The following is a 71,098-nucleotide window of genomic DNA, read 5'->3' on the forward strand; positions in this document are numbered from 1 at the left end:
TTTCAGGGGAATCAAAAGCTACACATGGATTTTGAATTGTGCTGGGGGTTGCTCAAGGGTCAGCTGTGCTTATGTGAAAGGTGAATTGAAACTGGGGAGAGGCTCGGGGCGAAGAAGCTGGCCTCCTGGGAGCTGGGACCCAGGAGGATGTGTTTACGTTCTTGGGCATCCCATCATGTGTTAGTATTTTCCTCTGTCTTTAAGAATCTAGGGGGATTTGTGGGAATCACTGATAGGCTGACCTATATTGGACTTTGTAAATATGGGTACAATGTAAAGTAAGCACTGGATTTAGATGAACTGAGAAATTAGAAGTAAAACATTTATTTTTTATTTTTTTTTAAAAAGATATTTTATTTATTTATTTGGCAGAGAGATCACAAGCAGGCAGAGAGGCAGGCAGAGAGAGAGAGAGGGGAAAGCAGCCTCCCCGCTGAGCGGAGAGCCCGATGTGGGGCTTGATCCCAGGACCCTGGGATCATGACCCGAGCCGAAGGCAGAGGCTTTAACCTACTGAGCCACCCAGGCGCCCCAGAAGTAAACCATTTATGTCTATGATAAATGTTTTCATTAAGTGAAATTTTATTTTTTTAAACTATTTTTTAAAAGATTTTATTTATTTATTTATTTGACAGAGAGAGAGAGAGAGAGAGAGAGAGAGAGAGATCACAATTAGGCAAAGAGGTAGGCAGAGAGAGAGGAAGGGAAGCAGGCTCCTTGCTGAGCAGAGAGCCCAATGCATGGCTCAATCCCAGGACCCTGAGATCATGACCTGAGCCAAAGGCAGAGGCTTAACCCTCTGAGCCACCCAGATGCCCCATTCAGTGAAATTTTAGACAAGGAGCGTGCATTTTGTGAATCTTACCAAGTTCATTAGGCTGAGCTTCTAGGTCTGTTTCCACAGTAGGCTGTTTTGGGGAAATGAGTAGATTTTTAGTGGGTGTGTGTATGCACACATACAATTTAATTACTGTTCACTACACTTAAAGGAGTATTTATAGTCTGAATTAAGATATAAGGAATAATAATAAAAGCAACCTCAGTTTGGGGCACCTGGGTGGCTCAGTTAGTCAAGCATCCGACTCTCAGTTTTGACTCAGGTCATGAATCCAGGATCTGGGATCGAGCCCTGCATTGGGCTCCATGGTGAACAGGGTGTCTGCTTCAGGATTCTCTCTCTCTCTCCCCTTGCCCCTCTCCTCCAATAAATAAATAAATCTTAAAAAATAAAATAAAGCAACCTCTGCTTAGGAAGCAGAACATTATTAATACTTTTGAAATCTAGCCTATCCTTATTCTCTATCCTGCCTCCCTGAATTTGTGTTTATCATTCCCTTACTTCGCTTTATGATCTTAGTATATATGGCTGAAACCCTAAACAGTATATTAGAGGGACTGTCATATTTTTTAGTCTTACAGAGCCTTGCATATCATTCAGTATAGAGTACTCTGCAGTTTACCCCTTAGCTAGAGATACGTCCTTGTTGGTAGCTGCAGCTCTTTCTCTCCTGCCGTTCAGCGCTGTGTCCTGTCCACGGATGGTGAGCTGCTCCCAGTGTCCCTGTCTCAAACAAGATTGCAGCCGGTGATGTTCTTGCTTATCGCCTGGTGAACATACATTCTGTAGGCCACGTGCCTAGAAGTGGGATCGCTGGCTTATGCCTAATGTCAAGGTCTTCTCCATAGTGCCAGAATGGTCTTGCCAGTTTAGAAGATTCTACCAGCTCCGTAGAGAGCTCTCATTGCTCCCATGTTCTTGCACACAGCTGACATCATCGGACTTCAAAGGTCTTGTCGGTTTCACAGTTTAAAATGAATTCTCATGGTCATTACAATTTGCAGTTGCAGATGATGAATCAGGTTGAGCATTCTTTCATGTCTGTTGGCTGTTCATGCTTCTTCTGAGAGACACCTGCTCACAGATTTTGCCCATTCATCTATGAGATTGTTGTTACTTTCTTTCTGCAGGAGTTCCCTGTATCATCCAGGGATTTTTTATTTTTTTGTCACTTTCTTCACAATGTCTTTTGAAGAACAGAGGTTTTACATTTTAGCATGAACAAAGTTAATCTTTTTTCCTGGTCTTTGTACTTTTTCTTGCACCTTATTTTGGAAATTCTTCCCTACCCGAAGGTCATAAACATATTTTTTCCATATTTTCCTCTCAAAGTTTTAAAGTTTAAAGCCTCTCATTCTTAAGGATCTTAGTCCATCTGGAGTAATTATGATCCATGGTAGAAGGTAGGAATTCAGTTTCTTTTTTTTTCTTCTATGCAGGTATCCAGCTATCCTGCACTGATGATTGTTGTTTTTATTAACATATAATATATTATTTGCTTCAGGGGTACAGGTCTGTGATTCATCAGTCTTACACAATTCACAGCACTCACCATAGCACATACCCTCCCCAGTGTCCATCACCCAGCCACCCTATCCATCCCCACCCCCACCTCCCCCAGCAACCTTCAGTTTGTTTCCCGAGATTAAGAATCTCTTATGGTTTGTCTCCCTCCCTCATCCCATCTTATTTCATTTTTCCCCTCCCTTTTCCCCACCCCCTGCTCTGCCTCTCAAATTCCTCATATCAGAGAGATCATATGATAATTGTCTTTCTCTGATTGACTTATTTCACTCAGCATAATACCTTCTAGTTCCATCCACGTCGTTGCAAATGGCAAGATTTGGGGGGTGGTTTTGATGGCTTTATAGTAATCCATTGTATATATGTACCACATCTTTATCCATTAATCTGTTGATGGACATCTAGGTTCTTTCCATAGTTTGGCTCTTGTGGACATTGCTGCTATAAACATTCAGGTGCATGTGCCCCTTTGGATCACTACATTTGTATCTTTGGGGTAAATACCCAGTAGTGCGATTGCTGGGTTGTAGGGTAGCTCTATTTTCAAATTTTTGAGGAACCTCCATGCTGTTTTCCAGAGTGGCTGCACCAGCTTGCATTCCCACCAACAGTGTAAGAGGGTTCCCCTTTCTCTACATCCTCGCCAACATCTGTCATTTCCTGACTTGTTAATTTTAGCCATTCTGACTGGTGTGAGGTGGTATCTCACTGTGGTTTTGAAATTTATTTTCCTGATGTTGAGCACTTTTTCATGTGTCTGTTGGCCATGTGGATGTCTTCTTTGTAGAAATGTCTGTTCATGTCTTCTGCCCATTTCTTGATTGGATTATTTGTTCTTTGGGTATTGAGTGTGATAAGTTCTTTCTAGATTTTGGATACTAGCCCTTTACCTGGTATGTCATTTGCAAATATCTTCTCCCATTCTGTCGGTTGTCTTTTAGTTTTGTCGACTATTTCCTTTGCTGTCCTGTACTGATTATTGAACATGAAAGATTGTGCATACAGCCCATGATGTACAGTGCCACTCTTGTCACAGTGGGAGGTTCCAGGTGCACACGTGGAACCTGGAAGCCTGGAGCCTGGACATGTTTTCTTGGGTTCACTTCGTACCAGTACTCCGTTATCTTAATAACCGTAGTTTTATGTGACACTTTATCTTTTGAGTCAAGTCTCCTTAACTTATCTTTTCCAGAAGTGTCTTGCTTTCTTTGAAAGGCTCTTCTCTGCCATATGACTTTTTATAATCTGCAAGTTGAGTTACACACACATTTACCAATGAGGATTTTTACTGAAATTGCATATATAGACCCTAAGTGCATAGCCCAGTGAATTTTGACAAATCTATGCACCTGTGTAAGCAATACTGAAAACAAAATCTAGAATATTTCTGTCATCCCAGAAAGTTTCCTTGTGTCCCTTTCCATTTGGTCCCCCTTTGTCTCCAAGGTAAACACTGTTTTGATTTCTGTTGCTAGAGAGGAGAGTTGCCTACTTTTGAACTTCATATAAATGGACATATACCGAATGTGTCTCGTTTCTTTCATTTGGTGTTTTTTATTTCATTCATATTGTTGCTTAGCAGTAGTTTACTCCTTTTTACTTCCAAGTCATGTGAACACCCCACTCTGAAATGGATACAAATGAGTAAAACCAAGCTGTTTCCTGTTTGGGGCTATTATGAATAAGGCTGTCGTGTGTGTTCTGGTAAAAGTCTTTTTGCAGATATTGATTATATACTCAAGAGAACTGGAAACATTCAGAGTGGAATTATGGAATAACAGCATAAATGCATATTTAACTTTATTTAAAAAAAGTCAGATTTCCACAGTGATGACACCATTTTGTTTAATTGAAATGTAGTTGACATACAGTATTATTAGTTTTAGGTATATAACGTGATGATTTCACAATTCTATACATTACTCATTGCTCACCATGACAGGTGTAGTCACCATTTTCGCCATACAGTGTTACTACAATATTATTTTTTTAAAAGATTGTATTTATTTATTTGAGTGGGAGAGAGAGAGGAGGAGGAGCAGAAGGGGAAGGAGAGGGACAAGTGACCTCCATGCTGAGCAAGGAGCCCAGCATGGAGCTCGATCCCAGGACCCTGAGCTCATGACGTGAGCTAAAGGCGGACGCTTAACCAACTGAGCCACCTAGGTGCCCCTACAATATTATTGACTATATTCCCTATGTTGTACCTTTCATCCCTGTGACTAGTTTATTTCTTAACTGTAGATTTGTACTTCTTAATCCTTTTACCTATTTTGCCCGTCATTCCAATCCCCTCCCCTCAGGGAACCTCCAGTTTATTTTGTGGTTCTGTCTCTATTTTTTTTGTTTTTGGGGGTTGTTTTTTGTTCTTAGGTTTTGTTTTTTTGATTCCATGTGTAAGCGAAATCATATGGTATTTGTCTTTCTCTGTCTCGCTTACTTCAATTAGCATAATACTCTCTGGCTCCATCTGTGTTGCCATAAGTTACTTTTTATGGCTGAGTAATATTGTACTATGTATATTTTATATAGATATATACACACATATATGTAACATATATACATATCATGTCTTCTTTATCCATTTATCTATCAGTGGGTGCTTAATTGCTTCCATATCTTGGTTATTGTACATACTGCTGCAGTAAATATAAGGGTGCATATATCTTTTTGAATTAGTGTTTTCATTTTCTTTGGGTAAATACCCAGTAATGGAATTACTAGATTGCATGGCATTTTTATTTTTAATTTTTTGAGGAAGCTTCATACTGTTTCTCATAGTAGTTGCATCAATGGACATTCCTACCAACGATCCATGAGAGTTCCCTTTTCTGCACATCCTCACGAACATTTGTTATTTCTTGTTTTGATACTAGCCGTTCTGACAAGTGTAAGATGACACCTCATGGCACCATGATTAGCAATGTTGAGCATCTTGTCATGTGTCTGTTGGCCATCTGTACTACTTTGGAAAAATGTCTGTTCAGGTCTTCTCATTTTTCAACCATATTATTTGTTATTTTGGTGTTAAATTGTATAAGTTCTAAATGTATTTTGGATATTAACCCTTTACTGGATATATCATTACAAATATCTTCTCCCATTCAGTAGATTGCCTTTTCATCTTGTTGTTGGTTTCCTTCACTGTAAGAGCTTTTTATTTGGCATAGTCCCAATAGCTTATTTTTGCTTTCATTTCTCCTGCCTGAGGAGACCTATCTAGAAAAATGTTGCTAGGCTTGATGTCCAAGAGATTCCTATCTATTTTTTTCTTGTAGGAGTTTTATGGTTTCAGGTCTCACATTTAGGTCCTTAATCCATTTTGAATTAATTTTTTAATTAAGGAAGTGGTCCAGTTTCGTTCTTTTGCATGTAGCTGTACAGTTTTCCCAACACTATTTATTGAAGAGACTATCTTTCCCCCATTGTATATTTTGCCTCTTTTGGCCATGTAAGTGTGGTTTTATTTCTGGGGTCTCTGTCCTGTTCTATTGATCTATGTGTCTCTTCTTGTGCCAGTGTCATACTGTTTTGATTACTACAGCTTTGTGGTATATTTTGAAGTCTGGCATTGTGATATGTCCAGCTTTTTTCTTCTTCCTCAGGATTGCTTTGGCTATTCAAGGTCTTTTGTGGTTCCATACAAATTTTAGGATTATTTTAGTTCTATGGAAAATACTGTCAGTATTTTGATAGGGATTGCAATGAATCTGTAAAGAGCTTAAAAGTATGGACATTTTAACAATATTAATTATTCCAATCCATGAGCATGGTATGTCTTTCATTTGTGTTATCTTCAGTGTGTTCCATCAGTGTTTTATAGTTTTCAGAGTGTAGGTCTTCTACTTCCTTGGTTAAATTTATTTTTCGGTATTTTATTTACAATGCAATTGTAAATGATATATTTTTAAAAATTTCTTTTTCTGCTACTTCATTATTAATGTATAGAAATACAACAGATTTCTGTGTGTTAATTTTGTACCCTGTAACTTTACAGAATTTATTTATCCTAATGTTTTGTTTTGGTGGAGTCTTCAGGGTTTTCTGTTTATAGTATCATGTCATCTGCAAACACTGACAGTTTTACTTCTTCCTTATCAATCTGGATGATTTTTATTTCTTTTTCTTGTCTGATTACTGCAGCTAGGTCTTCCAATACTGTGTCGAATAGAAGTAGCAAGAGTGGACATCCTTGTTTTAGTCTTAGAGGAAAAGCTTTCAGTTTTTCACCATTGACTATGATGTCAGCTGTGGGGATGGTACCATTTTATACAGCTTCCAACAATGTATGAGATTTTTAGTTGTTCTGCATTCTCATTATCATGTAGTGTAACCAGTCTTTAACCAGTTTTTAATTGTTCTGCATTCTCATTATCATGTAGTGTAACCAGTTTTTAATTGTAACCAGTCTAATAGGTGTGAAATGTTATTTTATTATGGCTTAAGATAAATTTTTCTGATGACTAATGGTGGTGAACATCTTTTCATGCTCTTATTGGTCACTCATATACCCTCTTTTTTTCTTTTAAGTTTGTTTATTTTAGGTAATCCCTACACTCAACATGGGGTTTGAACTCATAACCCCAAGATCAAGAGTCATAAACTCCTCCAACTGAGCCAGGCTAGAGCCCCTCATATACCTTCTTTTTTGAATTAAAAAAAAAAAAAAAAGTTTGTCTCTTTATTGATGGTTTGTAGAAGTTTTTATATATTCTAGGTATGAGCCCTTTGCTGGATATATGTATTACAAATTTTCTCCCAGTCTGGGGCTTGCCTGTTCATTTCTTTAATGGCATCTTTTAGTGGACACAAGTTTTTAGCTTTTATGAAATCCAGTTTATCAACTTTTTTTTTAATGGTCAGTGCTTTTTGCATCCTAAGAAATCTTTATGTACCCCAAGGTCTCAAAGATATTCTTCTGTGTTTTCTTCAAGAAGCCTATAGTTTCAGCTTGTAAAAATAACTTGATGCAGCTCAAATGAATTTCTGTATATGGTGTGAGGTAGGAATATTTAAGGTAAATTTTTTCCCTCATAAGTTTATCCAATTGTTCCAGCACCATTTATCAAAATGACTTTTGGTATTTGGTACTGGTGCCTTTGTCAAAAGCTAATTGAATGTGTATGTGTAGGTCTAATTTTGGACTTGATCTTCTGTTCCATTGATCTGTTTGTCTTTCCTAATATCTTAATTACTGCAATTTTATAGCAGTTTCTGAAATCAGTTAATGTAGGTCTTTCAAGTTTCTTCTTCATTTTCAAGATTGTTTTGATGATGTAGGTACTTTAATAGCCATTTCAATTTTAAAACCAGCTTGTCAATTTTTGCAGAAAAGTCTGCTGGGGTTATTATTTAGTCTTTCTTAATGTCAGACAATAAGATTTTGTTTTTCTCCATAAAGATCTTATACATCTATGTTAGATAATTCCCTCATACTTAATTTTTTAATATTATTGTAGTATCTTTTTTGGAAGATTAAGTTGCCTAATTGTAGATGGAAATGCAGATTAGTTCGGTATGTTGATTTTTTAAAATTAAACAAAATTTCTAACATTTTAGTTATTCTGAAAGATTATTTGTGAGTTTCCATATAAACAGTAATAGCATCTGTAAATAATTACAGTTTTATGTCTTTGTTTACAGGTTTTTATAACTGTTCCTTAACTGGCAGAAACTCCCAGTACAATGTTGAATAGAGATGGTACATTAGTTTGCTAGGGCTGCCATAAAAAAAATACTATAAACTGAGTGACTTAAACAACATAAATTTAAAAAAATAAATAAATAAACAACATTTAAGTTTATTGCCTCACAGTTCTGGAGGGTAGAAGTCTCAGTTCAGGGTGTTAGCTCCTTCTGGGGGACTCTGAGGGACTCTCTTTTGTAGGTTCCTCAGCCAGCCTTTCTGTAGCCTCAGGAGTGCCTTGGTTTGTCAGTGGTCATCTGCCTGTGTTTTGACGTCTTTCCGCTATGTCTGTCTTGCCTTGTATCCAAATTTTCCCTGTTATGTAGTGACAGCTGTTATATTGGATTACACCTCTCACCAATGACCTCATCTTAACTTGATCATCTTCAGTGACCTGGTTTCCCATAAGGTCCTATTCACAAGTAGTGGGATTCAGGACTTTAATGTATTGGGGGGCTATAATCTACGCATAACAGATGGTAATAGTCTTGTTCCTTGTTTTATGCTTTTTCTCTTTTATTTTGTAAATGTGAATTAAACCAACAGATTTTATTACCTTAAGCCAATATCACTTGTCAGCTTATTCATACTGTGTCTGTGTGTGTTCAGTGCACTAATAGTTAATACTTTTGCATGTTGATTTATAAGTAAGAATGATTAGGATTTTCTTTTTTCTATATCCTTATCAGGTTTGGATAGTGAAGTTATACTTTATACTGGCTTTATAAAATGAAGTGGGACATGTGCCTCTCCTTTATTTTTTTTTTATTTTTTTTTTATTCTCCAGAACATTTATTATTTCAAGTTGGTATTATCTGATTCCTAATTGTTTGGTAGAACTTCCTAGGAGGGCCGTATGGACACGATACTTGCTTTCTGGGACAGCATCCACAAAAACAGGATATATAGCTGGTGTTGTGTTGCTTATAAAACTCATCTGAATCAGCTCTCCTGGGCTTCTGGGAGCCTCTGGAACTGTTGTAACTGATCTTAAGTCAAGAACATGGAAAGACATTTTTGAAGCTCACGGATAACCTCAGAATTGCTGCTGCCCCACTCGGTGTGTAGCAGAAAGAATGGAACTGCCATTTTTTGAGCTGAGATTTAAGAAATGTAGAGAATAGGAAGGAAGATGCCAGAGCAGCAAGAGACTTTCACAGGGGCTGCAGGCGTAAGTGGAAAGCTAATGTTTCTGTGTATGCCTGCAAAAGAAAATTCGGATTTTCTCATTAGCATTTTCAAAGATATTCACTTAGATTCTAATGTCACCAGCGGGGGTGTGTAGGCTCTCTAGGTGGTAGAAAGTCATTACTAATATTTTAACTTCGTCCTTAGTACATACTGTTTTACACTGTTACTTGCTTATTTTTCTAGTCCTTCTTCCTTAATGAGATTGGGATACTCCTGGGAAATGGAACAGTGCCCTTTATTTTGCACACATAGAAGTGCTTGTTGCATATGTAATGTCATCCTTATTTAAATTGCTCTCTGTGTACTAATATTTTCAGTCTCTTTCCCTCACCAGGTCTGTATTTTGCAGTTTTGAGAAAAATATTAAAATGTTGCACTTTCAAATGACCATACTTTTAAGGGGATGTTCTATCAAAAAGTCTAAATTTCAGATCAGTTTGAGATCACATAATAGAGTATGAATTGTACATCTTGGAGAAATTTTCAGTTTTATTACCATGTTAAAACATCTCTGACTTCAGACCCCACTAAGTTGGACTTAATGATAATACAAAGAGGCATGACCTACAGTCTATCTTTTTATGATTCATATTGTCTCTAAGTGAGTTTATCCTGTGAATTAGATCATGGCGAAAATTTCTCTGCTGCTTAAAGGAATAAACCACTTTGAAGTACCAGAATATTATTTTGTCAGCTTTCAGTTACCCCCGTGAAATTCTGTTTTAGCAACTGTGAAGTTTGTAATACATTGCTGATGATTGGGAGGCTGTGCGTTAGCACCCCAGGACTTATTTATCCCCTAGTTCCAAGTTAGTACCCTACACCACATCTTCCCAGTTGCCCTCCACCCTGCAGCCTCTGCTAAGCACCACTGAACTGTATTTTTATGAGTTTGACTTTTTAAGATACCACATGTAAGTGAGATCATGCTGTGTTTGTCTTCCCGTCTGACTTATCTCACTAGCAGAATACCTTCTAAACCCACCCACGTTGTCGCAAATGGCAGCATTTCTTTCCTTCTCAGGGCTGAATAATATTCCATTGTATATACACACCACACCTTCTTTATCTATTCCTCAGGGGAAAGATTCTCCTGGCCTGTGAGGGAAAAATGCAGACTCTCTGGATAGTCTAATGGGATTCCTTTGAAATTTACAATGTTCCCTCCCTCCCCCACACACCCCATCTGCTTTTAGAATTCATTCTTTATCCTTGATTTCTAACAGGTTTTTTTTGCATTGAGATAATAGGGTGATCTGTTAGCTTTGTGAACTTGGATGTTCAATTTTCTCCCCAGTTTTGGGAAACTCTCAGCTATTATTTCTTTAAATAATTTTCTGCTCCCTTCTCTTTCTCCTTCAGAAACTCCAGGCACTCCAGCATTTGTTCTTTTGATGGAATCCTGTTGCTCGCTTTGGCTTCCTTCACTCTTCATTCTCTTCTCTTTGTCCTCCCCAAACTGGGTTGTTTCAGAATGCCCATCCTCTCACCACTTATTCTGTCCTCCAGACACTTTACTCTCCCGCAGATGCTCTATTGCCTTTTTCATTTTACTCATTGAGTTCTTCAGCCTCAGAATTTCAGCTGCGTTCTTTTTTTATGATTTATCTTTGTTAAAAATCTCGTTTTGCTCATGTATTATTTTTTTCAAGGTTTCATTGAATTGGCCGAGTTTTCTCGTGGCTCACTGAATTTCTTCAGAGCAGCTACTCTGAAATTTTTATCAGCTAGATCACACATTTCATGCCTTTGAACTCAGTTTTGGGGGAGTTCTTACTGTCCTTGCGATGGCACGTTTCCTTAGTTTGTCACGTTCCTTGTAGCTTTGAGTTGCCACGTTCACATCTGTGATAGTGGCCGCTCCTTAAAACTGTACGAATTGCCTGGAGATGGGTGTTCTGGGCCACCGCGGTAGTAGGCGGGTTCTTGGTCTCTTGGCATGCAAGCGTCCACTCTGCTCCCTTGCTCCCTCTTGTGGTAGGATTCTGAAGCTTTTGTGTCTTCTCCGGTTCTTATCTTTAGTAAGATAACTTACCAACGGGGTGGGGGGGGGGGGGGGGGGGGGGGGGGTGGCTCCTGGGTGTCTCAGTTGGTTAAGCAACTGCCTTCTGCTCAGGTCATGATCCTGGAGTCTGGGATCGAGTCCCACATGAGGCTCTCTGATCGCCAGAGAGTCTGTTTCTCCCACTGTCCTCTCTCCTCTCATGCGCTCTCTCTCTCTCTCACTCAAATAAATAAATAAACTCTTAAAAAAAAAAAAAAAAAAGATAACTTACCAACCGACTCCTGGAAACCTCTCCTTTGTTTTCCTGAAGGTGGCGCTGTGGCTCGTTTGTGGTTTCTCCCTGGCCCTCTATCTAGGCCTGCTGTTTGAGGGGCTCTGGGTCTACTGGGCTCTCTCCCATCTTGCACATGCGCAGGAGCTGCTGCACGGTGGGTGGAGGTGTGGGTCTAGTGCTCAGTGATTGGGGGTGCCTGGAGACGCACTGGTGAACTCCCTGGGTGTGGTGCTCCCACCGGCTCGTGGTGGACATTCTGCTGCACACCGTCTCCTTACTGCCCTTGGAAATTCCCATTGGCCTCTCTCCCAGTGTCCTTCCTTCCCGCAGCCACGGACATCCAGCCTCTGTACTGTGGGTCCTGCTGCAGAGCAATGGGAGTCTGCCGCCGTATCCCACACTGCTGGGGTGGCCCGCGCTGCTGCACCCCTGCCCTACCGCCTGCAGCAGAGACTGCCCCAGTCTGACAGATCAGTCCCCTGCAGTGGTTCCTTGCCAAGCACAGCCCTGGGAAGGTTTATCTTAACGCCTCCTCTGCTGTGACTGATTGGCCAGTCTGCTCAGATTGTTGTGTGGCCTTGTGTGGTGTTTGGTGCAGTGGCATGCTGGAAGCTCCCCTGGGGAAGGCTGGACTTGTGCACAGTCTGCCCCTTGTGTGCGTAGCCACGCCCATCGGCATTCTGCAGGTTTTTCCCCAGCTGCAGGGACGGGGTCTGGCAGGGTTGGTGGCCGTTTGGTGGCTCCACTGGTTCCACAGCCCACGCTGAGTTCTGCCTGCCTGTTGCCGGGTGTGCGAGTGGGTGAGGCTCTCCTGGGTCCCATGGTGTGCGGTGCTAGATCCTAGCACCCGGCCTGGGGCTTTGGTCTGTGGATGGATGTCTAATTCCTTGTGAAAAGGCAGGATAAAAAGGAGGAACATCTTAGCCACCATGATGCCAACATCAGTCTCCTTTGGCTTCTTATAAACCACATTTTTTTTTCAAGGCCTATAGCAGGGAACTTTAGCAAGACTTGAGTAGTTGTAGTTATCAGAGAGTAAAACATTTCTTCTTAAGCACTCATACTACAAAACTTTTAAGTAAACCAGATGCTTGTCTTACAGCTCTAGCTCTCCTCTGCCTCGTCCTCTGTCCACCCAGTCCTTAGACTAAATATGCCATGTTTGCACAAATTCACCACAAACGTGTCTGGTTCATCTCTCGTGTGAAGCGAAGACACCACACCTTGGAAGAGTTAAGTAGGAATTTGCTTATGAGTGCCCACAGCCTGTCTCTCTGTTCTTTCTGCAAAGGGAAGGGTACAACTGACACTTCGAACCTTAGAGTCACTCTGTCATGCAATTCTAAAAGACAGCCATTATTGATTGAACAGGGAAGGCAGCGGTATTTCATAACCCCTCACTTTCACGGACTTAGGATGTCTCGATGTCTACATCTCGATACCTGTGTTTTATACTTTGGCACTGAAATGGGGAAAAAAACCATCATCTAGGTTAGATTTTGTGGTTCTGTTTGGTCATGACAAATAGATGGTAGTCTTTAAAAACAGTTGGCGTCACACTCTGAAGCTTACTTTTCCTCCAACCCTGGCTTTCCCCAGGACCCTGCAAGTTCCTGTGGCCCCAGATAGATGCACAGGATTCCTTCCTCTATGATGCCTTCCGAGCCTCGCGCCCCACTTTCTTGCCTCTTTTCCATAGTCTCTGTGAGGGCAGCTCATGTAAATGAGTATGACAGTGTGTGGGTTGGGGGAGGCTGTGGGTGAATGTGTGTCTGGCTTACATTTCAGTCTGTCCTTCAGTGTCAACAAGGTGGACACTGGTTCCCTAGCTAAGGGCAGAAGACGGCATTGTTTCATCTCTCGGTACCCAGCTTGGCAAATAAAGACCGAAAGTGGGCTGGGGCTTTGAGTCAGATGTATCGAAGATTATTAGATCATAAACTTTTATTGGGTCCTTGTTATGTCCTCAGATATTAAGTATTTTATATGAGCTCACTTACTTAAGCCTCAAAATATCGTTATGAGGTAGTGCCCTTATTACACTCATTTTACAAATGAGGAAACTTGAGGCATGGAGAAGCCAGGTGACTTTCCAAGTCACATAGCCAGTAAGTGACAGGAAGGAACTCCAATGGTGTCCAGCAGAAATGCCTCATCCCCAGATCTGAGATACCCTCCTTCCTGGGGATTTTATTGACAGGAGACTGGAGTTCTCCTTGTGTAGCTGTTGCTTCCCCAATAGACAGGGGAATATAAGAAATGATAGCAGGGGCACCTGGGTGGCTCAGTCGGTTAAAGCCTCTGCCTTCAGCTCAGGTCATGATCTCAGGGTCCTGAGATCGAGCCCCGCATTGGGCTCTCTGCTCAGCAGGGAGCCTGCTCCCCCCCCCCCCCGCTCTCTCTGCCTGCTGTTCTACCTACTTGATATCTCTCTCTCTCTCTGTGTCAACTAAATAAATAAAATCTTTTTTTTTTTTAAGATTTTATTTATTTATTTGACAGAGAGAAATCACAAGTAGGCAGAGAGGCAGGCAGAGAGAGAGGAGGAAGCAGGCTCCCTGCTGAGCAGAAAGCCCGATGTGGGGCTTGAACCCAGGACCTGGGATCATGACCTGAGCCGAAGGCAGCGGCTTAACCCACTGAGCCACCCAGGCGCCCTAAATAAATAAAATCTTAAAAAAAAAAAAAAAAGAAATGATAGCATTCTACATTCTTTCTTGAATATTTCCAAGAGGTCTTCTAGCCTTGGCTAGAATGCCTGAAAGGATTAAGGAATTTAGTCTCTCTGGAAGCGACCCTGCTTCTGGACAGCCCAAAGTGACAGAAGAGTCCAGCAGGCCTCCCCTAACTTCCACGAACCTTCTACAGACCTCTGTGGAACTCTTTCTCCCTCCTGCTTTCGTGGAGCGGGGAGCCTGTGTGATTGCCTTCCTGTGGGCTGAGAAGTCAGGGAAAGGCCATCTTGCTCATTTCTGCTTCCTCTGACTTGGTGGTGTTTGAAACCAGAGTTCTCTTCAGAGGTTGGGGCAGTCGGTCTTCTAGCGGGAAGCATCCCTTAACTGACATGTCAGTGACATTCTCACAGGTCTCTAGATCTCTCCTCCCCTGGCACACATAGGGATTTGAGGCACATCTTTACCACTCTGCATGAACACCTCTCCTCGGAGAGCCAAATACGGTGCTGAGAAGAACACCACATGCCAGGTGCGGCTCCTGCCTCAGTGTTTCTGACAAGATCTGTGGGGCAAGGTTTAACCAGCTGAGGCAGCTGCGTCCCACTGTTCACTAAAACACTCAGCCAAGTGGCCAGAGAGGCTCAGGGGAAGATCAGTGAGGACCCTTTTTGCCTTTTTCCAAATAGTTTCTGTTATGTTGTCTCGGGGCGGATCTGTGTGCTGGTCTTCTGCAGCACACAGAAGCTCTTGGTCCTCTCCCAAGAGCAACCTGAGGAAACTTCATGGACTTCTGAGCTCCACTGAGAATGGGCAGGATGGCCTTTGTCAGGAGCCCACACATGTGCTCTCCTGCTGCAGTCTCCCGTTGCCTGGTGGAAGGAGACCCAGAGGGAGAGCTTTTCACCCCAGTACTGTTTCTTAACAGTGTCGAATAGTTTCTTCCCACTGAAATCATAACTGAGGAAGGAGTTATATCTGTTGTGACCTGACATGGTTCTGCTTGGAGTTAGTTCCCCTGAATTAACGTCCTGGTCCCTCTCCCCGCAGGTCACCAGCAGACATGATGAGCACCAAGGCCTTCACCCTGGTCTCTGCCGTGGAGTGGGAGCTGCTGGCGGGAGACAAGGAGCGGGTGCACATAGAATGCGTGGAGTGCTGCGGGAAGAACCTTTACGTGGGCACCAGTGACTGCGTCGTCTACCACTTCCTATTGGAGGAGCAGGCGCTGCCCACTGGGACAGCCACCTTCTCTGCCACCAAGCAGCTGCACCGACACCTGGGCTTCCGGAAGCCAGTGAATGAGCTGCGAGCGGCCTCGGCCCTCAACAGGCTGCTGGTGCTCTGTGACAATTCTATCACCCTGGTCAACATGATGAGCCTGGAGCCCGTGCCCTCGGGGGCGCGCATCAAAGGGGCCACGGCGCTGGCCTTGAACGAGAACCCCGTGAACGGGGACCCGTTCTGCGTGGAAGTCTGCATCATCTCGGTCAAGCGCAGGACCATTCAGCTGTTCCTGGTGTACGAGGACCGGGTTCAGATCGTCAGGGAGGTGTCCACGCCGGAGCAGCCCCTGGCTGTGGCCGTAGACGGCCACTTCCTGTGCCTGGCTCTGACCACGCAGTACATCATACTGAACTACAACACGGGCTTCTCCCAGGACCTGTTTCCTTACTGCAGCGAGGAGAAACGCCCCATCGTCAAGAGGATCGGGAGACAGGAATTCCTCCTGGCAGGTCCCGGAGGACTGGGTGAGCCTCCACCAACCTCCATCTCCCGTCTGTCCATTCCTTTTGCCTTACCTCCGTGAGCCGTGCACAGACCCTAGCTGTGAGAGAACCTAGCTGTGAAAATAGGTACTCATGAGGAGTATTCACCAGCACTAGGGATGCGTGGCGAGATATAAACAGAATTCCGAACCAGTGTGCACTCTAACGTTCCCTTAGATTGTCCAGGGAATGTAGGGTCCATGGAACAAAACTAGGCCAGTCACAAGGTAGAGCCAGCTTTCTTCTGTGCTAGCGGAGCCTCGAGATGACTCGGGGAGAAAATTCCATTAAGTAAATAACTACAAAATAAAAATCCGTAAGCCTTCCGTATAAGATTTTTTCCACGTGGGTGGGTTTGTCAGGTTGTTTGTATTCTTCGTTATGGAAAGGAGTGGAGCTCAGACATAATTTCAGGTGTGACACCCATTACTGAACTGACTACAGTTTCATCCCACCCACTGTCTTGTCACCAGGCCCTGAAAGGGCTTTGGCTCTGTCATCTGGCCTCGTGAATTCCCTGTGCTGCCTTCTCGAAATTCAGGCTCAGAGCTGTTCATGGTATGGGTGACTTGTATTTTCTTTCAGTCACGGATGGCTCATTTTAGGGTTCGTGTGTGTCTGTGACACACAGTGGGTGCTGGGGAGGGTGAGCACCCCCCTCACTCCCAGTGCTCATTAACTGTAGTCTGTGTGTAGGCATCTCATTCCAGGTGAGGGGTACAAACATATTTTCTGGTCACAACAAAAGTTGAATCACAAACTCTGGTCAGTGAACACGTACAGATTTTTACTTTTTTAAATCAGTTTTATTTTTTTGATCCATTTTGGGTTCACAGCAGGATTGAGCGGAAAGTGTAGATTTCCCATATACCCACTACCCCCAGACTCACACATCCTGCTGCACCATCCACGTCTCCCCACCAGAGGGCCGCATTTATGATAATGGACGTATCTACAGGGAGAGATTATAACCTCCAAAGTCTGTAGTTTATGTCAGGGTTCACTCTTGGAGTTGTACGTTCTTTGGGTTTGGACAGATGTGTAATGACATGTATCCATCATCATGGTACCATAGAGAGTATGTTCACTGATTCTCGGTGTTCAAAATTCTTGTCTTCTACCTGTTCATCCCCTATACCCCCAACCTCTGGCAACTGCTGATCTTTCCAGAATGCCGTGTAGTTGAACTCATACAGTACGTTACCTTTTCACATTGACATCTTTCACTTAGTAATATGCATTTAAGGTTCCTCTGTGTCTCTTCGTGGCTCAATAGCTAAGATTTAAATATATATATATATATTTATATATTTATATATTTATTTATTTATTTGAGAGAGAGAGAGAGCGCACACAAGCAGTCAGAGTGACAGGCAGAGGAAGGAGGCGAAGGAGGCAGAGGGAGAAGCAGGCTTCCCACCGAGCAGGAAGCCTGACATGGGGCTCTATCCCAGGCCCCCAGGATCATGACTTGAGTCAAAGGCAGATGCCTCACCGGCCGAGGCACCCAGGCGCCCCACAATAGTTCAGATTTTTACTTTTTAGAGAAAATATTCTTTACCCCAGCCACCTTTTTTTCTTAACAAAAATTCCCAATTTTAATAAAAATTTGTGTTATGGAAAACATAAGTAAATAGAATATTATAATGAGCTCCAATGTACCCATCACTCAGCTCCAGCTGTTATGAATTCCTTGCCAGTTGTTTGATTAATACACCTCCCCGTTTCCCCTGCTCGATTATCATAGCATCATGGGCCTGATAGCACTTCTCCTAGACACCATTCAGTGCGAAGTTCTAGGTTCCTTAAAAAAAAGAAAGAGAAAAGGAAAGAAAACCACAATACCATTGCATACCTAAAAAAAAATTTAACAGCAATTCCTTAATATTACCAAACATCAAGGTGCATGCCATGTTTCTCCTACTATCACACGTATACAAAGAAACATATGTAAATACTTACCTACATAAATTTGTGTGTAAGGATATGTATGTTTTCCAGTTTGAGTCAGATCCCTCATGAGGCCTCATGATCCCTCCCTACATTGCCATTGATTGATCAGTTAAGTGTCTCTCTGTCTCTTAAGTTCTCTTACGGTTCCTTCTCCTTCTCTTTTTATTTTTCCCTAACTTTTTGTTGAAGAGGTTGGATCACTTCACCTGTTACCTCCCACAGCCTGAATTTGGATGATTTTTATCCCCTTATGTTGTTTACTGTGTCAGGTTGACCTTTGCGTTTCCTGCCAGCTGATCATTAGGATGCCAGGTGTTGTCAGATTCAAGTGTGGGATGTTTGGGGATTTTTTGTTGTTGTGTTTTGTTGTTGTTTTGCTTGTCTCGGGGAGAGGCCAGACTTCGTCACCGGAGTGGAGGCCTTGCATCGGGTCGTGTAATTTCTTTCTCTCTCTGCGCTGTCAGTAGCTGTTGATGAGTGATGCGTACAGCCTTTCAGTCTTGGGGCTGCCAAGTGGCAGCGTCCTCTTTCTGTCCCTTCCTCCTCCATGTGTTAACTGGACTGCTTCAGTGGAGAGGAACTTACTGTATTTGGTTGCCCCCGGGTGCATTGTTAAGAAAGGCAAAACGAGGAGGTTCTCAATGAGGTGATCCCCTCTGTCTTCCAGAAGTGGCTTTTTAAAAGATACCATGACGCATCATGGATTCAGACACATATGGTGCGTTTCCATCTCTTTGTGCTTGCGTGGGGCTTGTCCACGTGGACTGCCAGGCACCTTCCACATGACCCTGGAACTCGGCTGGCTTCCTTGCCTTCTGGTGTGGAAGGTGTTCCAGGTTCATTGTGCGCCTTTCCTGTCCCAGATCTGGTTTCAGCCATTTCTCCAAGGACCCCTGATGTTTAGAGACCATGGGCTGGTGCTAGATCTGCTCGTTGCCCGTTGTGTTTAGGCTTCGTCATTGAACAGAGTTGGGAAAGAGGCATTTCTGTAAAGGTAAAATCCATGGTGAGGCCGTACTGATGGAAACAGTTCACGGCTCCCCAGTGTTGACCTCATCTGTGTCTGTGTTCTGTCTGCTTTCAGCCACATCGAGGGTCTTAGTAAACCACTGCCGACATCACTGTTCCTTTGACTAGTCCCACAGTACGCAGAACAACAGTACTAAAACCACTGTTCCCGCAACGTAATGACCGAAAACAGTTTGATTGTTTATGGTTCTTTTTGTCTTGAGGGTCGGGTGTATATAAAACCCACCAGGAACTGACCGGTCACATTACTGTGTTCTGAAGTCACTTGGAAGAGTCCCCCTCTGTTTGGGTATCCCACCACCTGGTTACATAGTTAATTCGTCTTATTTTACTTTTGATTTTTAGGAATTGCTTTATTTTATTTTATTTTATATTTTCACTGTGTAAGTACGTGCGATGTTCCAAGTCATGTGGGCTACAGCAAGGTATACCCAAAGAGCTGATTCCTGTCTTCTTCCCCCTTAGGCAATCTTTATTTTTATGGTATTTTATGGTTTATCCTCTCATTTTTTTAAAAAAATACAAATAAATATGTAAATATTAGCATCTCTTTCTTAGCACTTTTTTTTTTTTTTAAGCCTAACAATGTATTATGGAGACCCCTTTGTAATATAATCCAGAGATTTCACAGCAGCATGCTACTACATTGTGTGGAGGTGCTGTGGTGTTTTATTTTTTTTTTTAATTTTATTTACTTATTTGACAGAGAGAGAGAGAGATCACAAGTAGGCAGAGAGGCAGGCAGAGAGAGAGGGGGAAGCAGGCTCCCTGCTGAGCAGAGAGCCTGATGTGGGACTCGATCCCAGGACCCTGGGATCATGACCAGAGCCTAAGGCAGAGGCTTAACCCACTGAGCCACCCAGGTGCTCCTGGTGTGGTGTTTTTAATCAGGCACCTTTTAGTAGGCGTGTGGGTTTTTCCAGTTTTACAATTTTACTAGTGCCTTATTTTTTTTATACTTTCCTGGTGGATCTATGGAAGAGCCTTTTGTAGGTGGGATTGTTGAGTCCAAATACAAATGCATGTGAGTTTTGCTAGGTATTGCTGTATTCCGTTGATGAAGGTGTGCATTTTCTGTTCTCCCCAGCAACATATGACAATGCCCGTTTCCCCTCAGCTTTGCCAAAAGAGTAGGGTATGTTGCTGAGCTTCCTTCCGTGTTGTCCCCAGTCCTGTACATGAGAAGTGGAATCTCAGCGTAGTTAATTGCATTTCTCCTGTGATGAGCAAGTGTGAACACTTTTTAAAAAGATTTATTTATTTATTTCAGGGTGTGGGGGGAGTGGCTTAGAGGGAGAGGGAGAGAGAATCTTAAGCAGACTCCTCTTGGAGCCCGAAGTGGGGCTCGATCTTAAAACCCTGAGATCACGACCCGAGCCAAAACCGAGAGTCGGCTGCTTAACTGACTACGCCACGCAGGTGCCCCAAGAGGAGACATTTTTTCATACATTTAGGAGCCATTGCATTTCTTTTGATGGGGATTGTCCTTTTCTCTTGCCATTTCTTTTAGTGTCCTGTCTGTGTTTGAGATACCAGCTTATTGCCCGGTATAGGTTTCAAATATTTGTTCCCGGTTTTTACCATGAAAAGCTTTTCTTCAACGTTCCTATATAATCAAATGTATTAACCCTTTTACTTTACTAAGTCTTGATTTTGAATCACAGTTAGGCGAGAAGTCTCCCACCGAACCACCAGTGCACGTGACTTCAAGTCATCCTTAGGGTCGCTTCCCTCTCTTCTGGTTACAGACAAAAATCACCCATGTTTTCTGCTGGTACTTTTGTGGTTTCATTTTTCACAATGCAGAGTATAAGGAACAGATTTAGTTTTTCCTTTTCTCTATGGCTGTCCATTATCCCAGCCATCCTCCTACAGAGCCCACCCTCTGTCACTGATACAGACAGCCACCTTTAACACACACCGAGTTCTCTTATGCCTTTGGGTCTATCTCTGGATTTTCTGTTCTGTTCCGTCAGTGTGTTCGTCTGCTTATGAGCCCGTACCTTACTGTTTCAGTTATAAAGGCTTTATAGGGAACACATTTGATGCCAATCACTTGTAAGCTCTCTTATACGCTACCTATATACAGGTTCTGTATGCAGCATAGAAATCAGCAGCTTTATTACATGGCTTCAGAATTAAGTTCAGATACAGACGCCTGGGTGGCTCAGTTGGTTAGGCTCGTGACCCTGGGATCCTGGGATGGAGTCCCACCCCCAACTCCCATGTCGCTCAGCAGGGAGTCTGCTTCTCCTTCTGTTCCTCTCCCTCCCCCAACTTGTGCTCTTTCTCTCTCCCTGTCTCTCTCAAATACATAAATAAAATCTTTATTTAAAAAGAGTTAAGTTCAAATAAATACTCTAATGAATGCAAATGCACCTTTAAACATATGAAAGCTATGTATTTTCATTTTGCTTCTCTTTCTCCCTGAAGGTTTCTCCTGTGTCATGAGAAACCACTCTTAGCCTTTTGCCTTAGCTTAGATTTTCCTGTTCTCGGCAATATTTTGTTGAAATTTTCTTAATGCAATTGAGTCTTGTGATTTTAAACTCTGTCCTTTGATACCACTTCTTGAAAAATGCAGACAATTAAGCCTCTCCCGACTCTTCATGGCCCCCTGGCTGCCTGGCACCCTCTCCTTCTCCCAGCTCAGATAAGGGGACCTCTGATATTTAAAGCGTTCACCGTTGAAAATAATGCTTTTTAAAAATGTACCATGTACACATTTGTTACATTTGCACGTTGACAGCACTTGACTCCAACAATATAGAAACAATAGTATTTGTCACCTGCTCTGCAGGCATGTAATTAATTGGGGGGTGTTAATAACAGTACCTCCGTGCCTAAGTGGTTCTGGGCACCTTCTAGTGCCCGACCTGGGCCCATCAGCTGCCAGTGACCGCTCTGCTCTCTTATTCCAGTGTCATCTTCTGCTTTTTGGGTAAACAGAAGCCTTTGTTCTAGACCTCTGGTTTCTGCCCATTCCGTTACAAGAACATTTATGTCAGGGCCTCTGCACCGCATGTCTCCTGGGCTGGGTGGTACCCAGCCTTACATGGGTAAAGGCAGTCACCGGGATTTAATTCCAGGAGGAGGCAGGACTGCATCTTACAGTCCGCGTTCCTGGGGGAGTGCGCTATTCATTGTTATTTGACCCGAAATCTGGCAGCGTCATTGGGCTTACGGTTTACGATTTGCCAGGCACCCCGGGGGAGCGGCATGCCTTCAGGTTATTCCAGCTGGCTGGCTTTAAACGCACAGAAGGGTCAAGAGAGTGCTTCCTCCTCCAAAGCTCAGTCCTTCTTCCAGAGTCTTAATGTTTCCTAGAGCCTTGGGCCTCGCTTTCTCCCCACCAGTTTTTAATGCTGCCTGAACACCTGGGCGGTGCTGTTGGTAGGCTAGTTCCGATGGTAATGACGTCCTCTCTGGTATGGTAAAACACTGGCAATGCCAAACCCAGGGCCTTGGGTCCCAGGCATTGTCCCACTTCGGTGACAGAACCAGCCTACTCTCTTTATTCTGCCCCACCAGCCTCGGGAGCAGTCCTCCCTCACACTCTGCAGATGACGGTCCCTCTCGGGTCATCCTGTACTCTGCTGTGGCTTCTGTTGTGCTCTGTGGAAGCATGGTGTGTTCCCCCTTCCTGCCTTCAGGAAGCATGCTACCACCACCCCCTGAGAAAGCCCTGGAACCCCAGGATTGCGTCTCTCCAAAGTCTGTGACCTCCAGTTCCAGGAAGTGCCAACACTGCCTCTCAACCAGCTCTGCATCCTGGTCCCTGTTTCGTTTCAGACTCCACAGTCTGTTCGATCTCGAGGCTGACTCCCGCATGGTGGCCCTTGCCTCCCCTTTTCTCTTGCTCCTACTGAGTCTGTGGCCGGGGTCCCCAATTCACCCCCAGAAGTGGCTGCCCCCTCTGTTGTGCCCCAGCCCTGGCCTGGTCCATCCCGCCTCTGTGGTGGCAGGCAGCCATTCGGCCCTCCCCTGTGTGGCTCCTTGCACACGCCCTTCACACTCCTGCCCAACTGGCCTTCAGAAGCCCCTGCGATCTATAACAAGTGCAGGCCACACTCCTCAGCCTGCCTAGGGGCCAGTGCTGCCCATTCCAATGCCAACTTGACTTTCAAACAGGGTTTGTCCTGTTCTGGGGACACATGCCTGCCCCACTGCTGCCCCCTGCATGTGTCCTCTTCCCTGTGCAGGCTGGGCTCTGATCACTCAGCTCTGGACCTCCAGCAGCACTCCATCTGCACTCGGAAAGTTTTTTGCGCCTTTCTGTGCCCTGGTCTCCATCTCTTGTGTGGTAATTGTTTAGGCATTTCCCTTAACACCTTCACCACCTTGAACCCTTGAATCCATTGTCCGTCTCTTGGTAGCGAACTCCGTGCTTCACACAGTGAATGTTCACTGAACTGAAATCACTGCTAAACACGCTAATTTGTAGTAGTTCTTTTTGTCTGTACTCATTTAAGAGAGAGAATTCTTTTCTGTTCGTGGTGCGTTCACCCAGAGCCACATCATCTTTTAATTTATTATACTCAATTTTATACTACTATATTATTTATACCATAATATATAATATATATATACTATACTATACTACTATACTATAATATATAATATATATTTATATATAATATATATACTACTCTATTATATTATACTACTACTATATTATATATAGTACTACAATACTACTATTATTATATATAATACTATATATATAATATATATACTATACTATATATAACATAATATATACTACTATATTATATAATATATATTATATATAGTAGTATATATAATATATATTATATATATTATACTACTATATTATATACTACTATATACTAAAAATATCGCAGAGACCACCCTTGTACTTATCGGTTGGCAATAGATTTAAAATTGGAATCAATTAAATTCAGTTTGGGTAGATAATACCCAAATTATTCTTCAAAATATATTTCCTTATACCATACCAATACTTGTCTTTATCTGTCTGTAACATTTGGCCAATCTGATGAGTAGAAGTTGTTTTTACTGTTTTTCATTTAAACATGTCCCCTTAGTTATTGATGAATATGAGGCTCTCTTCATATATTTATTAGTCATTTGCATTTTGTCTTTTGTGATTTACTCATTTATAGCCTCTCTTTCTGTATTGAGTCGTTGGTCTTTTTCCTAATGATGTTTGGAGACTCTGAAGGGCCAAAGGGAGATGCTCCAGATCAGAATGGTTTACATAAAGCAATTGTGACTTCTTAGTAGACGACATGTACACACACACACACACACACACACACACTCTCTCTCTAGGCTTATTGTGCCGTCATCTTTTTTTTTTTTTTTTTTTTTTTTTTAATTCAAGGTAGCTAACATATACTGTAGTTTCAGGAGTAGAATTTGTTGTTGATTTATCAGTGGCATATAACACCCAGCGCCCATCACAGCAAGTGCCCTCCTTCATGCCCATCACCCATCTAGCCCATCCCACCCCTCCCCCCAGCAACCCTCAGTTTGGGAGTTCCAGTTGTTACTCGCACATGCCGAGAACCCATATGTAACTTGTTAAGGAGGCCGTAGCAGTGCTCTGAGCACAGCGTTGTTCTTCGGGGAGGGCCTCGAGTGTGTTCGGCAAGAGCAGGGCGAGTGAGTACGCATGTGTGAGGTGCCACGTGCTACCCAGTTTCAGGAATGGCCCAATTCAGAGGAAAAGAGCTATGTTTGTAATTAATTGATTAACTGTAGTGTATTTTAGTCTTTGTAACTACAGAAAATTTCGGTGCGTTGATGATTTCACAGTTTAGGAACTTTGCTATATGCTACAGTTGAGATAACCTTCCCTTCTTTAAATCTTGAAGTTCTCTGCCTACCTCTGTGTCTCCCCTCCCTGTTCTCCATCCTGTACAGCAGAGACCAGGTGTCGTGTCGTGGTGGTTTGCAGGCAACAACATGCTGTTTCTAAAGGTGTTTTACGTCAACTCGTTTGAAAACTAAGTTATATTGGACTGACTTTACTTTGCAAATGTATAAATTGTGGTAAACCCCAGTATCTGCAGACTATATAGCTCATCGAGAAATGGCTGGTCTGGTGCTTCATGGACAAGACAGATAAGCTGTCATTTGTCATGGAAGTTATGGACAAACACTCAACAGCAGTGTGTCTTGCAGTGCAAAATTGGTTCTGTCCCTGCGTTCAAGGATGCGTGTGTCCAGTATTAGACTGCAGCTCCGAGCAGGGGCAGTTCCTGATAGGACGCCTTGCGCAGTGCCTGGCACATTGTAGGAGCTCAATAAATGTTTGAGGGAATGTATTCAATATTCATTCAACGAGGAAGGGCCATAACTTAGGCACACTAACCAGCTGTAGGACTGGATGTGGGAAAGACCTTGTAGAGCTGCTTAAATTGCTGGGAAGTAACTTTTTCCACAAAGCTGAGGACATGTGCTTTATACACCTTCCAGGGGGTACATGTAAACCTTTTTTAAAGCTCATTTTTAACTGGAAGTAAATGAAAGGTACACATTCAGGGTGAGGTAGTTCTCGTACTGATAAAGTCATGTAGGCTTCTTCACACCTGTAGCATATTCTTTTTTTTTTTTTTAAGATTTTATTTATTTATTTGACAGACAGATATCACAAGTAGGCATAATGGCAGGCAGAGAGAGAGGAGGAACCAGGCTCCCTGCTGAGCAGAGAGCCCAATGTGGGGCTGGATCCCAGGACCCTGAGATCATGACCTGAGCCTAAGGCAGAAGCTTTAACCCACTGAGCCACCCAGGCACCCCTCTGCAGCATATTCTGTCATCTTTCTGATCTTAAACCAGAAGGAAGAAGTGGATGGCATTCTGCCCCCAGACCCATCTACAGGAAGGAAAAATGCCACAGGTCTTCGGAGGCGCACCTGACTCTTCCCGTTTTTACAGGCATGTTCGCCACAGTTGCTGGTATATCTCAGCGGGCCCCTGTGCGCTGGTCAGAGAATGTGATCGGCGCAGCTATTTGCTTCCCGTATGTCATAGCGCTTGATGACGAATTCATCACGGTGCACAGCATGTTGGACCAGCAGCAGAAGCAGACCCTGCCCTTTAAGGAAGGCCACATTCTACAGGATTTTGAAGGTACTACTTTGCACAGAAATCTCAATGAAATTGAGTTATCAATCCGTTTGTGATGTTCAGTAGATGTTTGTAAGGATCCATTCAGAGCTGGACCTCAGGCTAACCTTCGAAGCTACAGAGGTGCTGGTAGTGCAGTCTCCGGGCTCCAGGGCCTCAAGGGCAAAGGGGAGATAGACATTTGGACAGAGAGCTGTAGCAGTGGAAGAGCTTGATAGGCATGAAACAAGGCCAATTGGGAGAGCAGAGGAGGAAGTGTTTCTTGGAAATATCAGGGAGGGCTTCCTGAAGGAGATGGTATTTTAGCCAAATCTGTAAGGATGAGTAGGAGTCAGCCAAGCAGATCTGGTGTGAAAGAATGCCAGGTAGAGGGAAAGGTGCCTACAGATCTGCGCAAGAGGGAGCCCTGAGCTTTGGGCCACGCGAGCAATTAAGGATGACTATAGCACGTCATGCGTGAGAGGGGCCGGCCTGAGATGAGGCTGCAGCAGACCAGGGCTATCTGGACAGACCTCCCCTTGTGTGCACCAGTGAGCCAGGCAAGGGATTTCTTTCGCTTTTCCTAAATTTTATTATGAACATTTTCAAACGTACTGAAAAATTGAAAGGAAAACAAAGTGAAGCACCATAGACCGTTCAGCTAGACTCGACACTTGTAAACATTTTGCCAAGCCATTCAAAAGTAAGAAAAATACATCATGACAGTTAATCTGAAATACTTCAACATGCATCTCTTAAGAATGAGAGCATTTTCCTATGTAACTTCAAAGCCCTTGCACCCCTTAGAAAATGAACTCTAATATCCTGGCCATGTTCAGATTTTCCCAGTTGTTCGAAGAAGATCTTTTATGATATTTTCCTCAAACTGAGAACGAATCTAGATATATACGTTGCATTTGCCACTTAAGAATTTTAGCTCACCAAACATGCCCTTCCTGTTTAAGACGCGACATATCACTTACTAAAGACTTTCGGCCCCCACATTAAGCATGTCACACTTCAGTCAGGGGCCCCAACACACACATCAGAAGAGCATGTCTCATAACAATATCCTGGTGCCGTGGACCGGTGGCAGAGGTGGGCATGGGGTCATGGGCACATAGAGGCTGCTGATGTAACCTCCCCTGCCCCCAGTGCAAACAAGGGGAGGCTTCCCAGGAAAAGGGACACCGGTGTAGAGAAGGGACAGAATCTCATCCGAGTATGAGAAAATGACTTCGCTTGTGATATAGAAGACACGTAATCTGGGCAAGAGAGCAGAGTGGGAAGACTATAAGGAAGATGTCCAGGTAAGGAAAGATGAGGCCTTCCGTGACACCAGACAGTGGGGCTGGAGTGGAATGATGGCTTCCTAGGAGAGAAGAGTGGAGGATCTGGGAAGACTTGGCTGACCCTGAGTCATCCTTCAGACAGGAAGGAAACATCATCTCATTGCTTCCTGTGCAGAGATGATAGTTTTCTTAAAAGAGTGTGTCTGGAAGGGAGCAGAGCCCAAAGCTTCATAGCAGGAGCGTGCCTTCGATTAGAGCTCCAGTTCTGTGGACTCTCTGCACAAGGTCTCACAAATCCCATGAGGGTGATGGCCACGGGTCAGGTGACCTCACAGGGCTGTGGGGAAGTGATAAGGTCAGACCAAGACTTGGTTATTTAGATGGTAGGTGAATATGAAATACCTCATGGTTCAGAGTGTAGTATTATAATCTTAGTTTCCTATAAGCTAACATGGAAAGAAAAGAATTCTTAAAAAATTTTACAGGAAGTATAGCATAATTCTCATAGATCACCATAATTGATCTCTACAACTTCTTTGGACCATATGTTATGTATCTACTCAACTGATTTTATTTTATTTTATTAAGGTTTTAGTTATTTATTTGAGAGAGAGACAGAGCATGAGCAGAGGGAGAGGGAGAAGCAGACTCCCTGCTGAGGGCCAAGCCCAACACGGGCTCAATCCCAGGACCCTGGGATCATGACCTAAGGTGAAGTCAGATGCTTAACCAACTGAGCCAACCAGGTGCCCCACTACAAAGCTGATTTTAAATTAATCAGCCCCCCCCTTTTTTTAAGATTTTATTTATTTGAGAGAGTAAGAGAGCATGAGAAGGGGGCGGGTCAGAGGGAGAAGCAGACTCCCCGCAGAGCTGGGAGCCCAATGTGGGACTTGATCTGGGGACTCCAGGATCACGGCCTGAGCTGAAGGCAGTTGCTTAACCAACTGAGCCACCCAGGCGCCCAGCACTTTCAAATAAACGGCAGAAAAGCATATTTTTTACTTTGGAAATGTGGTATAGCATCCACTCTTTTCCTGACAGTTAACAATATGGGAGGAAGGAAAGAAAGGCATTGCAATGTATAATTTCTTTAGGAATTTTGTGTTGGGAGAACTACAATGAAATCAGCCATCAGATTGGATGACAAGCCCGTTTTGGGTGAGCCGCGTATGTTTGTGCAATATGTTCTTTCTCTTTCCACCACTGTTGAATTTTTCCCCAGGAAGAGTGATTGTTGCCACCAGTAAAGGAGTTTACATCTTGGTTCCATTACCCCTGGAAAAGCAAATACAGGATCTTCTAGCAAGCCACAGAGTGGAAGAGGCTTTGGTTTTAGCAAAAGGAGCCCGGAGGAACATTCCAAAAGAAAAATTTCAGGTTTGTAATTAAGTTGGCCCCAAGAACGCATGCCGCCAGGCCGCCAGCTAGCGAACATTCGGATCTCACTAACATACTTTGGCCCTCTCTGCGCGCCACAACCATGCAGATCGGTTTTGGCTCTGGTGTTTTGTTTTCACAGCCTGTCCACGTCACACAGGTACGGAGGCTGTTTGCAGAGCAGTCCGGGACAGCTGGACTGAGGTCTCACTGCCCACTGAGCCCAATAAAACTCTGGTTTGATTCTGGTGTCTCATATACACACCAAGTAGTATTTCTAATCGACTCTCTTCTTCAGTGGGCCTTCAGAGAAGAGTCAGGAGCATAGTTCTCATGAACCAACAGAGTAACCGTATCAGCAAATCACAGTTAAATATTCAGAATTGGTAAATACAACAGAGATAGGATTACTTTAAAATATCAGGAAGAAGTAAAGACAAATTTAGACCTTGGATCAAAAGAGATAAAGTCTACTTAACTTTCAGATAAGGAGATGGTAGAAACTCATTCATTCAGTCTTTTTTTTTTTTTTTAAGATTTTATTTATTTATTTGACAGAGAGAGACACAGAGAGAGGGGGAACACAAGCAGGGGGAGTGGGCGAGGAGGAAGCAGGCTTCCCACCAAGCAGGGAGTCCGATGTGAGCCTCGATCCCAGGACTCTGGGATCATGACCTGAGCTGAAGGCAGCCACTTAACCCCTGAGCTACCCAGGTGCCCACATGCAGTTTTTCTGAACAAAAAGACAGTATGGTCTAATAAGGAGAGTAGGGGAATAGATGAAATGCCCTAAAATGGGGCTGGATATCTTTAATTTCTATGATTATATAAAAAAGAGTGGACTTTACAGATAATGCTATAGAAGCCAACATTAGTAAGAAAAAATCCCAGCTGGTTCCTGTGGAATTATAAATATGTGAAACTACAATAAACTTTTTGTTCAAATTAGAAAAAAATTTTTTTAAAATTCTAAATTAGAATTTGTCTCCTGATTTAGAATTTGTATTTGTTGGGATGGGGTTGAATGTTAAAAGTTTAGTCTTCTAGTATCTATAGGAAAAGCTTTGCTAGCCATACTGATAAATGGCCCAGTACTGCAGGAATCCATCTAATTATTTCTGGAGGAGAAAACTTTTAATGCACTCGAGACAGCAACTTTAATGTAGTTGGGGTGATAAAACTGATCACTCTCTCTCTCTCTCCTGCCTCTCTGCATGCTTGTGATCTCTGTCTGTTAAATAAATAAATAAAATCTTAAAAAAAAAAAACTGATCCAAGAATCACAAGTTATTTTTATGTCCAATGAAATCAGGTTCCCTAGAATTTGCTGCTTGATCGGTTGTTAGGTTAGTTCACGTCACACTATGTATGTGAAAGTAATGAGACATCCTGCGGGCATGTGTGTGCTGTGCTGAATATTGAAACTGATCACGCAAAGCTCTGTGATGTAATCATGATCCCTTGAGAGCTACCAATCACTCTGATTCCCACACGATTCACTGACTGCTGTGGAATGAGGTAATGCCTTCTGACCTCAGTTGCTTTTTCCGCCAAGAAGACCAGACGTGTAATTTATGGTTATGGGTATGAAAGTGGGAATCTTTTTTTTTGTCATTTTTTTTCTTTTTTTGTATAGTTGACGCACGATGTTACATTAATTTCAGGTGTACAGCTCAGGGATTCACTGTCTCTATACGGTATGCTATGCTCACTGCAAGTGAAGAGGGTGTCTTTTCTGCATTTAAAGATTGATAATGTTCCTTTTTGTTCTGGATTTTTTTAAGATGAGACTTATCTATTTGCGTTCAGCAGGGGGCAGCAGAGGCAAAAAGAAGAGCTGTTCAGGGGCCTTGCTAAGCTGAGCGCACTTCCCTCCGCAGCCTGTAGGTCAAAGCCAGGTGGGGTGGCCACGCCTTCCGTAAGGTCTGAGGTCTGTCATTGCCCTTTTTGCTCTCTACCCCATAAGCCTCCTGTGGGCATGTTGGATGTTTAGGTGGGCCACATGTTGGGGTGCCCTCTCTTTGCACACACACATGCTTTAAGTGTGCAACGTTTTCTTACAGAAACCTCCAGTGTTCCTTGTCTGATCTTCGCCCCCTCCCCTCTCCTTTTGCTGAGTAGATATGTGCAGTCAATATGGGATCTTATTAGTTGTCATCTTGCTCGGACATCATCTGAGTGTCATCTTGGTATCTTTTCCTTTCCTTCATGCTCCCTGCCTTCTCACATTTGCTGCAAACGCCTATATCCAAACCTGGAAATACACCCTCAGAATGATCTTGAATTCAGCCTTCATCCCCTGTGCCCATTGCTATTGCTGTGCAGACCCTTCTGTTTTGCCCGAGTTATTACTTTAACAACCTCTGTGTGTGTGTGTGTGTGTGTGTGTGTGTAGTCCCTCCTCCATGCCACTGTGGGAATGTTCTTTCTGATTTACAGATGGACTCCTTTGCTTAGAGTACTGCGGCTTTCCAAGCCCTTCGTGGTCTGGCCTTGCCCACTTCCATGACCCACCTGCCACCTCAAAGGCTAGAGGGCAGCCACTTAACAGCTGACAGCTCCTAAAGGAGCCCACAACAACTCCTGAGCCCTGCAAGATGCCTGGGCTCTGCTGGGCCTTTCAAAACAGTTTTTCTTTTTTTTTTAAGATTTTATTTATTTATTTGACAAACAGAGATCACAAGCAGGCAGAGAGGCAGGCAGAGAGAGAGAGGGAAGCAGGCTCCCCTGCCGAGCAGAGAGCCTAATGCGGGGCTCGATCCCAGGACCCTGGGATCATGGCCTGAGCCGAAGGCAGAGGCTTAACCCACTGAGCCACCCAGGTGCCCCTCAAAACAGTTTTAGTCGTCAGAACGATTTAGAAGTAACCAGCACTACTGTCCGAAGATGGGAAGGCAGGACAGCTGAGAACTGGTTTCACGCATGGACACCTCTCCAGTTGCATGGCTGCCAGCCCTCAGAAGCAGCATGTGCTCCGCCCCCGGACACCCCCCCCAACCCCGCCCCTGCCCCCCCGCCCTGTGCCTTGCCTCCTAGTTAGCAGGAGCCCTGGGCTTTCACACCCCTCTCTGCCCTCCCCTTTGCCTGATTACTGATATATGCAGGTTTTAGTTACTGGGGTGTGCTTCCAGACTGGACAGTGGTTTCCATACTCTCCTTACCCCTCTCATCTGAGTTCTCCCCGTCCCCCCAGGCAGAACTGATCCCTCCCCTGCATTTCTGCGGTTTGTGTGTCAACACTCAACACAGGAGTTTGCACTTGGCTCAGGCCTTTCCTGCCCGAGTTCCTAGGTGGACTCTGTCCTCTTTGTCCCCGGGCACCCTGGTCCGGACTGGGCAGAAACTCACTGCTCTAAAAACAGAGCCAGTATATAATGGATTGTGGAGCAGACAGTTTGTGTTAAAAACAGAACTGAAAGGGAAAAATAATATTCACAGCAAAGGAAAGAATTTTCCTGAACATGTATGTGTTTTTGAGGATGAGACATGACTCTTGTGATGATGAGGTGCATTATTTATTTTAGCTTTCGGGTGCTTCTGACCAAATGCTGGATCCCGGCTTAGAGAAGCTCGAAAAGGAGAGGAAAAGGGACCACAGTCCAGTGGACGCCTTGTCCCTCTCCTCCCGCCTCATTTAAAGCAAGTATCTGTTTTGTGTCACTAACTCCTGAACTAGGGAGGGCTTTATCAAGAAGTTTAATTCTGGGACTGGGATTAAAGGACTAGTGCTTCCAGAGATCCCAGAGGGCCAGAGAGTTTAGATCTTTAAGAAAGCTGGGCTAGCATTATGTTAAGGTGTAAGATGTCATAAAGAAAGCCACAGTAAGGAGACCTCTTGCATTAACAAAGGCTTGTGTCAGGAAGTTCTCCTGGTTTTTGTCGTGTACTATGGAAAGTATTCATATTTAAGCTTGAACTCTGGTACCTGTGGGGTACTTTTTCTATTTCACCTAAAACTATTTGAGTATGTATTTTTAAAAGGCAAGATTCCCCTTTTAAATGTAACCACAGTGCCGTCTACAGAGCTCCCCAAAGTCATCAGAGAGTCCTTCAAAGAACAGAGTACCATCAGTGTTCACATCTCCCAGGTGTCCTGCGAATGCTGCGTCTTGCCGTTCTCCTTGTCCTCCACAGAAGTCCCAGGCAGGCTGTGCAGTCAGGCGACCGTGTGCCCGAGCCGCTCAGAAGCATCCTCTGTGCAGACGGGCCACCACGTCTTTCATTTATGTAGTTAGGGTCCTTTGTTTTGTTTGACTTTTGTTTTCTAGGGATCGCTCTCTGGAATTTAATTTTGTTTTCTGATTATGTAAAATATTTACAGAGCTCGAAGGAGTCTTTCCTCCCTTCACCTCTCTTCCCCCCCCAACCCCAGTCCCTCTCTCTTCCTTCCTCCCTGTCCCCCGGGTCTTTTTTTGGTGTGAAACTTGTGATTTGTGTTCTAATGGTTACCCTAGTCCTTTGGTTTTCTCTTCTTCTTGCGGGAGGGTGGGGAGAGCTCCTGTTTTCTGTTGTTTCCCCCCTTTGAGCAGCACTTGGAATTAGCTGGTGAGCTCTTAGTGCCTTCCCCTCTTCTTCTCCAGCATCTGTATGAAAGTCACATGCCTTTATCCCCAGCATGTCCGCGAGCACATTGTCCTTCTGTGTCATCTCCCCGTGGCCCCCTGGTTTTGATGGTCGCATTGTCTCTGCTGTCGCACGCATACAGCCATCTCCTGTCTCTCTTATATTTGTCCATCTTTGTTCAGGGCAGATGCATATGGAACTCTCGGGGCACATTTTATGCTGCCGACTCTCCGGGCCTCTGGTTTTCCGCAGCCATCGATCCTCCTGCAGATGTCCCAGCAGGGGCGTATGGGAGCACTCTCCCTGCATGTTGACAGCAGTTCCTCCACAGCCTTTATACTTGGGGGCCCATGTGGCTGGCTGTGAAGTCTTTGACTCACGTTATCTTTCAGTGAGAGACTTAAGTAATTTCCGCCATTATGTTTTGCCATCAAGAGCTGACCAGTATTGGGTGACAATCTGAATTCCTTGCCCTTCTAGCGACTTGGCTTTTTGCTTTGAATGCCCAAAGGAGTTTTTCCTTGTCTTTCAAGCTCAGTCTCTCCTTGTCACCTGGCAAAGTGGAGCTGGTGAAGACGCCTTCCCCAGCGGTCAGGCTTTCCAGTGACAGTGGTTTGGGAACTCTGGCTTTCGTGGCCTCTCAGCCCCCTTTTCCTCTGTCCACTTCTCCCCCCCATTTTCTAACACCACCTGGTTCCTGTAGTTGGTGGTGGGTCCCCAGTGGCTCGTGCTTTTTGGTTTGTGGGCATGCCCAGTCACTTCGTGCTATTACAGATGTTGGCAGTGGGTTTTTGGTTTTGTTATCCCCGATTGTTTTGTCTCTTTTACTTGTGGCAAAACACACAGTAACATAAAATTTACCGTCCTCACCATTTTTAAGTCTACAGTTCAGTGGCATTGAGCATGTTCCCACTGTTGGTCACTCATCACCACCACGCATCTCCAGAATGTCTTCCCATCTTGCAGAACTGAAACTCTGTCCTCATTAAGCACTAGCTCCCCATCCCTCTCCTCGTGGCAATGCCACACTTTCTGTGTCAATGATTTTGAGTGTTCCAGATACCTCATGTAAGTGGAATCATGCAGGATTTGTCCTTTTGTTCCACAGCTTGCTTTACTTAGTATGATGTCGTCAAGCCTCATCCACAGTTATATGTCCGAATGTCCTTCCTCTTTAAGGCTGAGTAGTACACTCCATTGTACACATGTACCGCATTTTGTTTTTCCGTTCATCCACTGAAGGACACTTGGGTTGTTTCTACCCTTTGGCTGTTGTGAACTGCTCTGAACTAATTGTTCTGTTTCATGAGAAGGCTGCAAGAGTAAAAAGACTGCCCTGCCACAGTCTTCCCAGATACCTTGTTTTTTTTTTTTTTTTTTTAATTTTTTTTTAAGATTTTATTTATTTATTTGACAGACAGAGATTACAAGTAGGCAGAGAGGCAGGCAGAGAGAGAGGAGGAAGCAGGCTCCCTGCTGAGCAGAGAACCCGACGCAGTGCTCGATCCCAGGACTCTGAGATCATGACCTGAGCCGAAGGCAGAGGCCCCAACCCACTGAGCCACCCAGGCGCCCCGATACCTTGGTTTTGAAACATTTTAAAGTAATACTTAAAGTTTTAGTAAACTTACACACATGTACTCACAAACGCATTCTACTTGGCGAAACCTACTCTAAATCAATTAAAAACGTAAGTAACAAAAAACTACTTGCACTTTAAAGGACAGAAGGTGGGCTGATTTCTCTAAAACATCAGGCCCTCTTTTGAAAAAAATTTTAAATAAAGAATGGCCCCATAGAAAAATGAATATGAACAGATATTTCATAGAAAGTAAAATCATCTACCTTATGAATTATGAAAAGATATTTCGTCTTACGCATACAGAGATGTGCAAACTAAAAGTCCATGAGTTTATTTTCCGTTCAGATTGTTAAAATCAGAGGGTTTGGGGATGCTCTGTTGAGGGTGTGGGGAAATGGACACTTGCAGAAGTCACTTCTAAGAATGTAAATTGCCTGCAGGAGGACGAACTGAGCATCTCTCTCCAAGTTACAGGGTACAGTTCTCCTAAGGGGTATTCTAGGGGTCTAAGCACAAAAATGCCAAATAACCAACGGAGAAGACTCTACATGATCAAATTGGTTGTTTAAGAAGAAACCCAATGACCCAGATGCTGCCAAGGGAGGAGGGTTCAATGCGCTGCGGTCTAGCGGGCTGTCAGGACACCGTGTAGCCAGGAACAAGAACCAAGGACTTTGTGTGTCGAGGCGGACGGTTCTCTGAAAGACAATGAATTAAAAATGTAGAGAGTGCAGACAGTGGGTATAGTGCTACTAAAATGGGGGGCAGAGTTAACTTAAAAATACATCACTTATTTCTGCAGCTGCCCAGAAATTCATAGCATCGATTACCTCTGGAGCGCCACTGGCTGGGACTGCGGTGGGAGGGAGACTCTTCATTAAACCCCTTTGAATGTTTGGAAATTTGAGCTCTATGAATGCATCACTTCCATTATAAATCTTAAAAAATACAGGAGAAAAAAAATACATGCACGTGTGTGAAGAAAAATATCGAAGAGCAAGGGGCTTTTGTCCTTAGAATGTCATTTTTCTTCTTAAACAGCTATGTATTCCTATCTCTTAGTGTATCCTTTACAAGAGTCGAGACCTGTGCTTTGGGTAGGGTTCCTTATGCATGTTGAGTTCCTCGGGCCTCTTCTCCGGCCCCTGCACCTGCTGGCCCCCACTGTCCCTATCTGTGGAACTGACCACTTTTCCTGCTTTGCATGCATATCTGTCACACGACTGATTCCGGAGCAGATCTTCTAGTCTGCATGTCACCAGACCCTGGCTCTGGGATGGGGATGGATGCAGGGCGGAAAGGTTCTGTTTTACACAGTTGCATTAACTAGGTTTCTTAACTGGAGGATTTCTCAGAGCTTTTAATACACTAATATCTATTGTGATCCCTAAGAGGCCATATAGCATGTATTTTTATTACTATCTTTCTGTGAGTTCCCAAGAACGGGTGTATGTAAAATACATTATTTTATACATTATGGATTTGTATTACATATGTAGGTGTGCGTATATACATGTGTGTGTATATGTGTGACATGTAAATACTCTTTATGTGTATTTTGTATATATCAGTATTTATAATACACACACACTCGTGTGCATACACATACACATGTGTCCAAACTTAATGAGGATGGGTTGCCTTTTGAACAAGGAGAGAATGTCATGGCCACTTAGGTGGGGCAACTGTTTCACCCAGTGTATTTTCAGAAAGGTCTTTCTATTTGTCAGTAACTAAGTGAGCAGAGTTTTAAAATACGTTTTTTAAAAGCCTAAAACCCACTGCTGCAGTATGTATTACAAGAGAAGGTATGAATACAATTAAAAGTCCAACATTCATACCAATTTTTGTTTAGAGTTGGGTTGTACTCATTTTACGGGAATGATATGTACGTACCAGATAGCCCAAGTCTTCTTGATCTTACAGGGCCTTATAACCTGAATCTTATGCATAGTCTCATGTCAAGAGTAGGCTGTACTCTGGATTTGTAATGGTTTGTATCTGGCATGTAATGACCACACCCGGTGGTTTCTCTGCACTAGATCTGCAGTCATCCTTGGTAAGGAAGTGGGTGTGCCCGTTGGCCCTGCTCTCCTGGAGATGGGCCCACTGGCAAAGCCAACAGCAGTGCCCTTGAGGGGGGAGGGGGATCCAGGCCTGACCTTAGAAGTGGGCTTTCTGCCCTTTAAAAAGAAGCCTCTCTGTAAATAGAATAGAACAGAATCTTCTGCTTCACAAAATTTCTGGTTACCCAAAGCATGACAGAAATCTCAATTCAGAAACAGAATAGTAGAAACAGGTTTTGACTTCACTTTGACCTTGCTCCCAGAGTACGCATGACCTCTTCCACCTGGCTGGTGGGGGCCCTGTGCCTCTGCGCACAGCAGATACCAAGTGGTACTTATAAGAGCTCTGTTGGGCTAATTTATGCTCTTGGCCTGGGACTTCTGATAGCTGCCTTATGCAAGGGACAAATCAGAAAGTTGAAAGGACAGCTGAAGATTCTATTGTGCTAGCTCTGCCCACTGGGGAGATAAACAGACTTTCTTGTTCTCTCTCCTCACGTGGCCATCTTTCTTGTCCTTCTGCTGGCCGCCCTGACTCCAGGTCTGTAACCCCGCCTCACCTGTGTGGAGGGCCAGAGAAGCTGTCAGTCAGAGGGGATGGTCTGGCAAGGAGACAGTCACTTTCAGAGCACCGGAATCGGCTGTGCTTGCTGAAGTTTCTGATCAGGTGCTTGCGGGTCTGAGTCAGCGATGTGTTGTGTAGCTTCTGTGGTTCCACATCTAGGTGCCTCTATTCAGGATGACGGGATCTCTTTGCAAGCTTCTTCTAAGTCTGCCTATAGCATTCGCGGACTCGAATACAGAAATAACCCCATATTCTTGGAGATGGGGAGTGTTGGCAGAAGTGGTTTTTATTTCCCTTTAGGAAGGGAAAGAGTAGATGGCGTTTGAGTCCTGCAACCACGTGGAGTAAATCGTGATTCGGCTGATTGCTCATCAGCAGGCCGGAGATCAAGAATTCCTCTACTGCAGATGATGGCTCCTTCTTATCCCTTCTGCTAGGTGAATGGTCTTCATCGTGTCTGCTTCCAGAAATGGAGCTGTCATTCCCGTACAACAGAACCTTGACCCACTCCTGTCTCCTGTCTGCTTATTGTGGGGGGGTTTAAATAGGCTAGTTTTTAGGCCACACGTGGTTGCTGTCAGGGAAGAAAGGTAAAGGCAAGTGGTAAGGAATGAAAAAGCAACCTGCCTTTTCTGACTTCTCTCAGGGAATGTCTGTGGGGAGAGGGAGGAAATGCTACACTTTTGAGAACTTTTCAAAACTACAGCGAAATCCCCTTTAAAAGCTGATGTAAGGGAATGGAACTAATGGTCTCTAGGTGCCAACTGTCTCCACTTCCCTCTCTTCTTCAGTGGGTAACAGTGTTAACTGCCTGCTGTATACCTGGGTGACTCAGTGGGTGAAAAAAATTGGGCTTTAGAATCAGAAAGGTCTGCTTTTTAAATCCCAGCTCAGCCACTTACGACTTCATGAACTTCGGCTAAGATCTTAACTGTCCCTCCGTCTGAGTTCCCGAATACCGAGGAGATGGCTCTTCAGATCCAGAAGGCCTTCCTGAGTGGCAGGTGTCATGCCGGGGTGTGGGGCTACGAAGAGGAATAATGTACGTGCCGTACCGCCAAGGACTTCATGGCTCACAGGACAGCACAGTGGTTGGAGGGTGGAGGAATTGAACTCCCAGGGTTTGAAATATGATTGGAGTCTTTGATCTTGAGGAGGTGACCGCCTGACTGTGGACTGGCACCAATATGAACAGAGCGAAGAGGCATGTCCAAGAGCTCCTTGAAGCGAAGGATGCTTGCAACTCCAGCACTGACCAAGCTGGAAAGCGACAGGAGGGGGTGGGGTTAAGACACTACAGGAATGCTCTCTAGAGTGCCCTTTGCTCTTGCTGGATATCATGAGAAGAAAGTTCCATGGTCAAGGAAATCTGGGCAATCCTGGTTGAAACCGAGATCACTGGCAGCTTGATGGCAGGAATTCTGCCTGGGGAGTGTGACCGTGGGCCGGGCACCCCTCCAGGAGAGGGATTAGGAAAGCATGTGGATTTATCTGTCTGCTGACTAAATGGCATTGGCCTTGTGCTCTGAGGGATACTCAGAAGTGAAGTGTCAGTTCCAGAGGAGTGGAAGCACGGGGAGCAGCTTCTGGACCTCTAGAGATGCTGGGGCTGTTGCTCTCTGTCTGAGCCACCAGAAGTAGAAGCTGTCCCCCTAACCCTATGAGTTAAGGAGGAGGAGGACAGAAGATAAAAGGACACATTGGGGAAGAAGATGAGATTTATGGGGGAAGATCCTTGGAGAGGGAAGAATAGTCAAATAGAGAAGAACTTTATTTCAGGAATGTGAAGTTAGTTCATTGACACACACATGCACAGAAATATATTTGTATTGGAAATAATTTCATATATGCCATGTTTTTTCTTTACCTTATAACTTCTGATTTCTGCATAATCCTGAACATTGGGTTTGTATTCTGACCAGAGAGTTTTTCCCCATTGTGCTGGTTTTGCAGGGTTTTGCGGGGTCTCTCAGAGATGAATTCAACCTATCTTTCCTTGCAGGTAATGTACAGAAGGATCCTGCAGCAGGCCGGGTTTATACAATTTGCACAACTTCAGTTCCTGGAAGCTAAAGAGCTCTTCAGGTAAATTTGAGGTGTTGATAGCAAGCCTTCCCACGTGTCCCTCTGTGGTCAAGACCAACTCTACCGTGATACTGTGAGGGGAATTGTTGCCGTGGTTAGATTGTGCTTCAGGGGGAAGTGGGGAGGCTTGTTGACAACAGCACCCACCAGCGGTGCTCATTTCTCTCCCCTACTCCCTAGCCTCAGTTTACCTGCCCTGTGTCTCGAAGAGGGTAGAGGCTGAGGAGGAGGAGAAGGCTCCCATAATGGTCCTGTGGAGAGAGAAGAAGGGAGTCCTAGAGTGAACTCAGTAATGCAGAGAATTCCTAGAAAAATGCTGTTCTTGCTCACTTTTCCTTCTCTTCAGAGATTTTATGGGAAATCAGAAGTTTAGGAACAGAGCAGGCGCCCCTGGGAAGACTGGTAGAAACTGTGCTCCTTCCAAGATTCACAAGGAAACGTTTGTAAGGACAAGCTAGGACCTGAGTTTTCAGGCCATCTAACTAGACTAGATCCTGCACGTTTTAGAGTCGTCTCAAGGATAAAGGGTGTATAAAGCGTCAAACAGATCCTTCACATCTGGGGAGTGGCCAGAGCAGAGCACGGCTCAGGAGCACGCTGTCCGCCGCCTGTTCCGCAGGCTCTTGGACTCACCACCGCTCCAGCCTCCTGCTCTGTCGCACGGGGGACTGAGGGAACAACGTTCTGAGTCAAGAAGGAGTCACTTAGTGAATAGCGATGCCCCCTCTAACTTACACTTAGGTCGTATTCTGTGTGGTGTTCTCATCTGTTCTTGGCAGGAGCAGTAACTGGGGGACTCGTGTAGGTTCTTTGTCCCTGTGGGCCTCGCTCTCTTCTGTCCTGCCTGTTCTGTCCCTGCAGCATCGAAAACCTTCTCATTTGGGTCCGTCTTCTCATGGGTTAATCTGGAACAGTGGGCGAGTGGTCATAATCTGTTCCTAGAACAGTTCACAGATTTTTCTAACAGAATAGCTGTAGGTTCTGTCAGTCATTAATACAAGGCTCCCCCGTCTTTCACGCTTCAACCCCTTCATAGCGTAAACTGACGGCTGCTCCGTTGTCAAAATGTGACCAAGAGAATTGGTCCTCGAAGCAGGCAGGCCCAAGGCAAGCGTTCCCTTCCTGCGTCCACGGCAGACGTTGCTAATAACGTGGGATTGTTTTTTTCCTCATTGATGTGGGACTTGTCCTTGCATTCCATCTCAGTCTGGTGGAGAAGCCACAAGTGCCAACACGTTGTGGTCGGCACCCAAGAGAGAACCTCTGTGGGACTCGTGCTGTGGGCCCTTCCGCTCTGCGTCTGTCCCCCGAGACGTGATACAGCCCATCCTCTTGTGTGGTCAGGTCAGCACTCCTCCCAGGAAGCAGACCTGGCCCAAGAATCAGCGCCAGAGTGCGGGGTGAGACTGCCGCCTCTTTCCTGGCGTACCCGTGCGCGTGTGGATGGCGGCCGTGGGCCCGCTGGGCAGCAGCGCGGGTGCCGCTCTGCAGTGGTGGTGGGGCGCTCTGAGGGCGGGTGCAGAGCACGGGCTCGGATTGGGATTTGGCTGCATCCTAAGCGATGAGAAGCTTCCCAAATTGGGAATCTTATAGTCTGGACCTCTTGGGCTGGATAATTTGTTAGGGGTGCTCTCTCATGTGTCGGAGGAACCCTGGGCCTCTATTCACTCAGTGCCAATAGCGCCTGCCAGTGGTGACCGGAAGTCCCCAGACATGGCTCGGTGTCCCCCAGGGAGCACAACTGCCGCCATGAGGGCTGCTGCTTTAGGCAGAAGGAACAAGGCAGCAGAGGCCAGGCGGGAAGTGTGTAAACCAGAGAGGTGATGGGTGCAGCTGAAGCGTCAGAGTGTGGGGGGGATGGTGGAAGCTGACGCTGTGAGGGCATTGGGAGCAGCTGGGAAGGCCCCAGAATGCTGTGCTCAGAGATCTGGGGTTTATCCTAAAGAGGCCCAGCACCATGGAAAGTGACTAGAGGGCAGGAGTGGAAGGAAGGAGAACCAGAGGATGGAAGTCAGGGAGGAGGAGAGACTGTCCAAACTTGAAGGAAGGTGGATGTCGTGAACATTGCCGGGAGTAAAGACCCCAGGCCCAACCTAGGGTTCCCATTCATGTTTGGGAACCCTGCGTCTACTTCCGCAAGAGGGACCCCCTGGTGGGGCTGCATTGAGGTCTGCAGCTCCTTTATGCTGCCGCTGTTACCACAGTGGACAGGACGAGCAGGCCGGGGGGCACAGCGGGGGACGAGGCCAACAGGAAAGCAGAGGTGGGATGTCACCAGACGGGCTCCATGGCCTTGCACAGTTAGAATACCATTGGAGTTGTGGTCTAACCTTATGCTCCGAGTTGGGGCCTAACCTTATGCTCTAAGAGGCCATTGAGAGTCACCACAGAAACAGCCTCACGAATGCTCCTGCGGCTCCCATCATAGGATCTTTGATGAGGAAACTGTAAGTCACCTTCTGGCAAAGTCCCTTGTTTATGAACCAGTGAGCAAACCTGTTTATAGTTTGGTGCCAGGAGAAGCATTGGTTCATAAGGACGGTCCTTCACCATTGACCAGACAGTGCTGTGTTCCTTCCGCGTTCCCTTCTTGGCCTTAGTTTCCAGGGAGTCTGCTGCTCCCTTGGTGTTAGGACCCTCTCAGGGGTCTCGATACTCATGTCAGCACTGGCGGTGCGTGTGTCTTTCTGCATGGCCCCCTCTGTGCTTCCTTGGAATTGCGTGGGGGCGCACAGTGCGCCATGCTCTGCCTCGCCTGCCTACACATCCAGCTCCCTGCGAGCGGGTGCGGACGTGCCCACCCCCCGTGTTGTTTTGTGCGCCTATGTGTACTCTTTCTCTCTTTTTGCTTCATTTAGTTTGACACTGTAATTGCAGAAGCGGCCAGCTTGACGTCCGGGAGCTGATCTCTCTCTACCCCTTCCTGTTGCCCACCTCCTCCTCATTCACACGGTCCCACCCTCCTCTCCACGAGTACGCAGACCTGCACCAGCTGACCCAGGGGGACCAGGAGAAGATGGCCAAGTGTAAGCGCTTCCTCATGAGCTACCTGAACGAAGTCCGCAGCACAGAGGTCGCCAATGGCTACAAAGAGGACATTGACACGGCCCTGCTCAAGCTATACGCGGAGGCTGACCACGACAGCCTGCTGGACCTCCTGGTCACCGAGAACTCCTGTCTCCTCACCGACAGCGCTGCCTGGCTGGAGAAGCACAACAAGTGAGTGTTCCCTTCCTGCGTGCGGCCAGGGCCCCTTGAAGGTGCTGCAGCCGCCGTGCCTCAGGCCCCACAAGATTCTTCCCGTGACAGCTGGGCACCCCCCAGCTTGGACACCCACCTTGGCACAGTCTGCAGACTCCTGGAGGGTCTCGGAAGGCGTGCACTCTCACAGCCCGTCATAGGCCCAGTCAGTGCATGAAGTGATTCTTAGCACCCCCATCTGTACTGTTCCACGTAGGGCTCATCCGTGGACGTCACCATATGGATGTTGGTAAAATTCGCAGTGCGCTTTAGTCATTGACGGCCAGATTGCACAGATAGATAGACAGCTGGGTAAAAAGGTTAAAAGGGAGACTTCTTGATCTTGTTGATAAATGCAGATGGCTTAAAACTCTGCCTTCATCATGAGCATGAGTTGGTAGACAGCCATACCCTTGCCACATGCACAAGGGCAGTCACCCACAGTCCCTGACTGGGTAGGAGCCCATTACTGCTTTGTTCTGGGCAGGTACAGGGTTCAGCCGGGGGAGTGAGGGAGTTCTTTAAAAGTGTTGGATGACCCCTAGACTCCTTTAAGCAGTAGGATTCTTCCTCTGTCATTTTTGTTACGTATTTGGAATGGTAGAAGGACTGACGAAGGCCCACAGGAACCACAGGCGTCACAGACCCAGATCCTGTCTCTGCATGGGTACTGGCTCTTCCCACACTTTCCCTCAGTTTCCCAGATAGACTGTGGAAGGGAGTTGCTTTGTTCAGGAACCAGAAAATACAATGATGCCTCGTGGTAGTGATGTGGCGTGGTGGGGTCCGGAGAGTTGGCCTAACCCCCCGAAAGGCTGAGGAGAAGAGGCAGACTCCAGCGAAGAGTTCGATACCTTGAGAGTTCGCTCTCGGAGGGTGACCCAACATGTCTCCCGGGTCAGCTTGTTCTCGTCACCAGCTGGGGATGGGGAGGATGGGGAGCAGGGCACCCGTGTGGACCTAGGGAGGCTGGAACTGCCATGCCATGTTATCACCAACGTTTTCCACACACAAGTGAGAAGACAGAGGGCCGGTAGGCATTCCACTTGCTCAAGACCATACAGTCCCAAAGTAACGGAACCTGAATTGAAACTCAGGGCCTAGAACCCTGGGTGCCCTCCCTGGACTCCCCTTGACCTGATCTCTGCGCTGGCTGGGTACCGTGGGCCTGTGTTGCTCTTGTTCGTGTTCAGACTCCTGACCCCGTCTTTCAGTAATAGCTCGGATGACACACCTTCTGAGTATTCTTTGAACACCTTATGTTGGGTTAACAGTAATCACCTGAAGAGATATGAAATTATATCAATATTTGAGGAAATTATAAAGCAAATCCAAATAGAATTTTTTGTAGTATAATTATGATTTTATTTTTTAGTTTGTCCTAGAATTTTCTGTAGTATAATTATGATTTTATTTTTTAGCTTGTCCTAGACTTGAGGATGATCCTTTTTGGAAGTTGATAGGGTGTACATTTTATTTATTTATTTTTTTTAAGATTTTATTTATTTGAGAGAGAGAGGAAGTGAGAGAGTGAACACTAGCAGGGGGAGCAGCAGGCAGAGGGAGACGTGGACTCCCTGCTGAGCACAGAGCCTGATGCAGGGCTCCATCCCAGAACCCTGAGACCATGACCTGAACTGAAGGCAGACACTTAACCAACTGGGCCACCCAGGCACCCCAGTAGGGCATATGTTTTAATATCAGAAGTAAATAAACAGAAATGAGGATCTCTTTGTCATTGAAAATGTGTTGTTGAACTCTGAGTTGAACCAAGTATAGGGGACCAGAGGGTCATCCAGGGGCCTGTCACTGGGTCGGTGCCAGCCACAGCAGGTGGTTGGGAGAGAGCATACTCACCTCCTTGTTTTCTTTCAGGTATTTTGCACTTGGACTACTCTATCATTATAATAACCAAGATGCTGCTGCTGTTCAGGTGAGTTCAAAAGCATTTTAGCCTGATTTTTAAACATCACTATCCTTTAACTCAGTATTACTCGGGAAAAAAATTTCCCAAGTTGATAGAGACTACTTTTGCCTGACCTATAACCTTTTCTACAGAAGAAAATTAATATACTGTTTTAGAAAGTGAATTCCTTGAGAAATGTCAGCCAACGGTTTTCTTTTCTTTGTCTTTACAATTCTTTCAAAGACGTTATCAGGACTGAGTTTTTGAAAATTTAAGAAATAAAACGAACTGATTGCTGAGCCCTAAGGCCTGTGACGTCACCGCCTTACTGGGAAATTAAGCCTGGGGACAGCCATTTGCTTGGAACTTCCACCGTTGATGACTGTTGCCGGTGGGCAGGGTACATCATTCTCCCCGTGTCACCTGTGACAGAACTGAAGCCAATCGAGGCCGGTCCCTTGCCTGGGGTCCCAGCCCTGCTCAGCGGTAGGACAGGGATTTGAACCGCTGTTCCGGTGGCCCTGGCAGAGACACTGTGCCAGAGATAAAATGTCACACTTACCTCTTGTCTCCTGTCTTGTCTCGCCTCTCTTGTGAGGCAGCTTGTGACTGGTCAGAAGACATCCTCTCCTTCTGTCACTTGTTCTCCACTGGAGTCCGTGCTATAGTTCCCTCAGGGGCCTTTTTGTTTTCTTCTGTGAGTGGCCGAGGACGTTAGCCACTGTCTCCAAGCTAAAGTCAGCCTTGGGCTGTCACTGTCGCGGTAACAGGATTGCAGATGAGGTTTAAAAAAAACAAACAAAAACTGGTTTCCATCAACACGCACCCCAATGGCTTCGAGTAGATTTGGACATCAAGGGCAATATTTTTGTACTCTAACACGTGCAGCTGTGGGAATTACGGCCTGATGTAAGTGTAATAGTGACATCAGCAGAGCCATAGAGAGAGGAGGGATTGGCAAAATCAAAGTGATACAGAAGAGATCTGATATGTGGCAGAATTCTGCTGTAAAAAATAATGACACTTTCTATGTGTGATTAGCTTATTTGGTGTGAGGATGTCAGTGTTAAGGAAACTGGTACCATAGGAAAGGTTCCCATGCTGATACCGGGATCACAGAGACGACATTGCCAGCCCTGTTTTTTGGGCTTCTCGAGAGTGGCGTCCTAAAGGGCAGTGTGGTGGACAAACAGGTGGGGTACAGGGGATGTGGTACGGGCTGTGGGGCAGCCTCTGCCTCCCCGCCCCCCTGTGATGTGGCCCCATTCTGGGTTTCCGAAAAGAAGGTTCGGTTTACACAACAGGGAAGTTTCTGGATGAAATAGCAAGGGACTGTTGTTGGCAGCTCTCATGAGCCCCCATGCACCAGACAGAACACTAGAGGACAGAATGACCAGTATTTTTGAAGGCATGGTGTCTGGCTATCCCAGTTCACAAGGGACTTCAAAGTCAAGGATTCCCGTGTCAGGGGAGGTAGAAACAGCCCTGCGGATGGAGGCAGGTGAATTTCTTGTTCTATGTCGAGATGCTGTCAGTGATCGTTTATGTCACGAAGAAACATTTGTAATACATCTACCTTTTCCCGTATGATGTGTTTCCTATTTGTATTACTGCGCGGTCATTAGAAAGGAAAGACAAAGAATCCGCAGCTTTATCTCCTTGATTTCCTGGACCACATCTACTACATACATGGCTTTATTTCACCGAAAACCTTAAAATTGACTTAGGCATTCAGAATTTGTCCTACCACTTTCAAGTATCAGAAGGCCAAATAAGTAAACATATGCCCCTCCTTAGCTAATTCTAAAGGGTATGTAACTTTCCATTTCTTCTTCTTTCCTCCTCTCCAGCTCTGGGTGAACATTGTGAATGGGGACATTCATGACTCCACTCGCTCGGACCTGTATGAATATGTCGTCGACTTCCTTACCTATAGCTTAGACCAGGAACTCGTGTGGAAGTATGCCGATTGGGTCCTGCAGAAAAGTGAAGAGGTTTGTGCATCATAAATGCTCTTTTATGGGGGCGGCCGCTAGCAAAAATAGAAGGCTTGGTTTTCAGCGAGAAACAAGCCACCAGGCTACGAGCCCTGCCCTGTCTGCAGTTCGCTCCCTTCTAATACCTCTCCTTGCTCCACCGGAGTGCCAGCTCTTAGGACGGTTCTGCATCTCCGTCCTTCTGAGATGCACTGGTCTGCCTCTTTGTCTGGGGCAGGCCATGCTTATAGAAAAGGAGAAAGCATAGCCAGATCACATTCTTAGCGTCTTCTGAAAAATGTGTGTGTCTGTGTGACTCCCCATGCCTGACCAAGTGTGGCACTTCCGTTTTCGATGCACTATCGCCTTGCAGGGTGTGGGGACCAGGCCACTGCAGGCCCACCCTTGTCCTATCTCTGTGCCACACCCCCTGGTGTGGAAGTTGAGGGTCTGGAGGAAGGAGGGAGCCCTGTGTGGGACTTGCTGTCCAGGAGGCTGAGAAGGGACAGCAGGGAGGAAACACGCCAAGGAAGCGCCTGGTGGCTGCTGTGGGGGAGGGAGGAAGCACAACCTTCTCAGGACTCCTCAGTAAAGCCCCAAGATGACGGGAAAACAGATAGTGGTAGCATTTCCGTTCTCACTGTTGAAAACAGGAACATTTCCTCAGCTCCGTTTGGAGAGACAGACTTAGCTTTGTGACATAGGACCTTCATCATAAACATAGAGTTTTCTCTGTCATATCTGCCGTTCTGAAATCTCCACTGGTGTATGTCCTCCATGATGCTGTCTGACCTGGGGGTCTGAGCCCGTGGGCTCACGTACTTCTTACTCCATCGTACTTCACCTGTGTGTACACCCAAAGCTGTTGAAAGCACTGGGCTCTTCCCAGTGCTGATAGAGGGCATAAGCGAATCATTCCCAGAATTCTGTCTATTCTGATAGATGGTATCAGCCTGATGATACGCCAGGCACTCAACATACATCGTCTCTGTTAAATATCCTAGCAGGGTCACGGGGTAGAGATTACAGGAGAGGAAACCAAAGCTGAGCTCTGGAAACTTCCCTAGGTCGCACAGTTGGTACAGCACAGATCCAGGCTTCCAGAACTCAGAATTCACTCAGGGTAGCTGTGTGGTGTGACCCATGGGGTGCGTGTCTGCGTGAGCTACAGTGAGCACATGTCCGTGACTGCCCAGGGGAGGAATGGCGTGTGTTTACTCCCCTACTTGACCCATTCGCATTTCCTTGGAAGACGGGTCTGCCACAGCGAGCTCCACTCGACAGGCATGGGAAGGCCATCCGGAAACTTGCCCCAGTGGATGTGCATAGATGAGCCACATCATGGGGCTGTGTGCAGAGCACTGGGTTTACAGGACGTTCAGGACTGTACGCATTCTGTCACTCACTGCTCAGCAAGTGACCCTCCTTGTTCTCGGACGATCTTCATCGTGCAAAGGATGTAGCTTCCTGGGTTGTCAAAACCTGCTACCAACAAATGTTTCTTTCTTTCATTTCTGACCCTTTGAGAATAAAGGAGGAGGTTTCAGAGTTTAGGTCATCTTTCCTGTCTTCGTGTCATATTCTGGTCTTTGTCAGTGTCCCACCCTGCCTGTTTTGTCTATATCCCCATGTTTTTGTTTTTTAGCTTTATTTTAGAAGTGGAAAGAGGCAGAGGGAGAGAATCACAAGCAGACTCCCCACTGAGCATGAAGCCCAATGCAGGGCTCGATCTCACGAACCTGAGGTCATGACCTGAGCCTAATTCAAGAGCTGGGCGCCTAACTAACTGAGCCACCCAGGCACCCCTGTGTATCCCCGTGTTTCTGACAACAATTTTACCCAAACATAAATGGGCAGTGCCCTCGAAAAAAGTAATAGGTAATTGCTGCTGTTCTTCCAGGTTGGAGTTCAGGTTTTCACCAAGAGACCTTTGGATGAGCAGCAGAACAGTTTCAATCCGGACAGAGTACTCACTTGCCTTAAGAAGTACCCTACAGCCCTTGCCAGATACCTGGAACATCTGGTCATAGACAGGAGGCTGCAGGTGAGCCCATGGACCTGGACGAACATGCGGGGGGCTGCCATGCCACAGTTGTGCTTTCGGAAACAGAATGGAATTAGGAAGCCTGTTGGCAGATGGTTCTAATGTAGTACTTTAAATGGAGCTGTTTTAAACGTTCTAATGTATTTTCAGTGCCTTGCACCCTGGGTGCTCAGCCTGTCCTCGTGGGTGGGCTAGGGGACTGGAGGTTTCCGAAGATTACAGGAACATGCGGCCTTTTCTTGACCCTCCTTTTAAAATTATCCTTAAGGGAAATGAGAGAAGCTGCACGTTTTTGGAAAATACCTAAATCCTGGGGCCCTCACTTTGCAAATGAGAAATGACCCTTTTATGTTTTTTCTCACGGATGTGAAGTCTGCCTTCTCTGGATGGCAGTTTCTAGATGTTTTCCATCCGGTGAGCATGTTCTCTTCACTGCCCCCGAGACCCTGCCCTGGCTCGCCCTGGCGGCGCCGCGGTCCTGGTCTGGGAGCTCCCATGGGCTCGGGGAACTCCATGTTCCCCGCCTGTAAATGCCGTCGGCTGGAATCCCATCTCCCACAGAAGGAAGAGTACCACACGCAGCTGGCCCTCCTCTACCTGGACAAGGTGCTGCAGCAGAGGTCCGGCACTGGCAGCGAGGCCACAGAAGCCACAGACACACAGCTGAAGCTCCAGCACCTGCTCCAGAAGTCTGATTTGTACCGAGTGCACCTGCTGATAGGTGAGGGGCGGTTCACTGGTCTCTCCTCCATCCCGGTCCCCAGCAAGGAGGGAAGGAGCTGATGAAGGCTCCGGTGTCGCACCTTGTCTTGAGTCCACCATGGGGAGTCCTTGAGCCTCTTTTGGCCCTAAGTCAGCCTGCCTGCAGGGTGGGGCGAAGCTTCTCAGGCCTCCGCCCTCTAGAAACAGACGTGGGCTCTTTAGCTGATGACACAAAGCTACCCAGGGAGTTTGGAAGTCTGTGTTATCTGTTGAGCATGCCTTCATTTAAACTGCCTTACTCTGCTTTGTGCTTGAATCCCAGTTCATTCTGATGGCACCAGTGTTTGGGCCAGGCTGTGCCAGCTGGCACTGTCCCCAGCTCAGGGCTGTCACCGAGCCCTGAGCCATAGGAAGGCAGGCAGGTATCTTGGACGAGAGCCTGGTTTTCATTTCCTTGGGTTGCAGAGTCTGTGGTTTTTGTGTTGTATAAAGTGCCACAAGGCAGCACAGTGCGTACACCCAGTAGAATTAGCTAGTTTCTTGATACATTTGACATCATAGAATTTTCAGATTTGTTCTTACTGGGATTAATAATATATTTCTCTGTCTTTAATGGCATTGACAGTTTTTTGACTATTACCTACAGTCCATTCTCATCATTCGCCATAGTTACATTCTATAAAGTCTCCACGAACACCGAATTACTGAATCCTGAACGATTGCTCCCAGGGAAGTACAGGGTCAGGTTCCTGCAAACTGCTGATCACAACATTTTCATCACCCATCAGTACATTACCTTGTTTTAGGAGTGCTTCTGTTTAAGACACCTTATTTAATAGGTACTGTTGATTGGTTAACATTGAACTCAGAGCCAGCAGAACTCTAGCTCAGGCTGACACACACGTTTTCTCCGTAAGGCACGTCATAGTCCGCCTGTGCTTGGAAGCATGAGGCCACACCTCAGCACTGTGCTTGGGGCCCATTTTAAATGGCAATGTCACCAAGAGAAAAAGCATGAAAACTCAAAAATCGTGGCACTGAGTAAACCCTGGAGAGGACTGTTTGCAGAATGAGGGCTGCCACAAGAAGGCAGTGCCTCGATGGCCTTACGGGGCCTCATCTGGGACCGTGCATGGCCGGTGGCTCCAATTGTGTGCCAGCCTGTGCGTGTCCGCGAATAATCCTAAAAGCCCTGTGACTGCTGGTTTGGGGATTCCATGGGAATTTGGGCAAGCGAGCCAATTCATGAATATGGAATCTGAATAATGAGGACTGGTGGCTGTACGTGCCGGGCCCAGGTCATTATGCTTAGCGTGCATTACGATGCTTTCCACAACGACCCTGTGAAATAAGTCCTATTTTTAAAAATTATGGGTTGGTGTCATTTTCCATACAGCCTAAAAACTCAGATTGCAGAAGAAACAAAAGAAGAGCTTTAGAGTCACATTGATAGGGATTTTTAACAATAGGAACCCACACTCCTTCACATGAAATATAGTTTAAATTGGAATAAAGGGGTTCACGGCACTTTTTTGCCAGGAAGGGTTAGTGTCTGAATTTAAATCAATAAAGTGCCTTTTTGCCATAGTTGAAAGATCCCATACTGGGAAAATAGGAACGATGCCAGATTAATTGAAGGCCTGCGGCCGTGATACTCAGGTTTCACCAGGGCCTACCAGGATGACAGGTCATTTGTTCTATTCAGTCGCTAAAAATATGTATTCTGCCATTAGGCTCTCCCTGTGAGTAGGGACTGGCTTCCCCTTTGGGAACACCCAGCTCTGTGGCATGGAGGTCCGAGCAAGCCTTGTGTGAACTGCCTAGGTCGCCGGGCGCGCTTTGCCCTTTCTTGAGTGGAGAGCACCGGGCGGCGGGGGGACAAGCCGGGGCTGGCTCTAACCACAGGCTGCTGCCACGCAGATAGAACACGGGGTGCCGGGCTCCCCATGGAGAGCGCCATCCTGCACGGGAAGCTGGAGGAGCACGAGGAGGCCCTGCGCATCCTGGTGCACGAGCTGCGGGACTTCGCAGCGGCCGAGGACTACTGCCTGTGGCGCTCTGAGGGCCGGGACCCACCATACCGGCAGCGGCTCTTCCACACGCTGCTGGCCATGTACCTCCAGCCCGGCCCCGCCGCGCCTGAGCTGGCCATGGCCGCCACGGACCTCCTGAACCACCACGCGGCCGATTTCGACGCCGCCCGGGTCCTACCGCTACTGCCAGGCAGCTGGTCGGTGCAGCTGCTGCGCCCATTCCTGACTGGGGCCGTCCGGAATAGCGTGCACGCCCACAGGACCACTCAGGTGGCTCTGGGCCTGGCCAAGTCCGAAAACCTGATCTACAAGTACGACAAGGTAAGAGCTGGGCCCGGCCGGCGGTGCCGGCTTCTAGACCCCGGCGGGGGGGGGGGGGGGGGGGGGGGGGGCGTTCTATTTCAGGTAGTTCCGGGTGCATCTTCTCTGCACCTCAAATACCTGATTATGCTCACGTAGAAGCCCAGGTACATGGAGGCAGAGGCGGGAGCTGGGCTGGCAGGTGCCGTTCTTCTCCCCGGCTAGACGGCTATGCTTGGATGGTGTTCCAGGCAGCATCCTACGCCGGGCAGCATGGGTCACGTCATCCTCTCAGCTGTCTCATGCAGTGTCTCCTGCCACTCTCCCCGTGTCCCAGAAGGGTACCTTGAGGCCCAGGGAAGTCACATAGCACATGAAGAGCCCAGACGTGGATCCCAAGCCAGCTCACACCTCCACATTCTAGGTCCCCGGCTGGTGGGCTGGGCTGCAGGAACCAGTGCCACGGATGGCCATCTTTCACTGTGTCCTTACATGGCACAGAGAGGACAAGTGCTGGTCTCTCTTCCTCTTCTTTTTTTTATATTAGTCCCAGGTGTACAGTACAATGATTTGATATTTCCGTGTGTGGTGATGTGATCATCACACTATGTCTGGTTAACCCCTGTCACCGCACATAATTACAGGTCTTTTTCTTGTGATGAGAACTTTCGAGATCCGTTCTCTTAGCAACTTTTAAATATACAACATGGTAGTGTTAACTGTAGATTCCATGGTCTATGTCACATCCCCAGGGCTTACTTATTTTGTAACTGGAAGTTGGTACCTTTCAACCCACTTCACCCATTGCCCCCACCTGTGGCAATCTCGCCAGTCCATTCTGTTTCTGTGAGTTGGGCTTTTTTTTTTTTTTTTTTTTTTTTACGATTCCATGTATTAGTGAGATCACACAGTATTTGTCTTCTTCTGTCTAACTTATTTCACTTTGCTGATACCTTCTAGGTCCATCCATGTTGTCACAGATGGTGAGCTTTCCCTCCTTTTCATGGCCGAGTAGTATTCCATCATATAAATATACTGCATTTTCTTTATCCATCGAGGAACACCTAAGCTTTTTTATGCCTTGGCTGTTGTGACTTATGCTGCAGTGAACTTGGGGGTTAGTGTTTCAAGTTAGCGTTTTAGTTTCCTTCAGATAAATACCCAGAAGTGGAATTGCCTAATCACGAGGTAGTTCTGTTGCTTTTTTGAGGAACCTCCATCCTCTTCTACACGACTTTGCATTCCCACCAACAGTGCACAACCATTCCTCTTCTCCACATCCTGGCCACTTCTATTCCTCTCCTTGTAATGGCCCCAGTGCCATCCTGGGAGCCCCACCCAGTTACCTCCCAGAGGCCCCAGATACCTTTCCTTTGGGGCCTGCTGACCGCCTGCTCACAATGCAGCGTTAGTACTTCTTCCTTTGTGAAACCTTCATGTCCCTTCAAGCAGGAAATCCCCTCCTTTGCCCACCCACACATTCCGTGCACATATCCATCATCGTCTCCCTTCACTGTTAGACTCCAGGTTCTTTGGGGCAGGGAATTCAGCTGTCGAGCTTGGTATCCCTAGAGCCAAGCCCAGCGTCTCAAAGGTGTTAAAGAAACATTTGTTGAAGGACTGATGAAAACTGAGGAGTACAGGGTGACTTCCCTAAGTTGGGTTTGATCCTGCTGGGAGGCCGGCTTGCCTGCGCAGACACCAGTGAACTGTGCAAAAAGGCTTCTTCACTTGCAGAACTGTAGTCCTTTTTATCAGACAGGGTCCGGGGAGGTACGGCCTGGTTTGGTTAGTGACCTTTAAACAAATGAAAGGATGCTTCCCAGAACCAGGCAGGGCAGTACCACCAATCGACCATATATGGCTTTGATGGAGTCCCTGATTTGTGCCTTACTTTTCTTGTTTGCAAATGAGAGGACCCAGGAACTAGATCATCTATCAGGGCTTACCCAGCTCGGACGTGGCGTCACTTTCCGACAGACCTTGCGCAAACGCAGAGCTCATGCAATGTTTGAGAGAGGGTCTGCATAGAAATGCCTGGGTGAGACAAGCAGCAAGTACTTTTCATGAAGCAAGAAAGCAGTTCCATAGCGTTAAAAAAAAATTGGTGGGAGGGGGCGCCTGGGTGGCTCAGTCGTTAAGCCTCTGCCGTCGGCTCAGGTCATCATCTCAGGGTCCTGGGTTGGAGCCCCACATCGGGCTCCCTGCTCAGTGGGAAGCCTGCTTGTGTTCCCTCTCTCGCTGTCTCTGTCTCTGTCAAATAAATAAATAAAATCTTTAAAAAAAATTTTTTTTATTACTATTATTTTTACTTCTCCAGTTACTCGGGATGTTTTTGTTTATTTTCACCTCTAATGTTCTATTTCGAGATCTGTGGGGTGACGCGTGTCTGCTCTGGTATAACTCTTTTTTTTTTTTTTTTCTTCTTCAGATGAAGTTGAAAGGAAGCTCAGTTCAGCTCTCGGACAAAAAGCTCTGCCAGATGTGCCAAAATCCCTTCTGTGAGCCTGTGTTTGTCAGATACCCAAATGGTGGGCTCGTCCACACCCACTGTGCCGCCAGCAGACACAAGAACCCCAGCTCCCCCGGCCCCGGCGCTCGGACTTGAAGAGGCCCACCCGAGGGCGCGAGGAGGACCCTGAGTTCTTTACCGAGCCCGCTGGGTGCAGAGAGCGGAAAGCCGCCGCACTGGTGTCAGCCAGGGAGTGACATCTGGGCGCTGGGAGACTGCAGTCAATGTGAAACAGGGGCTTTTTGCTGCTGACCACTCCACCCTGAATGTTCACGGGAAATCCTGGAAACAGAGACACGTCAGGGTTCGCCCGTCCCGGGACACAGTGATCCCAAACAAATGTCTACTTTGAGAGAAAAATGAGCCTTCCCCATGCCGTCCAGACAAGCTGGACGCCCCTGCCCCCGCCCCTGCACCTCGGTCTTCAAAAATGCATTTGCACTGGAAATGCCTGCTTCAGGGTGGCCCAGAGATGGAACTGTCGCCGGGCAGGGTGAGGAGCACGGCCTTAAGGGGCGCGGGGGAGGGGGGTGGGGGCTGTTTCCAGGATTACCTCGTGGGCTCTGCCTTTGCCCTTAGAAACAGCTGACCTTGGGGGAGTCTTTGTTCTTGCCTACTTCCCATCCGGCTCTCAACCCCTAAAGGATTCTGCCTTGTTTACCCAAACACCCCCTCTCGGGGAAGTCAAGGACCCATCAGAAAGTGCTAAAGCCCAGGTGACAAGCTGCCGCCCCCATCACGTGAAAGAGGACAGCAGATCGGCGGCCTGCGGCACGTTCCTGTCCTGTCACACTACCTGCTGATTTCGACACTCCATGATGGCCATGTTTGACTAAAAATTGTTATTTGAAGTTCTGTCATCTCTGCAGTTTTTCTCTTCTTTGGAAACTTATCTGTTGTATCCGTTAGGGACATTTTTTTTTTCCTGTTAAAATGTACCTCCTACTGACCGCTCGGGAAATGAAAAGGGAAACGTTATGAGCACAAGCCACGTGGAGTTTCACGAGAGGCCAATTTGAACCTCACACCCTCAGCAGGGCAGGCAGTGGGTGGCAGCTACCCTTGCCTGTGACCGAGACGTCATCTTTCCCGCCGGGCGCTTCTGCACACCCCGATGAGGAAGTCCAGTCAGGCTGCCTTACCTCCCAGCACTTTACACGCCTGCTCTGAGGTTTCCTGAACCCACGGGAGGGGTCCCACTTGTTCACCACAGACTGGGGGACTCACCTGCCAGACATCGTGGAGAAGCCGAAGTTGTCCTTACTTCACTGCCCTCTTTAAAATTTCTTCACTGAGATGAATGATTCTATCCGGAACTCACACAAGACACTGTACTCCCTGCCACAATGCTGGGAAAGCAAGCATTAGCTTGTGTGTGTCACAAGGGAAGGACACTGGGATACAGCCCCTCGCCGTCACCCCGAGCCTGACAAAGCAGGGGCCAAAGAATTCATGGTCCGTTCTCGAAACAGTGTTCTCCTGTACTAATCATGGTCAGTCTTCTTCTTCCTTTGGCGATTCTAAGTGGCACAAGAAAGCGACAGCACGCCTGCATTCTTCCCTAGCTGCGTCTCCAGCTAAAGAATCAACGATGAAGAAGTTCTCCTTGTGACTCAACCACATACGATGTCGACGGGGGCGAAGTAGAAGCCCAGTCGTGAATTGACCCTGTGGGTGACTGCTACGGAATGGTCCTGTCACTGCGCACACTACCATGACAACTCGCGAGGTCACATTTCTGCCTCAGAGAGCAGGTCCCTAGCACGCGCCATATCACACCGCTGAAAGCACTGTTTCACTGGACACAAAGTGGGTACAATCTGGAGAGCGCCTTGTGACTGCTCATTCCTAAAATGGGGACACTAGTCTCCGCTCTCTCTCTGAACATGGGTCAGTGTTTTGAAACATTTGTCATCCTTTAGAATGACGGGGATTAAAGTCAAGTCATCTCCTATGTTCAGAACCGTACCTTGCTCTCCTCTTTGTCTGACTCCCACGGGCCCTTTTCACAAATCAGATTTTTAAAATAAATACATGGTTCTTTCTAAAGGCCTGCTGTTTTGTGACTGTGGCGTTGACTAGAACAATTAGAACATTGCTCAACCCTTTCCTCCCCTCATTAGGTTCTATGTAACCACTCTAGTTAAAACAGCATGAACCGAACCCAGTTGGCATTAATATTCTATGGGCAATAAATACTGTTGAATTTGAGGAACTGTTTCTCTGCCGTTGCCTGTCAGGTGTTGACGTGGCAGTGCCCCCGAGGGCGTGGTGCAGTGGGCCTGAGAGCCGAAGAGTTTATGCCCACGAGCTTGGTAAATGTGCTTGCTGAGGTCAGGAGTCCGGAGCAGCTCGGGTGGCCATGGGGTCGCACCGTCAAACCGATGCCCGTCACACAGCTAGGGTGGCCCTTGCTTTTTGCTTGCTTTCCCCCTCTGGAAACCTTTGTCCTTGCAACTTTACCCTTCACCCCTGGTCAGGTCCCAAATACACAAGATGTACAAATGTAAACTTGTTGATTTTATTAAAATTCTTTTAATTCTTTGTTCTTTCTGTAATTTTTTATATGTGTTTATAAAAATCATCTTGGCCGGGTGATGGCTTCCACCTGCACAGTACCTAGTCATAGGAGCTTTGGAATCTACTCACCCGGACCCCATGGCTCCTCCTAGCACCTGAAGCCGACGTTCCCTGGCCGCCCCTCAAATTCTTTGTTCCTACTTGACTGAACTTTAAATGCTCTACTTCTGAAGGTACCTCCTGCATGTTTTCAAGGTGCCTCTTGACATTTGTTACCTTCACAGCAGTCATTACCCTAAGGTCTTTAGCAGAGGAGATTTCTGGTCGCTTCTTCCATACCTCACCTCGTAGCCAGACGTCCTTTAAGTGAGCCTGCTGCCCTTGAATTTCTAACTCTGAACAGAGTCAAGGACTAGAACTTTCTTTCACCTTTTACATTTGACTTCCGTAGAATCTTGTTCGTAGCAGTCTGTGAAAAACTCTATGGAATGAATTTCACAGCACATTGCCATGTTTCTTATTCCATTCTGGGCGCCGTGGCAGCCCTGAGGAGAGCCCCTGACAGCGGTAACCCTATTGTGCCTGGCAGTCAGGCTGGTAGAGTCCAAATACGTGTGGGTGACAATAAAGGCGAGGTGTCAGGTGGCAACCATATCTCAAGTTGCAGGAACTGAGGCATAGGTTGGTGAGGTGATTTTCTTGGGAGGACAAGACCAAGAGCTCCAGTACCCCCCAACTGAGCTCCCCTCCTGGTGCTTCACCAAAACCAGCAACCAACCCAGGGTTGACTGGAGTACTCACACAGCGGTGTTGCCACTCTCCGAAAGTCACAAAGCAACGAGTTGCATATCCTTTTCTTGTTCTATATTATATCCTGTGGCTCATTGGCATATTAAAGATTGAAAGGGGGCTGGTCAGTCGGTTAAGCATCTGACTTACTTTTAGCTCAGATCATGATCTCAGGGTGGTGAGACTGAACCCCACATTGGGCTCCATGCTGGATGTGGGGCCTGCTTGGGACACTCTCTCTCCCGCTCCCTCCACATCTCCCCACCCTGCTCACATGCTCTCTATGAATGAATGAATGAATGAATGAATGGGTGCTTAGGCTTCCAAACCTGACTAGAAAGGGAAAAATGATAGATTCCCACTGCCTACCAGTATATTATAGGGCCAAGCAGCTGTGAGAGAAAAAGAGTAAATCGATGTCCTAAATGTGACTTGGTAGAAGCAAAGACTGGCGCCTGACTCCGTGAAATGGGCCGTGGCTTGTGTTAGATTAATTAGGTACTAACACACCATTTGCTCCTGGAGGATCTGTCAGCCTTAGCGTCGGGAATGAAAATGTACAAGAATCTAGACCATATGGACCAGAGGCCCTTTCACCTCGAAAATGCTAAATGGCTCGAGCGCCATCTAAAAGCTTGTTAATACCTTGTTCAGTTGTAAGCACTGGAATTAACGAAGCCTGCTTTTCTTTAGCTCGCAACCGGGGAAGGGAAACAAATAGCTGTAATTCAGTCTGCGGTCCAGAGCTGTGTATCAGTTAAACAAGACCTGTGGCTGGCAGGGGCTCAGAAGCACCACAGGCCACTCAACAGGCTAGGTGAGGCTCGGGAAGGAACATGTCACCACTAGACTCCGGGGAGCCTAGGTCTTGTCGGGCTCTGACACACCCAGCTGGGGGCCGGGGCCAGTCCCATCACCTAGACCTTGGTGGTGTGCTCTGTAGACTGGAGTCGGAGCTGTGTGGTATCTGAGGACCCTTCAGGAAATCGGGGCAAAGGAATGGAGTCGGTGTGGTCTAGCCTTTGAGACCAAATGCTGCCCCAGAGGATTGTGGGTCTCAGGCTGTGCCCAAGCTCTCCCACAATCCTTCACTGTCAGGGTCATCTTCTAGCGAAGGTTTTCTGTTTGTCTCAATTGACCAGTTTTTCCTTGGTGTCCCCAACTGAGCTGGGGAGACAGATACCCAGCCTCATCTCACTAGGCTTGTGAGCGTCGATACACAGCACATGGCACCATTGGTACGCATCTGACTAACTCAAACTAGCCTCGGCCTCTTTCATCCACACGTGTCAGTGATTTACCTGGAGTACCTAATGTGCACCATAAAATTAGCATAGTGGGGTTGCCCCTACCCCCTCCTACCTCTGCTCTCAGCTCCGTGTCAACCCCCACAGCTGTTCTAAAGTGTTTTTCAATGCATTGCTGATGGACCGCCAACTGTCGACTTTAGCTTACAAATAAACCGCAACACTAAACTTTCGCTTTCTTTAGAATTAGCATTTCCCATTGTACATATCTAAAGGCATTTGAATTTTTTGTGCTTTCACTTAATTTACAAGACTGTTCACTTTTTTAAATATGAGGTATAGTCAAAATCGATTTTCGGTCAAAAAAAAAGTTACCGTAGTACTAATATGGCTGTATGAAAATACATTTTCTGTGGGTTAGTCTTCTTGCTATTTTCATGGCTTTTTTTTAAGTCATAAAATGTACATAACAAAATTTGCCATTTTAACATTATTTTTCAGTTTAAATTCAGTAGCATTAAGTACCTTCATAGTTCCCTCACCACTCTCTCCAGAACTCTTTCCTCTTCCCAGAGTGCAACTGTGTGCCCAGTAAACACTTACTCCCCACCCTCTTTCCCCCAGCCCCTCCGAACCCCCATTCTACTTTGTGGCTCTATGAATTGCATTACTATGGACCTCCTCTAAGTCACAGTATTTGTTTTTTTGTGACTGGTTTATTGCATTCAGCATAATGTCCTCAAAAGTCACCCATGTAGCATATGTCAGTATCTTCTTTCTTTTAAAGGCTGAGCAGTACTCAAGTTTCATAGCTTTTATACAGTATACTTAGTTACACAAAGCATGCGTACATAGGCCATCTGCTGATATGTATTTTATATAAAATTAGAATTGCTACTTTGTATTATTCTTTTTTTAACTTTATTTTCTTAGTGTTCCAAGATTCATTGTTTATGCATCACATTATTCTCATCAACATGTAAGATATAACCCTATACCAACCATTGAAAAGTTGTCTGTTGTCCTAATCTCTCCCACTGGGTTAAAACAGATCCACACACAGAGCTTCCAGATGGCCTTATGGGGGACCTTTGAAAAGGAGTTCAAAATCAGCACAAATCTTGTCAACAAGGAAAGACAACGAAGCCCAGTCGAGTGTGTGAGTGTCGTCTCTGCTCCCATAAGGGTGGTCTCACATGGTTGAACGTTGGCATCCTGCTGGTGCTATGCCAGATTCCGATTTGTGCACCTACTGATAGAATTTCCAGATACCTCGTGTTGATGGAAATACTGGAAAATGAGCTGCTTCTTCACAGCTGATGGAAGGTCAGCTATTCGCAACCCAACAGGGGCTGTGCCTGGATGCCATCCAGGGGATGGGGAGGATGGCTGGCTGGCTGCGTGGGAGCTGTCTAGCGCTGTCCTCCATGCCAAACGGCTACCGTCCCTCCCAGGGCAGCCACTGCCACCGTGACTCGCTCCACCTTACTATCCTGTTCAAGCAACTGCAGAATTAGAACCAACCTTGCTGTAGAGAAAAGCAGCAGAGGGAGCTCAAAGACTCACATTACCAGAAATTGTATTTAATGCCAATTTAATGTGGTTTTTCATGTTTCAGTTCATGCTTTCATTTAGTCATATATTCAATCATTCATTCATCCCTCAAGCATAGGCTGGAAGACTGCTATGTGACAGATACTGTGCTAAGTTCTGTGGATAAAACGGTGAGAAAGAGGCTCCTGGGTGGCTTAGTCCATTAAGCCTCTGACTCTCCGTTTCGGCTCAGGTCATGATCTCAGGGTCCTGGGATTGAGCACCACGTTGGGCTCAGCACTCAGCAGGGAGGCTGCTTGTCTCCCTCTCTCTTGCCCCTCCCCCTGCTTGCATGCATGTGTGTGCTCTCTCTCTGTTAAATAAATCTTTAAACAAAAAACATTAAAAAAAAACACATCTGGTCCGGCCCTGCTAGAGCTCACCTTAGAGATAATGACAGCACAGTGGGACAAATGCCAAGAAGAGAAAATGCGGGTACACCCACAGCATAGACGAGGAGCCCTCGGAAAAGAGGTGCTCCCAGCAGAGGGAAGAGCAGAGCCAAGCCCAGAGGTGAGTAGGACGGTAGCCCCTTGAAGATAGAGACTCAGTTTGACTGCAGTCTGGAGAGCAGGCAGGGGGTGGTGATGGATGAGGCCGGGGGAGGGGGCTGAGGCTTCAGCCAGCTTCTCGGCAGAAGGAAAAACACAAGTGCTTGTGCTGTGGAATGACCCACTGTCCCCACCTGCCGGGGCAGCCATGGCCAACAGCTGCACCTAGGATTTTTGCCTCTTCATCTTTACATAGTTTTTAATAACATGGGAAAGGAACCCCCCCGCCCCGAGGAAGACACAATACAAACTGTGTTAGCCAGTTTATTTGAAGAATCCTTTGCTTTAAAATGGACTATATTAATAGACACGTCAGGGTATCGAAAAGCCAGAAGACCAGGAGATGATTGCTGTTGAAAAGTTAGTTCTTATGCTCAGATCCCAAGAGGAGGGACCACGCCATCGGACCGGCACAAGGAATCCTGGGAAGGGGGGCAGAATCAGGTAGCACAGGGAAAGGATGGGTAGTGTGTGCAAGAGTCTTTTTCTGTGGTTTCCCAAGGAAAGAATAGGTGTGGCAAGGGAAACAGGCTTAGGGATGGGTAGTTGGAATGATTTCAACAGGTTCTGGGGTGTGTAGAGGCTGTCCTTGATTGTCTAGTCCCAGGCCCCGCTCCCCAGTAGGGGAGGTGGATAGTGGCTGGGAGCATGGGAGCCTCAGACAAGGTGGTGGGGTGTGGGCCCTGGACTGGGGTTTCCTATTTATGCAATGCGCTGGTAGGTGAACTATATACTCTCTCTAGGAATTAGCTGGCCCTGGGAGTGGCATTCTGTCCACGGGCGGCAAGGCCACAACGTCAAAGCATTGCAGGACAGAAAAAAAGAGAAATGGCTAATCCGTCCTTTGGATCAGGCCACCAGTGCAGCCACAATTATATTCTACTCTGCTCCCTAGGTCAGGGACTTGGACTTAAACATTTAATACGTTTTGAACAGCAGGGTAGAAAGGTTGCCTGAGAGTCACAGAAGCGGAGACACGGAAAATAGAATGGTCTGGAAACGCTTCCTGGGCCCAGCCCACCAGCCAGACCGCGGCTGTGTTCAAAGGGCTGGCTGACTCCACTTGGCCTGCTGTTGCCATAGATAGTCCTCTTAGCCCAGGTTTCTGGGAGGTGTACTATCTTTAACAGTTATTTCTGGGACTCCATTCTATAGGTAATCCATGAATATGTATTAATTGGCCTTTAGCTTTTCCAAAACCGTGGAGCTCTTGTACAATGCCTCCTCAGTCATGATGGCTGCCTGTTTTCTACCCCTGCAACCTCAATGACTCAATTCATGATCTCACTGAGGCCCAAAGTGGTCTCTGCCTGGCTTGTTGGCAGAGGGCCCATTGGTGGTTAATGGGAAGTGCTTCATGACCTGCCCATATACTTTCTCAAGTTGTTGGTAATTCTTTTTTTAATTTTTTAATTTTTTTTTTTTTAGTTTTTAATTTATTTATTAGAGAAAGCGAGAGGCAAAGCACGTGCAGAGGGGGGAGAGGCAGAAGTGGGAGAAGCAGAGGGAGAGGGATGAGCAGACTCTCTGCAGAGCAGGGAGCCCCACATGAGGATCAATCCCAGGACTCTGGGATCATGACCTGAGCCGAAGGCAGATGCTTAACCAACTGAGCCACCCAGGCGCCTTCAAGTTGTTGGTAATTCTTAAGCACAACTGATGAAAGAATAAATTTCCACAAACTGTCTTTAAATAAATAAATATATATATAAAATTTCTCGGCAGAGAAATTTACGCCAAGGTTGTTCATTACTGAGTTTTTTTAAAGATGATGAAAAGTGGGGGAAAAATACACAAAAAACAGAGAGTACTTCAGTTACTTAGCTTGTGGTACATCTACACAATGGAAGACTTCCAGCCACCAGAAATCACTTTGAAAAAACAAAAACAAAGTTAAAAACAACAACAACAAAAAAACTAGGCTATGAAGTTGTGGCGTGGTTTAGCATGATCTGAACTTTGCAAAAGGAAATATACATTTTTAAATGTTTCTTACATACAAATACAATTGTGATTTTTTATTATGAAAGTTTATAACACGTTTAATTTTCTTTGTTTTGGGGTTAACGAATCCAATTATTGTTTTCATTTCTATAAGCAGCAAATTATAATTTAAAAAATCTATAATTTAAAAAATTAGTAGATATGATCTTTACAACTTTTTTTTTTAGAGAGAGAGAGAGAGAGAGTGTGAGTGGGAGTGGAGGGGAGGGAGAGAGGGAGGAGAGAGAGAATCTTAAACAGGTTCTATGCCCAGTGTTAAGCCCGATGTGGGGCTCAGTCTCACAACCTTGAGATCGTGACCTGACCCAAAATCAAGTCAAACGCTTAACTGACTAAGCCACCCAGGCACCCTTCTCTTTACAACTTTTCTTAAGACTAGCTATCATTCATTCATGAGGATGGAGAATATACCATTCTTTTATAGAATCTAAATCTAAATTTTAGGGGCACCTTGATGGCTCAGTCTGCTAAGCGTCTGCCTTCGGCTCAGGTCCTGATTTCAGGGTCCTGGGATCGATCCCCAAGTTGGGCTCCCTGCTCTTTAGGGAGTCTGCTTGTCCGTGTCCCTCTGTCTCTGCCCCTTGAGACTCATGCTTACTCTCTTTCCCTCTCTCTCTCTTTCCAATAAATAAATAAATAAAATCTTAAAAAGAAAACCACCTAAATGAATTAGTGTCCCCTCATATCTAATTAAAAGCTTACCCATGTCTCCTTATGGCATTATCAGAAGGAGAAGGGAAGATCCAAGAAAACCAGAGGAGTGGTCCAGGGAATGAAAAGGACCTATAAGCAGAAGAGGCTTTTACGAAGTGTAACAGAGATCGGACTCCTTGTGACAAAATCTTGTGGGGCATCCTCACTATGCAAGGGGATAGGGGAAACAGCTCAGGAGTCTCATCTGGGCCGAGTGAAGTCCAGAAATACCCACCTCCACAGTGCAGGTCTTAGCTGGATGCATGTCAGAAGTCCTAGGGCTCCCCATAAGGGAGGAGGCACATTCTGAATAGCCTGGACTGACTGCTTCCGGAGAGGCCCAGCAAATTCCAGAAAATACAGAAAGCCTTGGGAAAGAGCCTCCTCTTTCCCCCTAATGTTTGCCCATTGCCTCTGTTCACACTTTGAAAGCAAACTCAGCTTTCCATTTTTCCATGCGCATATTTGAAATTGTTCAGTCTTGTTTGTCTTTTATGGGGAGGTGAGTGACCCTCTCTTCATGGTTTAATAAAACATTGTAAGACTTCATGACAGTATAGCAAAATACTGTGACCAGGAAAAGGGGCAGTGGCACATTAATGAGGGGAGAAATAAGAAATACAGTCCCCACAAAGGACAGTTAATAAGGAGCAGCAAACCTGTCTTTTTCTTTTTTTTTTTAAAGATTTTATTTATTTATTTGACAGAGATCACAAGTAGACAGAGAGGCAGGCAGAGAGAGAGAGAGAGGGAAGCAGGCTCCCTGCTGAGCAGAGAGCCCGATGCGGGACTCGATCCCAGGACCCTGAGATCATGACCTGAGCCGAAGGCAGCGGCTCAACCCACTGAGCCACCCAGGCGCCCCCAAACCTGTCTTTAAAAAGGCTTCCAGAGGCGCCTGGGTGGCTCACGAAGTTAAGCGTCTGCCTTTCATCTGCTCAGGCCAGGATCTCAGATCCCTGAGATCAAGAGCCCGGTGTATCTGCCTGCTCCACCCTCTCCCTCTCCCTCTCCCTCTGCCTCTCCCCTCCCTGCTCGTTCTCTCTCTCAAATAAACAAATAAAATCTTCTAAAAAATAAATGCTTCCGAAAGTGAGCTTAGCTATTTTCCCCCTCAATTGCAATGACTGGCAAAAGGATAGCCATTGCCAGAAGCACAGAGACGGTGCAACACGCAGGTCCAGAGCAAGGGATCTCTCTGTTCTACCTACCTGGGCCTTAGGGGAACTTCAGGCATTTATCGAAGCACCTCAGAAGGCTGAAATTGCTTATCAGCGTCCTCAGATCTGTGATCGCAAAAAGGTAAAGTTCTGGTCCTACAGGTAAGTTCTTTCCGTTGTTACCAGACTAATGAGAAAAAAGAAAAAAATCTGTCTGTGCCGCAGCCCCTCCCGGTTGGCTCTCTGAGTCGGGCAATCTCAGGCATCCCTCTTGTCCCTAGAACACCTTGTCCCCTGCTTCTCCAAGATGAAAGACAAGAGAACAGAAGGTAGGCTGGGAAGGTCTGCTTAAGGAACCCTGGACGCCTGCCCGAAATTATGCGGGTGCGCATGCGCACACACGCAGACACGCGCACACACGCAGACACGCGCACACAATGCCTTTGCCTTCAAACTTCTTTATTCTTGCAGAATCCAGATGTTAACCTCCCACCTGGGGGCCCCCACGCTCTCCCTTTTCATGATTAGTTAAATTGCCGCAGCCTGGCCTGAGCCCCCTCCCACACTCCCTGGTGGTCCACCTTGCCATGGGCAACCTGTCTCCACCGTACCATAGGCAAAACCTTGAAATTATACTCTTGCCTTGAACATAATTAAATTCTTGGGCAGAGTTGGTTTCAATCACTGTTGACTGTTGTTTTAAATAGTAATTTAAAAAAAAAAATCTAGGCCAAATTCATTTCTTCATGACTGCAAATTTTCAAATGGTTAAACTTTGTTTCCCTTCTTCTGCGTCTCAAAGATTAAATGTGGCGGCTTTATCTCCTTAGCCCAGGCATAAATGTGTGCAGTTTTTCTCTGCGGATGTAGGTCCCTGTATGTTGAGGGCTGGAGGTGAAAAGGCACCCCTCTTGGGTTGATGGAATAGAGGTGTGTTTATTTTACAAGGAGCAAAGCTCCCCTATGAAATTTGTGCTTAGGATTTCAGAATTGGTATGTCTGCTAAGATCCCTTGTTTTTCAAAATCGTGGTATTTCGGCAGAAACTGCTGGGAATCCACCAAATCCTCTTCCTTTCCGGGCTAAGAAAGCTGTACGTCATCAAAGTTTCCCCAGATGGGGACTCCATTTCCCGGCCTCCTTTGTAGCTGGCTGTAGCTCAGCTCCTGGCTGCGGAAGACCAGGGGAGTGTGGGTGTGTCTTATCCCACCTTTCCTTTCCTCAGGAACCAAACAGCCGTGGCCACAGCCAAAATGCACCACAAAGAAGAAGACAGTACCCTGGAGAGTTAATGGGAAACTGGATGAAAGGAACCTGAGTGAGGCAACCCCATGAGCAGAGATCCCACCTCGCTGACGTGGACCTCAACGAGAGGGAAACAAGGTTATTGTTTTAAAGATTTTATTTATTTATTTATTTATTTACTTACTTACTTACTTATTTATTTATTTTGAGAAAGAAAAAGAGCGGTAGGAGCAGAGAGAGAACCTCAAGCAGAGCCTGAGGTGGGGCTTGATTTAATGGCTCTAAGATCATCACCTGAACCAAAAGCAGACACTTAACCCACTGAGCCACCCAGGAGTCCCCAAGGTGGGGTTTTTAGTCCAAAGCAGCATGTGCTGTAATTCATGTTGGGGAAGATAGTCCCAGGGGTCAAAATAGCCAAGTAGGAATTGATCTAGAATTTCATTGCTTGGCTTGGTTGTCAGAATGACCTAGAGAAACTTTGCCTTCATTTTGTCCCAGGAACAGCAATCAAGATTCAAGACGAGAAGGTAGTGGATTTTTAGGGGTAGTCAGGATTAGGATGACACTTCTGAGGCTTATTTGTGTCTTATTTTCTGGGGCGAGGCTCTCCCACGTCGCTTCTGGAACAGTTATTACCATAGTAGCTACCCAGGCCCCACAGGAAAAAAAAAAACTTCAGGTGCCGCAGGGCTAAAGAGAAGATGTAAACCAAAACCCAACAAGCACCACTTTCCCTGCAAACCTCGGGAAAGGAGATGAGAACTTGGTAGCTGTGCGCGGTCTTAGGAAAGCAAAGTTCGTTAAAGATTCGGCGAGGCTGGAGAGCACTCTGAAGGTGGCAGACCGGAAGTCAGCGGTGAAGACTTAACTGGCTGGAGTTACTTAGTGGGGCTATGATTGTTTTCAAAAGTGGGTGCCCCGGTTGTGACCCCTCCATTGTTCAAATAGTCTCCCCATTGTCATCTTATATTAACTTCCTGGTCATTCCAGCTTGGTTGCTAACATCAAGGTTCTAGATTTCCTAATGTTGTTTTGTCCTAGGAAGTGTTAGACACCAGATTTGTGGCTTACCCTTCACGGGCTTGGTGCTAATTTTGATAAGAACATAGTCTTGTACACTGAAAGAGCAATAATACTTTATTTAAAATATATACAAAATTATTACTTTAAAACATATATACTACTGTCCAACATACAGCATATAACACTGGTTGACAGAAATTTGGATACCTTCATTCATTCAGCTTGTGATTTCTTTTTTGCTCCTGAAGAACATTCTCTTAAGCTCCCACCAGAGGGGAGGTCCCAAGGGCCTGTTACCCAGGGTGGTCTGGCTGTGCTTCTGGACACCACTGAAGCCAAGCAACTCGTCTTGAGGGAACTGAAGGCAAAACCTGGCCCTGCCTGGTGCACTAGGGACACGGAGTTGACCGGACCCACGTCAATCAGTCACATGCCAACTGCCAGTCTTCATGTGCGTTCTCTCTCTATCTATATCTCTCTGCGCTCTCGTCTGCATATAAATGGATGGGGGAGTTGGTGAGAAAGTTGCACTTATTTCCTTAACAGACCTTCCTCTGGGCTTAGGTTAATGTAAATCATATTCTCTTTCTTTCCCTCTGTCACCAGTACTGCAGGAAAAGAGCAATAGAATGGGGAGTTGGCCTCTTACCAGTCTTGGAAAGGAAGTGAGAAAAGAGACAAAAAGAGACCTTCTGTGCTGTTAGACCAAATTCAAGTTACGATTATCCTGAAATGCGTTGGACAACTGCTTTTTGTCACAACCCATGCATTAGTCGTCATTATTCCCACAGTGCCTTGCATCTACTAGGCACTTAATAAAAGCTCATTGCATGGATAAACAAACACACACAGGGGATCTGGTGAGTCCAAGTAGGAAAGGAAACAGACACACTTAGAATCTGAGCATCTGTGAAACAGTAAGGGACATTGGACCTCATCTGGACCTCCTTCCTTCCTTGGCAATTGGGGAAACTGAGACTCTGTGCAGTGTGGTGAAATGAACAAGTTCACAGGACTAGCTCCTGAGAGAGTTAGACTTGCAATCAGATTTTTGGAATCTCCTTGAATTTCCCACTCTCTTCAGATCCGAAACTGTAACGAGAACTCAGAGGCCTCAGTGGCATGCCTGAACTTGAAAATCATCCCCTGACATCAGAAGCTCCTGATGGTGACGGGTGGCCCTGGGCACAGTGGCTGAGTGGATAGCACAAGCAGAAAGGTCCCCTCCAGGCAGCTTTAGTCCTGGGCTCCTGGTCCCAGCTGGGGTTGGGAGCCCCAGGTTCTGGCAGGTGGCCAGGACAGCAGCACTCAGACTGTGGATCTGAATGAGGTAGGAGGAAGGCAGAGCTCAGTGGGGAACCGCTCAGAGCTCAGCGGGTCAGGTGTTTATGATGCCCCCCCACTCCAGCCCCTGTGCTGAAGTCCATGCAGCAGCTCACCAAGACAGCAGCCTTGGGCACTTGGGAGAAAACATAAACCAAGCCCACTGACCGCTTCTGAAACTGAGAGCAAGTCACTATGGATACTTACTGAAAAGATGAATTACAGAAAGAATGGGTTTCTTCGGTGCATGGGATGGATGGCATGAAACAAAGGGAGGCATGGGGAACAGTGGAGGGAAAGAGAGAAGGGGCAGTGGGACTCTCACGGCCCAGAGGGAGGGCTTCAGGGCCCGGGGACAGGGCTAGGCCAGGTAGGAGCAGTTGGGTAAATGCAGGACCACTTGGGTGGGCTTCTCATTTCAGCTGAGCTACCCCGATCATTCTCTGGGCTTCAAGCCATGGACACCTCCCATGTGTCCCACTGAGCAACTGAAAAGCACAGGGGCTCACTCTACTTCCTGGTGCGATTTTGGTTTATCAAAAGGAAGATTGTGCATGATCAGAAAGGCACACCTGACCAACATAAAGAGCCTTGTGTGTTTCCCATGCTCCACAAACATGAATACCTATGAAGAAGGCTGGCGTCAAACGAAAGGAGTGGTCATCCATGAGATAATCCCTTCTGGGTTTCCCATCTCAGAGCAGTCACCACAGTGTTGCTCGGAAGCAGGTGCACAAGCAGCTCTTTAGAGCCTTTCTCCAGCCCCACACTCAGTCTCCCTGCCTTCTCGCTAACTTTCGGCCCCCATATGCCTACCCCATTCCCACTTTATCTCAGCTACCTTCCACTTTCCATCAAACCCCAAAACGGCTCTTCTTCAGTGAGAAACAAAAATAATACATCTTGCAAACCTGGGAGCTGCAACCCATCCGGGAACAGATGGTACATTTGTGCTTACAGGGAGGGCCACCAAAACTGCAGATTACCACCAGCGCCGCCAGGACACAGAGCAGAAGGGCGTATGAGCTCCTTCCGGCCGGGAACTAGCGCATGGGGCTCCTCCCGCGGGCATCCTCCTAAACGGCGGACTGGTTTTCATTGCACACGTAGACCGTGCTGGGCTGGATTCTCCTCCGGATCCGCTCAGGCACTTTGGGGAGGATTTGGACGGTCTGGGGCAGCAGCTCAATGCAGGCCTCGCGGAATTTTTTGATTCTCCAGCAGTAGACGATGGGGTTGAAGACGGACTTGAGGTAGCTGAGCCACAGGACACAGGAGCTGGTGGTGTAGAAGGAGGAGCTGCAGTAGAAGCCCCGGCTGAACACCGACAGCAGGCTGTAGACCGAGTGCGGCAGCCAGCACAGTGAGAAGCCCACGAAGAGGATCAGGATGGTGGTGCAGGCCTTGGTCTTGAAGCTCAAGTCCAAGCTGACCTGCTGTTGCCGCTGCAGCCTCCGCAGGCCGGCCCTGGTGAGCTGTCTGAGGTCCAGGCTGTCGGACTCATTGTGCACGCGGATGGCGTTCTTGCGGACCGTGTGCAGAATGCACAGGTAGGAGCACAGCATGATGCCGAAGGGCACGAAGAACACAGCCACCACCAGCGCCACCACGTAGGCGCGTTCCGCCGGGAACTCCGTGTAGCCCAGTACGCACTGCGGGGCCCGCGCCGGCACCTCCATGAACGTCCGGCCCGCCAGCGAGGGCGCCGACACGCAGAACGACAGCGCCCAGGAAACGGCGATGATCCTCTTGGCCCGCCGCGGGTTCAGCTTGTCCTGGCGTTGGACGATGATGAGGAAGCGGTCCACACTGATGATGAGCAGGATGGCCACGCCCTCCAGGACAAAAAACCAGTAAAGGGTGGCTGAGAGCCGGCAGAAGTAATCCCCAAAGTGCCAGTGGACCGTGATCAGGGTGACGGCCGTGAAGGGCATGCAGCATAAGGAAAGCATGATATCGGAGAAGGCCAGCGTGGCCAGCAGCAGGTTGATGGCGGATCGCATGGCTGGCCGCTGGTACACGATGATGCAGACCACAGAATTGCCGAGGAATCCCACCACGATCATTAGCATCATGATTATTGCCAAGGATATCCTGAGGGGGGCAGGGGGTGTGGTGACCCCAGAGGCTGACACGTTGCTCCCATTCAGCAGCAAGTACTGGTAAGTCTCAGTGGTGGAGCTGTTGCAGGCCATCATGGAAAAAAACTTGGAGCCCAGACGGAAAGGACTGGAAGGACTCCCCTCAGCGCTTTGGTGGCTGCCATTTTCTGTCTGTCGGTTGCATGTCTGGGATCTCTAGGGCATGGGAATGGTGGTGAGCAGAAGTCTTTCTTTGGGAGCGGTAACCAGGATTTGCAATGCATGGATCACAGCCTCATCGTCTGCAGACAACTGACTGTGTCTGCAGCTTCCCGCTTGGATGCTCTCTGTAGCCTAGAGCAGAGAGGAGCAGGGGAGAGAAGGGAGTGAGACTTTCCAAGCACGTTTTGCACACAGCAGTGTTTAGATTTTACAGGTATTATAAACATGGCGGTGGAGAGAAAGAATGACTCATTGATTCATTCACCATTTGGGATAAAGCTTGGCAGTCGCAAATACTGTGTGCCTTGTCGAGTAGCCCAGGGAAATCTCATCAGACCTACTTTGTGGTGGGATGAGGAA

General features: G+C 46.5%; 2 protein-coding genes across 3 annotated transcripts; one reads left to right on the forward strand and one right to left on the reverse strand.

Moving 5' to 3' along the window:
• Positions 1 to 15,245: 15,245 nt before the first annotated feature.
• Positions 15,246 to 54,809, forward strand: LOC111155914 (transforming growth factor beta receptor associated protein 1). Of its 2 annotated transcripts, none has more exons than XM_022516386.1 (11): positions 15,246 to 15,941; positions 25,869 to 26,063; positions 28,557 to 28,711; positions 39,490 to 39,572; positions 42,450 to 42,791; positions 44,688 to 44,745; positions 46,569 to 46,712; positions 48,595 to 48,738; positions 49,300 to 49,459; positions 51,361 to 51,794; positions 54,205 to 54,809. In XM_022516386.1, the coding sequence occupies exons 1-11, from the start codon at positions 15,254 to 15,256 to the stop codon at positions 54,379 to 54,381; spliced, it is 2,580 nt and encodes an 859-aa protein (XP_022372094.1). In that variant the 5' UTR covers positions 15,246 to 15,253; the 3' UTR covers positions 54,382 to 54,809. The 2 variants fall into 2 exon arrangements, with proteins under 2 accessions (XP_022372094.1, XP_022372095.1); XM_022516387.1 differs by having other exon boundaries at positions 49,303 to 49,459.
• Positions 54,810 to 68,827: 14,018 nt separating this feature from the next.
• Positions 68,828 to 70,633, reverse strand: LOC111155959 (G protein-coupled receptor 45). Its single transcript, XM_022516440.1, has one exon. It carries the CDS (start codon positions 70,631 to 70,633, stop codon positions 69,512 to 69,514), a length of 1,122 nt encoding a protein of 373 aa, XP_022372148.1. The 3' UTR covers positions 68,828 to 69,511.
• Positions 70,634 to 71,098: the final 465 nt, after the last annotated feature.

The sequence above is a fragment of the Enhydra lutris genome, unplaced genomic scaffold (genome assembly GCF_002288905.1).
Source record: "Enhydra lutris kenyoni isolate GAN:26980312 unplaced genomic scaffold, ASM228890v2 scaffoldscaffold44, whole genome shotgun sequence".
Classification (NCBI taxonomy): Eukaryota; Metazoa; Chordata; class Mammalia; order Carnivora; family Mustelidae; genus Enhydra; species Enhydra lutris.

Excerpts from the sequence above, each read along its gene's own strand:
- LOC111155914 (XM_022516386.1), top strand. The coding sequence starts at position 15,254 with ATGATGAGCACCAAGGCCTTCACCCTGGTCTCTGCCGTGGAGTGGGAG. Across the intron at positions 26,064-28,556 it reads CATTCTACAGGATTTTGAAG|GAAGAGTGATTGTTGCCACC; the intron begins GTACTACTTTGC and ends ATTTTTCCCCAG. Across the intron at positions 49,460-51,360 it reads CCGAGTGCACCTGCTGATAG|ATAGAACACGGGGTGCCGGG; the intron begins GTGAGGGGCGGT and ends GCTGCCACGCAG.
- LOC111155959 (XM_022516440.1), bottom strand. The coding sequence starts at position 70,633 with ATGATGGCCTGCAACAGCTCCACCACTGAGACTTACCAGTACTTGCTG.